Source organism: Lycium barbarum, chromosome 10 (genome assembly GCF_019175385.1).
Source record: "Lycium barbarum isolate Lr01 chromosome 10, ASM1917538v2, whole genome shotgun sequence".
Classification (NCBI taxonomy): Eukaryota; Viridiplantae; Streptophyta; class Magnoliopsida; order Solanales; family Solanaceae; genus Lycium; species Lycium barbarum.
In genome coordinates this window covers 89,634,636-89,706,724 of record NC_083346.1, presented here as the reverse complement: position 1 = coordinate 89,706,724, position 72,089 = coordinate 89,634,636, and the positions used below count along the sequence as shown (strand labels likewise).

Below are 72,089 nucleotides of genomic sequence, written 5' to 3'. Positions count from 1 at the left end.
AGTAAGTATCAAAGAACATACCTTTAAGAAGTTTCCCAAAATCTCCTTCAATTTCTCTTTCTTCAGTTTTCAAGAATCTATGGTTTTGAAGAATGAACATTAATTTGATGTTAGATTGATGTTGTAATGATGGGAATTGATCAACAACTTAACTTATATGTTTTGGGGAAGCCTTAGGTTTGTTTTCTCTGAAAAGTGGGCTAAAAAGAAGTGGGGAAAGGTTTTACGAAGTTAGGCTTTTATAAAATTCGGGAAAAATCGCTTCAGGCATAAAATGGCCTGGCGTGTCCAATGGGGCATCGCGCCCCGCGCCGCGCATGGTATATTTTTTTACGGTGTCAAAATTCTGAGTTTTTTGAAAATTTGGCCTGCGGCGTCGCCCCCAGAGACGCGCAGGGCGATGCGCACGCCTAATTTTTCCACTGCACTGATGATGTTCAGTGAAATGAGCATAAATTCTAGCACAGAGCTCTGTTTGAGCTCTACCATATATTGTTGGAAAGATATTTCAAAGATCTACAACTTGATTAAGGAATTTTTTCCAAATTCTCAATGGATTTCGATGAAACTGACCTAGAAGTCAAACCTACCAAAATATAGACGAGTTTAAGAACTCTTACGATCTTCACTACTTGATTTGACTTCAAAACGACTGTTTATCACCCGAAATCATTCCGAATGGATTCATATAGCTAAAATATCATCTTACTACTAATTTTACACATTCACACCTAACCCGGATTTACGGAGTGTTACATTTTCATACTCACAAAGAGAGGATTCAGAATATTGAGCGATCAACAAAGATATCAAGAATATTCAGAATCCAGAGTTGCGTCCCTAGTGCAAGAAGAAAGATTTAAGGAGTTGGTCTACTGAATAATGTTTTCCAGTTCTAAAGTCTAGAACTTTTATTAGGTTGGGCTATCGAGTTGTGCTTTATCCGCTTTATTAGAAGCATATTAGGTACAAAAATGTCGCAAAATTCAACTTCAAGGTTGCTTGCTAGTCAGAGGTGATTAGTGAGATAGGAATTAGAGTTAGTTCCTTGGTTACTGAGTCTGTAACTAGAATTTGCAAGGCTCACCGTTGTAGTGGTGTTTGGAGTAAATCCTACAGGGGTGTAGGTCGTGGTTTTTATCGCCCTTGTGAGCCGGGTAGTTTGCACATAAAATTCTTATGTTCTTTATTTATATGAAATTTATAATCTACAAGACGCTAGCATAGAACAGGTAGAGTAACGTGTTCCATCCTATAGGCGAAAATTGGTTACTTCATAGGATAGGAAGTAGGTCGTGCAACTTAACACTAGCCATTCGGGAGAAAGAGTGGTCATCGAGAGTTGATAGCCCCGGTGTGGTCTTTGCCTAGCTATTCGGGAGAAAGGGTAGTCGTCGTGGGTTGATAGCTTCGACGTGGTGCTTCTATGCAGTTTAGGGAACCTTAAGTGATCATCCATTCGTTATATTGATTTGGGCCTATTGGCATGTCACTACTACAAAAGGGGCCTTTAGCGGCAATTAAAAAAGCCTTTAGCGGCCATACTAATTGCCGCTATAACCTTTACCGGCAATTAGCCTTTTTCCGCTGTATCTGGCGTCGGTAAAAGCTTTAGCGGCATTACAGAAACGTGCCGGTAAATATGGTTGCAATTGCCGCTAAAGATCATGATGTTTAACGGCAATTGTTTAGCGGTAATTATTATGGCCATAAACTCATTTTCAAAATGACCTAATCCACCTTTTAGTGTCCAATTAAATTGCCGCGAAATCCAATTAAATTGCCACTAAATGGACTGTTTTAACGACTATTGTGTAGCAGCAAATCTAGTGGCTGCTAAATCCTTTTCCAAAAGGGTTGACTCGACACTTTTACCATCTATATTTATTGCTACTAAATCTAATTAAATTGCCGCTAAAACTCACCTATTTTAGCGGCTATTATTAGCGACAATTATCATGGCCGCTAAATTCATTCTGAAATGGCTCAATTAACCTTTTGATGTATATTTTTACTGCCGCTAAATCCAAATAAATTGCGGATAAAAGTTACATGCTTTAACGACTATTGTGTAGCAAAAATTGTAATGGTTGCTAAACCCATTTCAAAATGTGCATCGACAATTCCAATGGTAAATGCTAATAAAAACACACTACTATAATTTATAAAAATATAATATACTTCACTAACTCAAGATAAACCAAAGCAAGTACTAATTCATAATACTAATGTAATCAGCGAATTAAAAAATAATATTATGTGTCTGAACTAAATAGTTAATGTCCTTGTAACTATTCCTATCCAATACTTGCAGTAACAAATTTCTAAATGCACCCTCCAATAGTTTCGCAACGCTGCATAATATTGAATCTTCCACTTTCTATTCGAACATCATATATGACCTGAAATAATAAAATGAGTGAATATGAAAAGATGAAATCTATTGTAAAAAAGTAGTACACATACATCTAATATATTGTGAAGTTTGTCATACTCGAAATTTTACTAACTCTTCAAATTCTTAAAAATTTTGCCAGAACTTCCCCAATAAATAAGACTATCAAATTTTCAACCTGTTTATAAAAGCAATCTTATCTTGAAAGTACATCCCAACATCTTAAATCTCTAATATAATATTAATTAACAGCTTCTCTGCACATGATACTTCCATCAATGGGGGGATTCTTATAAGTGTTGATGAGGAGTTTGTCAAAGCTGTTGAGCCATTACAACTGACAAACAAGATCGATCTAGCATTATGGGTACATTTCTACAACTATGAGAGGACTGATACAATATAACAGAAGGAATGTAAAGCATTGCGTTCTAATGGTGCAAGTGGAATTGACACTTATGATAATACCAATTATAGTGCACCAGTTTATGCTATTATTGGAATGGCTGACATTAGCTTGGACCAGGTCCCTTCTCAAGCTGAAAAGTGAATTTTGGTAAAAATAGCTGAATTCGTAGATGTGCGAGTTAAGGCAACAAGGAATTCATTGACAGTGGAATATGTAAATGCAAATAGCAGAAAGTTGGAAGACAGTTTTCAAATCACCAAATAGAAAATAGATTTCTTTCTAGTCTATGGTTATACTTTGCCGGTCATCATATGGTATAACCATCTTTTGTAAAAGGAGTTAGGCCAAGTCCCCTCCTGTTGTATCTTCTCTCTGGTTGGAATAAATGGATCCCAGCCATTCTAGGTCAGTTATATATATATATATATATAAATTAACAACTTCACTACACAACATTCTTTGATGCCAAAGTTTCAACATTATGCATCTGGTGATAATTGGAGCTGCTAGAAACTAATATATCCACACATTATTAAGTAAACTAATTTTTTTGGATCCAATAGTATCATAACATGGTTTTGTAGGAATCCCTACAATATTTGTCATTTGACAAACCTCACTAACTAATATAACTCCAGCTTGTATTACACTACAATGCTAAACACAACTATTCCTTGTTTATTCTCAATGCACCAGGCACACAAACAGTACTTATAATCATATATGATATAAAAGCCAGATTGGGAAGAAAGGCAGCTCTGTAGCTCTATTTTTCAAAAGACTTCTACAGCTAATCAATATACCTTCATTGTTGTACTTGATGTAAACTAGGCCTAAGAGCTGCATGACACTTCAGTGCACATAACACATTCATTGCAGTAAGTTACACGGGATTGGTAATACATGTGTCCCTACGTCTGTGTGTATATATATGATGTATAACATAAACTACTTTATTTAGGGGCTAATTATTAGCGTTGTTGCTGTCTCATCTTACTACATGGCTTCTTGAGGAATCCAGTGCTGAGACTACTAAATACTCTGGCAAATAGAGATTGAGGCTACTCACACCCAATAGTAAAGGATATATCCTTTACTATTGGCATCTCGGAGGATATGTCATTATGGAGGACAACGATTTACAACTGGACAGAAGTACTATGAGAAAATATTCAAATAAAAGAACAATACCGTGAGAAGATGGAAATTTTTCAGCAACATTATCTCCTCTAAAGCGCATCTGTGGTGATTGTTGTAGTCGCTCATAGCCACTGTTGGCATCGGGAACCTAAAAAACATTAACACGTTAGATAACATTATTTCTGTAAAATTTAAATTTCAATAAATGACTCCCAACGTTTAAAATTGACTTAACTGGTCATCTGAAATTCCATTGATATTATGATGTATAGGTAACTCATTAGGACCATTTCTGCTCAAGGGTTTTCTCACCCATGCTAATTCATATAGCAACTTCTCTTGATTTTGTTTCACCAAACTCATTTCTTCATTTTGTGTTCCATTTATGTCCTTTAACTTTGTTACCTCTTGTTCTAACCTTTTTACAACCTCATTAGACGAATCCTCTTCAACAGTATTTCCAAAAGAAGATCTACTACCCCATAGTACAGAAGGAGTTGAACCAAGTCCTAAGCCACGAACATAACCAGTTTTTTCATTTCCCAACACTTGTGAATACACATCTCCTTCCCAAGCAACAAAGCGACGAGGTTGCTCGTTCGATACCTCACTATTACTCAACTTTTCATTGATCATGTCCTGATCAGTTAAGTAACCAAACATAAGTAAATAATAACGAAAATATGTAAAAAAAAATGATAGAAGACATAATCGGAAAATAAGATTAGTGATGCTTTATAGAACTCCTAAAAAAAATTCAAGTGGAAAACAGATGCATTTGACTGAAGAAGTGGTAGCTGAGAGTTTCCACTTCTTATTACTTGATAACACAAATAATAACGAATTCAAGTGTAGCTAAGAATTTGTATCTCTAATTACTTGATAACTGAGAGTTAGCCTATTCAAATTCGGGCTGAATTCTATTTCAATTCTGATGGCAGATTAATTCTAGGAGAAGATTAAATGACTGGGGAATAGAGGAGCTCTGTCAATTGTTACAACAGTTGAATACTACTGTTTTAGTGGAAGATAAAGTAGATTATATTCTCTTACCTGAACAGGTATCAATGACAAGAAATTTCCTATTTAACAAAGTCAAAAATGTTCAGGTGTGTTGGTGCTACAACTTTATACATGTGAATCCTCGTTGGTACTTTATTAGTGAATTTTACCCTACTTTATAAAAAAAAATTAAAAAAAAGAGAAGAAAAATCTTACAATTGTCTTTGCAGACTCCTCATCCAGTGGTCTTCCATCTCTATGTGGTTTATGAGTTAATATAAAAACATGCGCTCGTGTAGGCTCAAGCCCATTTTCAGCCTGATATTTTAAATGATGTCAAATAAGCAAGACAAAAAGAGTTCTAAAATATTATATGTTTTAATCTATAACAGAATATCTTCTCATCCATCAAGATGGCAATACATTTAGATCCACCTGTGTGTGGCATCTTTTGCTTGGCCCTATTGTTTCTGTTTGTTTGGCTGCGTCGCTGTCATTGAACCATAAAAAGACATCTTATAGTTTATGCATAAAAATATCTCTTGCTTGGCCGTATGTGTTTTCAAGACTTCTAAAATTGATGATACCTTAGCTTTTTCTGAAACCCATTAAGAGACCAGACCAGTCCACTGATCCCTTGGTATACGATTCGGTTTATTCTTCAACAACACATCTTTGGTCATTAATTTTGTCATATAAACACTTTTTAAATCACATTTGTAGTCTCTCCATTTCTTTCCTATTGACTTTATGACAAACTCTTCTCCACATGCTGGGATAGAAACTTCTTCTAAAAAAACAAAAGAAAATGTTTATAAGATGATATCATGTAAAGCGGAAATAACATCTTATAATGTGGGGCCACGAACCTTTCTTTTTTCAGAAGTACCTAACACGGAAAATATTTAAAGGTCATGAGTTAGTTGATGTCATAAAGTACACATTAGTTATAGTACTACCACATATATCTCCAGGAAACAAAATATGGAGAGGCCAAGTTTGGAATACAGTTTCAGTAAAGAGTAACCTTTGACTATCAGCAGCAAGTTCAAAATATTAACTTAATGAAATCATATATTGACTCTTTAACACAAAAGAAACTCAACAGTACAAAAAATTATTTCCAACAGAGTCCATCCATATTATTTCTAGTATCAAGAATATTAATGATCTGCATACATATTACAGCTCATACTTCAAATCTTCCTATTCGTAAGACATTACATTTAAAAAGATTCAGCCATAAATTTTATTCTTAAAGCAGAACCGCACACCTAACAGGAATAAGAAATAGCAAATACCTTTGTTAAATGCTAAATAGGGAGTGCTTTGGCAGCAGATTATGAAATCTTTTAAGCTGCTGAACAAATAGCAACTGACTTTTGATCTTAACATGTCTAAAGTATAAGGCTATGAGGTCACTAGATTGAACTTTTAATTTCAAAAACTGACTCTTAAAACCAGCAATCATCATTTCTTTACCATAAGCTAAAAATAGTAATAAAAGCTACTAAAACAAACACAAACAAGAACATACAAAAATGAGTAGGAGGCGGGTAAACTGGATGGAAGTAATTTTTGCTGGTGGAACTGGTGCATCTGCATAGGAGTATCAGTGCTAAAGAATTGTTTTTTTTTTTTGGTGCTGGATTGAAGTTCACTAACAATACACCAGTTCACATGAGGCTAAATGTACATGCAGTGGTACTATATGGATGTAGGAACTCTCAATGCTGCTGTTATATAACATGATAGTTAATACTAGCTATTTATACAATTATGCAGGTGTTACTTTGTCTTACTATAACATGCAAGCACCAAGCTCTTGTTTGTGAAATGTGCATTTAGGTACTTTAGTGGATACTTGTAAGCTATTTTATAATGGGCAATAGAAGTACTTCATAAATTCCATTTTTGAAATAAGGTTTATATATTCAAATGCAGCAATAGAAGTACTACATGTTGTCACAGTCATTAAAGTTAAAAATAACATTTTTCAAATAGTAACGATGTCATAGAAATATGGAGAGGGATTATTATTCATATAGGAAACAAAACTCAAAACATTAGTTGGATGGAGCTTGCGGAATTCTACTCCTAGTATTGTCCATGTCAAAATCAGTAATATGTAGCTACAACTAGCTTTAAGAAAAATCTCCGTGCTTCAAGTACTCAAACAGAAGCTTTCCATATTCATATTTTATCCAAAATTGAAGTCTTCTAACAGGTTACTATGTTAATGAAGCTTTCCCTCCATTTTTTGAAACAAAGGACACTCCCTCTCAACATGATTCCTACCTTCAGTTGTTATGTAAAAGATAAAACATTTTAAAGAAGCTTCACAAACCACTTTTCTGGAAACTTAAACTTTACAACAAGGCAATTTTTTAAACCAACATCAGGTTGAAGGATACTTTAAGCTTGATTCATAACAGATACCTTGTTAAACAAAAGAGAAGGCTGAGAAAGAAAATAACCATTGCAATGCTTAGGTTACTAAAATAGCTCTTACCAAAGAAACTGGTAATGAAAAACGGTATACTGGTTAGACTTGAAGACATTCAGATGTTCAAACCTTCATACAACCTTAAAACCGGAGCTATTCTGCCTTTAACCGTAACTTAACCCCAACTTCCTTAGCATACCATCAATGAACAAACAAGCAAATTTATTGTTAAATCAAAAAAATATGCTTCTTAATTAAAGATAAACCTTCCACCTTCTTCATTCAAGAAAAAGAATCCAAACACTTAGAACTATGCGCACTCCTCAGAAAGGAAACATAGAAACAACAAAGAAAACATTGAAATGGAAATAAGCGAGAGCATATCCTTTTGAACAGGAAGGCTATAGTTGAACACCATAAATCACAAATCAACTTAAATTCAAATTTTGGGTACCTGGTAATCAAATTACTTTGACGAGAATGACCATAAACTGAACGAGATGAATGGTGCCCCTAACAGTCTTGAAACCTACATGAAAGAGAAGATTGAGACAACAGCAGAGCTTGAGTAGCGACAACCAAAATCATCATCGATAAGAAAATTTCTTAACTTCCAATTCGGGAGTGTATGTGCAAATTTTCAAAGTTGTAAGTGTAATTTTTCTTTATCATTACATTTACTTATGTATGAAGGGTGAGAGAGAGGGATAGACAGAAGAAAAGGGATGTATACAATCAACCCACTTACAACACAAATCACAAACTAATCGAGTAGGCTATACAAATTCTCAATATACATTTTTTTAAAAACATCAAAAAAATGAAATAAAAAAATAGAAGCACAGATCATCAGATCCAACATGGTTTCTTGAAAAACCCAACATTGCATTGCTAATCTGCATATCAAATGTGTGCCCCCCAAAGACAATGCACTATATGCTTGCTCATCCATAATAGATCTGAATCAAAAGTTAAGGGCATTCAAACCCAAATCTAGCCAAAATCATGATTATTATTATTATTATTTTTTAAAAAAAAAAAAACCTATCCAAATCATGATGAATTGTGAATAATAATTGAAGAACTGATAACGAGATCGTATCTTTTAACCTTCGAACACACGACATATGTTAGCCAACGAACCACTTAACCGCTGAGCTAATTCCCATCTCTATATTACTAGACTTAGTTAAGAAATTCATGACAAGAGTTAAATGAATAAATTAGAGCCAAAGGCAAAATAATCTTTTAAAGGACCAGACAGTAACTTACAACAAATAGACAAGTGATATGTGCAATCACACCATGGATCCACAAGAACAAACAACGACAAGAAGATGTGGGTTTTCAGTTTCTTCTTGTTTCTCGTTGTTTTGTCAAAAAAATATGTGGGTTTATTCCTAATTCTTCAGTTCGGGGTGTTCTTTTGATAGATTGATTGTCATAATTTAGGGTTTTCAATGGGAGGGATCTCAGTTTCTGGTTCGATTTTGACTTTTTTATGTTGTCGTACTTTAGTTGGTTTTCAATCCTTTGTTTTTAGGTACTCTTAAGAGAAGACATGGGTTCAATAATGCTTACCTGGTTGAAATCCTTCCGGCGGCAGTAGCGTCAAGATCTGGTAGCGGCTTCAAGTTTTTTGTGATGCTAAAGCGTGAAAAAGAATCGGAGGGAAAGTTTTATTATTTTATATTTTTTTGGATAGTTTGGAGGGAATGTTAATTATTGGGGAAAATAATTGGAGGGAAGATAAAATTATTAAAATTGCTTTCAATTAGTAATTTTTTGGGGAAAATTATTCTTATTGTCGGTAAAAGGATTATCTTTGCTGGCTAATGCTTATTTGTCGCTAGTAGTTCAAATTAAAGGATAAATTAGTGGCTATTGCAGTATTGCCGCTAAATAATTGCCACTAAAGGACCTTTTTGTAGTAGTGTGTGTTATTGTCACGACCCAATTTATGGAGCTGTGAAGGCACTAACTTACCCGAGTCAGTAAGCCATCCACAACCCAAATTAAAGCAAATAAAGTAAGGATTAATGCGGAAAGAAATCATACAAGTCTATTAGGATTAATGCGGAAAAAAATCATACAAGTTCATTTTAAGTCTTAAATGTCCTTAATAGCATAAAATACGGAAATAAAGGTACAACCATTCCCGAATATGGTGTCACTAGCACAAGAACAGACTAAAATGGAATACAAGTCTGGGAATACACCCCGGAAATAAAAGACAAGAAATAAAGGATAGATGAGAGTCCGATGCAACGGATCTGCTAGTAGCTCACCCTGAAATCTCGATGTGATCTCCTCAACGACCGTCAAAGTCTCGAACGATGCTCGTACCAGGCATGGAATCTGCACACAAAAAGGTGCAGTAAGTGTAGCGTGAGTACGAGAAACAACATGTACTCAACAGCATCGTCGACCGACCCTAACAAAAACGGAGACGAGAGTTGGCCTACTATTACTACTTCCACACTTAACCGCTATTAGTCAACAGTAATAATAACCACAATAATCACAACAATTTCACGTTATAAGCCTAGTTGAAGCTTCTAAATCCCCAAGTCTAACAAATATCAACAGGCTTTTAAGGCAATCCAAACAACCAATCAAATAAGACATGCAAACAAGGAAACTAATAGAATGTAATGATATGCAAATGTTATGCAATGCAAGACCTTTTCATCACCGATACACATACGCTCGAAAATTAACGAATTGTGACCCATGGGGGACTCACGAGGTCCTACCAACCCGGAATAATTTTCCTTTGGGTTCCTAGCCTCTTAGGCTTCCACATCATCATACATAGCCCGTAGGCTCATATTAACTGTCACCAATCTGGCTCATATCATCAACATCACTCTGTCCAGAACCATTTCCCCGCGGGCTATACACACGTATCCTCAAATTCACATGAGATACAATATATAACATGGATATGGCATGCACAACAATATGAAATCTAGATAAGCAATAAAGACTCAATCTTTAGCTCTATTCCACTTTTAAATGAGTATTTAGGAGTGATGAGAACACGTAATCACAATGAGATAGGTAATAAGCATAGAAGCAGTAAATAAGGGACCTCATATCCCAATCACAGACACAAATCAATCTACGCTATCATCTAATACCCAAAGCGTGGCATTCGACCGGGCTATACAATGGAAATTACATAGATACCCTTATCATGGCACTAGTATCCGATACAAGTGCTTGTCACCTTACAAGTAGCAGAACCTCCTTTCATTACCCTGTTGTCCCCTCTTATTAGTTCAATTTTAACCAACCATGGCGTTTAAGTTTCATAGTATCAGCATGCCTGGAATAGGAGTCTGATAGTCACAATAAAGCCTTGCCCTTTCGTAAAGTCTCCGAATGATCCCAATCTGTTGAAACACGAATTATACATAAGAATACGAGTCAATCGATACCCTTATAGCCCTATAAAGATTCGGGTCTAGAAAGTCAATCCAAAACCCCGAAGGTCAAAACCATAATTTTATTACAAAATCGGGTTCAATAAGGTCAAATTATTATTCTATGAAGTCATACGAATCCAATGATTCCCATAAAGCTATACTTTAATTCCAAACCCAAAAGTCTCCCAAAATAGGATTCCGAGCCAAAAAGGGAAAAATAGGAATTTCAACCCAAAATTAGTTTACCCAACATCTACGGAGTCTATGTCCCAAAAATGAACCAAATCCATCATCTATTTCATGCTCAATTGAAGAAATTCTTATTTCAAGCTTGGGATTCATAAACCTCCTATTTCCCCAATCCTAGACATGATCTCTAGCATAAAAACCCTTAAAAATCCACGATATAATTGAATTGCGGAGATTAGAAACCTACCCAATAGATGAATTTTGTAAAATCTCCTTAAACCGAGCTCTCAAATGCCAAACATGTGAATGGGAAGTCTAATATCGAAATGGGGAATAAAATAGGGTTCTGTTCAGTGATTAGTGCTTTTGTGCATCCATTCTCGCACCTACGGGTCCGCTTTGGCGACCCAAACCTTGAAGGTGCGAGCTCCATGTACCAAGTCACCCGCCGCAGATGCGACCCAATTCCTGCAAAAGCGGCCTCGCCCCTACGTTCAATTTCACACAGAAGCGTGCCAAGCCTAACTCACCTCTTTCTCGCACCTGCAGCCCACCACGTGTACGTGCAGCCTCGCAGGTGCCAGTCTAGACTCGCTGGTGCGAAAACACCAGAACCAGCAAAATCATGAAATTTCCAAACTTCGATCTGACACCCGAAACTCATCCGAGACCTCCCGAACATGAACAAAATATGCAAACGAGTTTTAAAACACGACTACAAACTCACTTGTGCGCTCGGAATTTTCAAAAGAGGTCATCTTGATCTGGTATTGACCGAGGTCAACTCCAAATCCCTTACAACTAGATTTCCAACCGAATGACCAAAATACCCCCGAGTCCGTCGGGAACTGAACCAACTACGCAACCAAATCATAATCGAGCTTACGGACCTAATGGAATCGACAAACTTCCAAAAAGACTCATTTACCCCCGATATTGACTTTGGTCAATCAAACACTTATAAACTTCCAAAATTCCCATTTTCTCATCCGAATATCTCGTAAATCAATAGGGGTAAAATAATCAAAATAGCCAAAACGACCTAACGGGTCGTTACAGTTATACTTTGATTGCCTTTGCGTGGCTTGTTGATGATCTTGAGTTCATGATTGAAAGGACTTAACGTGATAAACAGTATAATAAGTTGAAATTGATATATTCCTGTGTTATTGGCTTTTACTGGTGATTTTACTAAGGCTACTGGCTTACTTTATCCTTGGATTTCGAACTGCTTTTTATTGATACTATTTTACTGATTTTACTATATTATTGTGATTATTAACTATTGTCCCGTAGACACTCACTGAGTACCTAGTACTAACGCATACCATTGTTGTTTTTTATGGTGTGTCAGGTAACACAGAAGAGCGGGTTTGTGATGCGCGTACAGACTAGGAGAACTTGTTGCTTTTCGGATTTATTGGTGAGCCTGCATGCTTGTTCGTGGGACACCCCTCTATTTCAGTTTATTATTTTAGTTTCCGGGCAGCATGCTGAAGTTAGACAATTCATTTATTTATCTTAGGAGCTCCATAGATATATGTTAATATTGTGAGTAGTCATTGAAGTGATCGCTTGACTCATTAGGGCATTTGCCATGTTTTACGTTATGATTATTTATAGGCAGAATGGCTTGGGACCCCCTTGAACTTGTTGATTTTTATTCAGTGTACACCTAAACTTTATGTTGGCCTTATTACCCCCTCAACTTGAAAATATGATAGTCTCGATCCCCCTAGACGCTGATGTGGCAAAGAGCATGGATACACTCTCTTTTAGGCGCGTGGAAGGGTGAAAAATCGAAAAATCAGCTTCCAAATGGGGTATTTTTCAACTATTAATTGTCACATAATCAATATAATGATTTATTTGATCCAATTGTATTTCTTATTGGTTTTCCTTAATATACATTGCATATTTTATCCCAATTTTGTTTTTTTCTTTTTCGATATGATGATTATTTATTTCAGCTATGTATTTTTTTTTCTTTTTTCGAATCCAAATCTAAATAACTTAGTTAAAAGTTTCAAGTTGAAACTCCATTTATTTTAGCCAAATAAAAATAAGGTTTAGAAAAAGTAATGAAGTTTAGATTGTGTATTTTCTAAAAACATATTGTGTATTTTTCTTTTCATCCAAGTACTATTTATTTCAACTGTGCATTATTTTTTTCGGGTCAAATTCATAAAATATTTGGTTAATATTTTATTTGATTTAATTTTTAAAATTCTATGATTATTTGTTCTTACTGTGTATTTCTTCTTTTCCTGGCCAAATATATAAAAATAACTTGATTAGAATATTATTATCTTTAGGCAAATAAAAAAATTATAGTCAAAATATTTTCAAGTTCTTTTTTTTACAGATTTGGCCGAAAAGATGATTCAAATAATTGTTGAACTTAAAAAGTAAAATATATATATTTTATCCTTTAAAAAATGTCACATGGACAAAAAAATCCATGTGGCAGCGCGTGTTGACCACTTCCATGGGTTTTCAGCATCCAAGGGGGTCGTGCCTATCATATTTTCAAGTTGAGGGGGGGGGGGGGGGGGGGTAATTAGGCCAACGTAAAGTTTAGGTGTACACTGAATAAAAATCGACAAGTTCAGGGGGGTCCCGATCTATTCTGCCTTATTTATATTATTTATAAGACTTCCGCTAAATTGTCTCAGTATGGGCGTTTTTATGTCTGTCCCTTAGATTAATTCTAATTAAGATTAATTCTAATTAATGCTAATGATTTATGATGAAGTATAGACGTTTATTGGTTTTATCAGGTGCTTTCGGTGTTGTTCATAGCATCGGATGTTTGTCACGTCAGGGTCGAATTTTAGGGAGTGATAATATCATATACTGATAAGGTATCATAGAGAACAAGTTCATTCCTTTGAAATAATATCACATGTGATAAAGCAAAAAGATATGAGTATATATATTTGTGTAAAGATCTGAAATTGAGTAAGGATTAACTCAATAGCTATTCACTCGTTCGTTAAATAAAAAATAACTGCAAATATAATATATGTATAATCCATGTATAATATGTATCAAATCATATTTTTTTGGTAAATAAAGTAACTTTTATTACCAAAAGTGTGTCAGTTACAACTCAAGAAAATAGCAAAATAAACGAAAAGAAAACTCTGGGATATCTGGACATCTTCCCAGTCCTAATTGCATCGTCTAACCTTAAAACATACTATAAATCTATCAAGATAGCCTCGACATTACCTGATATTAGCACACAAATCCCCTCACTGTTTAGAAACTCCTTGCTTCATGAATAAAAATTTAATTTGTCTTGAGTTCTAGCTAGCTTCGATTTCATTCTTCCTCGGACACTAATCTCTTGAATTATCACTCGCACCAATTGATCAGCATGTCTTCTCTTGGACTAAAAAATGCACTGGTTCCTCTCTTGCGATACTTGATACACACAGCCAACCAGAGTCATTATATATATTTCCTCCCCAGGTCTTCTGCCCTTGATATGACTGCAAGCCCAAGCCATTTTATGGTTCCAGGCCATAGCCTGTCGATGAATTCCTTGCCATAACAACAACGTTTTCCATACACCTACAACATAAGCATATTCAAATAACAGATGGTTGATGGATTCATCCTTCATATCAAACAGTGGACACACTGCATCATTGGTCATGCGCCATTTCTTCAATCTATCTCTAGTGGTCAGTCTACCATGGGTAACAAGATTGAAAATGAATAGCCATCTAGGGAGTCCATCATTGTGACAAAATAATCTCCACTAGTACACTTTTGGAAATTCGCCTTTTAACTTCTGATACATTGTTTTATAGAGTAACTAGGCATAACAATGAATTCATCTAGTCTTATACCCACTGCTTCTAGATATTTTCTAGCTTTAAGAATTTTCCTGATCATCCATGATCCTGTTTTACTTCTTGTTCCCACAAATTCTTATATTTCCCATAGTATGTGTGCATGCATTAAACCCATAGCTTATCATTCTTGTGTAGATTCTATAGCAACTTGGTTATGGCTGCTCTTTTCCATATTGTATTATCCAAGACACCCCCCCCCCCCCCCCCCCAGCTTCTTTTGGGCATCACAGTTTTTCCTATGCTAGAAGAGCCTTTTCTGAAATATCTACACCACATGTCCATGAAAAATTTCTACAAATTTCTTCAATCATGTGAACCACTTCCTGTGGCATCACAAACAACTGGGACCAGTAGCCTTGTATGGAGAAGAGGACACTCTTTTGCAATTGCATTCTACCAGAGTAAGACAGAAATTTGGTAGATCAAGAAGTAATCCTTCCCAGCATCTTATCAAGTAGAGGCTGATATTGAACTATGGATATTCTTTTAGTACAAGTGAGACTCCAAGAGACTTTATTGGTAGTTCACCCTTAGGGATGCCCAAGAAATCAAGTATGTTCCTTTGACCATCATTAGGTACATCCCACCCACCCACCCACACCCCCACCCCCCCTCCACCCACAAAAAAATATATATAGAGAACTTTTGTCTTTATTTTCGATAAGACCAGAGACACTTGAAAACTCCTGGAACATTCTATACATCAACTAAACAGACCCAAATCCCCCTGGAGAATAGAAATAGATCATTTGAAAACCCCAATTGTACTAGTTGCAGTTTTTCACATCTAGGGTGGTAATTGAAGTTTGGGATGTGTTGTAATTGCCTCAGTTGCCTGCTCAAATAATCCATTGCAATAACAAACAGGAACAGAGATAGTGGATCTCCTTGCTTAGTCCTTTCTTAGCTGGAAAGGGTGCACTGGGAGCTGCATTGATAAGATTAGATTATGACACTGTAGTCACACATGTCATTATCCATTTAATAAAACCAACGGGGGAATTCATACCAATTAGCACATGTTCCAAAAAACTCCATTCCACATAATCGTATGCTTTCTGCTTATCTAGTTTAATCATACATCTTGGTGATAACCCCTTTCTTTCGTAGCCTTTCACCAGTTCCTGACTCATTATTATATTGTTATAGATCAATCTCGTAGGAACAAAAGCTGCTTGGCACTTATCAATCAATCCGTCCATCACCTCCTGTAATCTGCTAGTAAGTATCTTGGACAAAATCATATTTAATTAGTGTATAATTTTTGTGTATCAATTAAAAAATAAATACTAAATTCGATCGGCTATTTGATAAAAATAAGTAACTTTAGTGAGAATAAAAATCAGCCAAACAGTATTGATGATAATTTATCAACTATTTTCAACAAAAAAAAAAATCAATTTGTTCTATTCGTGAAAAACATTCTTTTACACTTAAAATTAAAATGAAATTTAATAAGCATTATGTATTTTGTTTTATGTTCTTTACAATTAAATTTCTAAGTATCTATTATTTTTATCCACTTTAACTAAAGAAACCAATGTATTATTTTTTTGTTTTCATTCAGATATATGATTGTTTGTTTTACATGAAATTAAACTTTTAGGTTGCTGGGTCCATAGATCAAAAGTGTAATGTTTAAATGTGAAACTGAATGGTTTGTAGTTCGAGGAAAATGACAAATGGCAAGCATGCAATACATTTCTTTCTATAAATATAATACTATTTTGCATGTGTGGCACTTGTCAAATTTCCTCTCACAATGTGAACGATATTTGCATTTTGGATACTACTTTAAGAAAAAGAAAGAAGAACAGCAAAGCTTGATCAATATTCAAGTGGGGTATTCGGGTAAAAATTTTCTTCGGAATGGGTAGCTATGCAATTAAATTTCATAGGGGCAAATTCAACTAGAATTTCACAACCGCAATAATCAATTTGGCCAAAACCAAAAATGTCGACAAACTCAATTTTTTTTGTTCTTCAAGCTTTTTCAAGGTTCAAAAATGGTGAATTCGATCTTTCTTCATTTTCGATTATCACCCTCTCCGGCGGATCCGTAAATCACCGTTCCTAGCATCCCTGTTTCACCCAAACACACCTCTTCTAATCACCAAAACTCAGTCATTCTTCAATACTGGAAAATTTTATAGCCGCTATCCATTTCACAAAATCACTTCCATTTTTGCTATTAGTCAAAGGAGAGCAAAAAGAACGAAGAAGAAACAAGAAAAAATAATAATTAAAGTGATAAGTATACAACAAATCTATTGTAACTGGGGTTTGGATCTACATCGTGCAAAGAAATAAGTGAAAAAAAGTCTAAGGCTAATAGGACTCCGGTAAAAGTAAAGTGTATCCCACTTACGCCTTTTCCGTTTACTTTTTGACAAAGTTGTTTAAAGGGACAAAACTCTATAACATTGAATAAAGAATCATCCCAGTTTTCATGAATTAACCTTTCTTCCAAGAGTCCATTTTTTTTCTTTCTCATTCTAATTTTCTAAGCAGCAAGGTATTGCTATAGAAATTGAAAAACAAACCTTTCTATTTTTTTCTGGTAAACCCTCAATCTTCACTCCTCTCTTGTGTTAATAGTACTAGTTTGTTTGAATTTTCTTTGAGTTTAAAACGATGTAAACGCATACTCTCTTTTATGGATTGTGCATATATCATCATGAGTGATATTTTTTCTTTAAGTATAGAGTACAATTTTTGCAGTTTTGGAGAAAAAAGATTTTGTTTAACAAGGGTTGGTTTTTATGTTGGATTTGGATATTCTAATTTAAAATGGTGTCACATAAATTGGGACGGAGGGAGTAATAGATTATCTGATAAAGATAGTAAATGCTAAAACAATTGTGTATGAAGTCCTTCACAAGTATTTGGCCCTGAAACTTTAATCTAGTGCCTCATACCTTTAATCATGAACTGGAAGTTTGTATTAAAAATTAAACTGTAATTCTAAATTAAAATGTTATTCTAACTAGAACCACTAGAATAGTAGATTGTACCATATCATGGTTCTTACGTTCGATCATTCTTCCTGTTCTCATAGGCCTGTGGATATTCAGGATCCGGCTTATTAAAGAAGGCTAACTCTTATTCAGTCAAGGACTCAAACGGCCCATCAAATGGTAGCAGCCTAGTTTCTGGAGTATCAAACAGCCACCCATCATATCTCGCTGCTTCATTTTCATGACTAGCGTGGGGTGAACCTTCAACTGATGGAACTTGATCAGATGTAAGGAGTGGATATGAATCACGGTTACGTGTGGGACGCTTATTTTTAACCACATCGTTTGTTGCTTTCTGTCCATCAGTAACTGTACTTCTCGCAATATGTTCAGTGAAGGACTCAAAGGTTCCTTCAAATGGTGGCAGCCTATTTTCTGGAGTATCGAACGGCCACCCATCTTTCATCTTCTGCTTCTCAACAATGGAAGTGCTCCCATTCTTTCTCGCATTAGTCTTTACAGTTTTTTTCTCAATTTGTATTTTTCCGTAACATTATCCTGATCCTTTTCAACTCCATGAATCTCTAACTCCCTATCATATTGGTGCTCATCATCAGTTCCGTCCTCTTTCTCATACTTAAGGAACACGAGCAACCCATCCTGATCACTAGTTTTAAGAACATATGATGTTCCATTTGGCGTAGCGTTAGCCAAGAAAGTCATATAATGTGGGTCTGCTTCAACATCACTACCACTAGGGCTATCCCCATCATAGGCATAATCTTGATCCACAAGAACACATCTTTCCAATGCATTACGATCCCTAATCCCAGTATCTTCATTTTCACTTTCAACGGATGGAAGTGGATAAGAGGAAGGAAGATCCCATGCATGATGGTGACGGTTGACACTAATCTCATCATTCTGTATGCCTGAAAGAGGAGGGACCATATTCTGCTCATCATGTTCAAGTTCAGGAGGGACCTTTTGCTGACCGTGAGAAGTAAGCATTGTACTGTGCTCATGCCAATCAAAGCTGCAAATTCCAGTGGGCTCATCAAGAATTTTTTCCCTTATCACACTATTTTTAGGTTTATGTGGCCCTGTAGAAGTATTTTGAGGCAGACGAGGAGGAAGCCTAGTAGGCTGAGATTTTGCATTCGTCATCCTAAAGCCTTGATCAGATGCCACATTGTTTGTTTCTTTCTGTTGACCAGTAATTGTACTTCTCTCAACATGTTGAGTGGGAACAATAGTTCCCTCGTCATGCCGAGGCAAAGAGTATGTAACAGCTTTGTCAAAGCTCGAAATCTGATCAAGCAATTTTGAACAAGAGTTGATGCCTTGATCAGTTCCAAGGCAGAGGACAGCTACGAGGCCCCTTATCATCAGCTAAGTCGTTTGTTTTCTCTGGGCCTACAAGAAGAGCATTATTTCCTGATCTGCAGCTTTACATTATCTCCATCAAAGTCACGCTGATCAAGCAATTCAAAGAGTGCCTCAAAAACTAATTACCTTGAATGGTGTGGTCCGTGCTAGAAATCTCATCATTTGGACCAGCAAATTCGGTGGCTTCCTTCTCCTCTGCTGCTAGGAACTTGTCACTCAACTTGAATAACTTGCAAAATACCCACTTTTAAAAACCATCCCAGTTTTCATGACCAAACATCTTAAAAACCAAATTGAATCAAGAATCATCCTAGTTTTCATGAGCTAACCTTTTCTGTCAAAATTAATCAAATATGACAACACAATTCTGTCAAGAAGCCATTTTTTTTTTAATTTCTAATTCTATTTTTCTAAGGAGCTGAAGAATATCATGACAAAGATGGGTTCTTTATTTTAGTGCCAAAGAGCAAATTGTTCACTATTACAACAGAAAATGGTTGAGGGTATACAAAGGAATTGCAAATTTCAACTCAAACAATTCTTGGCTGCTTGTTTCTGGTAAAGTTACAATCTTTACTCTTCTTTTAGTGTTAATACTACTTTGTTTTGAAATGATAATAATGCATACTCTCTTTTATGGCTCATGCATATATTATCATGAGTGTTTTTTTCTTTCTTTGATTATAGAGTACCATATATGTAGTTTGGGAGAAAATTGATTTTGTTTAAGAAGGCTTGGTTTTTATGTTGGATTTGGATATTCTAATTTTACAGTATGCCTGACCAGATTACAACTGTGTTACAACCATAAGAAGATGAATATAATCAGACCAAGCACATAATTAAGTTACCAGCTCTTTTTTGTCTTTTTTTTATTTTTTATTTGGTGAAATTGTATTAAGTTTGATCATACCTGTGAAAAGACTATTAGTTAAAGTAAAACACTTCCTCTGCTTTCCTGGTTGCATAATAAGGGAAGAATTTATACTGAAGTTAGAAATGACTAGGTTTGCACTATTTAATCTTAGATGGTCATTTCTTAAAACTATTAATCGGGGAAAAACAGGTTCATTGCATAAACGTAGAAATATTTATTCATCTCAGCTTTTAATTAAATACGAAAAAGAGAAGATGTTTGCGATTTTCCTACCCCTTGATCTAATTTGTAAATAGATTCATTGGGGAGGATCATGGTTCTTTCTCATTGGTACCGGCAAAGTATATCTTCAATATTCCAGCTGCTTTTAAATCATCTTTCTGCTTCATCATTTAAGTAACAATAACAATTTGCTTAACGATCGATTGTATAGTGCTTAACTAGTGACAAGACTTTATCTCTCCAACAATGAGTTTTCTTGGATTAGGTGCTTAATTGAGTTGACCATTTAAGTTGAGTCTCTTTTATATTTCTTCCTGTCAACTCCTACAGTTGTTCTCTTTTAGAGTTCTATATTTTGAATTTCAACTGAAATATTGAATACTTGTTTGAAGGTATTTCAAGTGAAATATTGGTTCGCAAAGGTCTTCAACTTTCACAACTTTTTTTCCAAGTCAAGTTCATGTCTGTACAATATTCAACTTTGAGAAGCTTTTTTCAACTTTGACTTCATATACTCGTTTTGATTAACTTCAACTCAAACGTTATACATATGTCTGCCGAGAAACCTGTTACAGTGATCTTCTAGATTGAACAGCTTAGAAAACATATAAGTGTCCTTCCTAGCATATATCGTATCACGCATTGTCTCAAGTAGGTTGAAATTCTTACGATGTTACTATCCGCTGCGTATCTGGAACCCTGGAGGCATTTGAAATGTAGTAGATATTTCCTTTGTTGGGTAATACGCCTTTAAGTGCAGTGAAAAATCAGTTGCTAACCTCATCCATAATCACTCCTCATGTCAATTGGAACTTGGAATGATGTGTTTAGAAGATGTAGAATTGATGAATGAGGAAAAGTCCATTGAGTTTACAGTCTATTTATGAAGTGCTGCACCAAAGGAAAAGTTATTGCCTTACTGAGTGGATGTCGGCGAGGGTGAATTCTGAACCTCGATTCTCTGTTAAAATGTTGCTTTACTAGCAAATCATATTTGAGTGGATCGGGTGTTAGAGGCTCTATGACTCTAATTAGTCTTTGTGTGAGTAATGAGTAGTTATTGGAGTTTTCCAATTTTCAAGGTAATAAACTTTATCATTAATGTGCATTTAAATGGGAAAGCCCTTCAATGTTGACATTTTATCACCTTCTTCACTTTAAGGTTTTTGGGCTGATTTGCATTTCATATTGAAAATAGGAGCTTACCGCTGATTGGCATTTCGTACACGCGTAACATGAATCCAGTTAAGTTTTAGCAATGTTTTCTTTAACATTTCTTGACATTTAATTTTATCGGATTTGTAACATTGTAATAATTGCCAAAAAAAGATAAGGAACTGACCGAGAGTCGCCATGAGTTTTATACTTTTCTATTATTGGTCTTGATTGCCAGATAACAGTTGGCTTTAGTAATAAGGGTTGTTTATTTTTTGTTACAGTTTGTTTATAGCTACTATATTTAAATTCGTGCAAAGCAGATGTAATTTTTGGTGGATTTATGAAATAGTAGTATGTATAACCCTCATCTTTAGAAGAAACAATGAAGAAAAGTAGGAAATTTATGAGGGGTGTTCATTTTTCATTATTACTTTTTATGAATTTTCTATGAGTAATAAGATTACTGCATTTAATGAACTCTGCTGTATATATTGGTTCTATTCTAGTCATGGTCATATTCGACTTTATCAACATTTTTTGGATTTTTACGGTCCCTGCTATTTGTAATGCCATTGGTCTTTGTTATTATATTCCGTATTTTGTGTACTAAAAGTCATCAAAGGATAAATCTGGAGCTTAAGACATTATCTACTGGTCTGTACCCTCACTTTGTGGGATTACACTGAGTATGTTGTTAATTGTATCTACTAGTCATCTTAAGAATAGTTTTTCGTCGGCTAAATGAAAAGGTACAATATTTTTTGTTCAGATCTATTGAGAGCCAATTGAACCGTAAAGAAGCATTCCCTAAAGATATCTGAGTCAAACACGAAATTACAGTAAGGCATTTGAGGCCTTTCATGGGACAAGATCTTTTTCTTTATCGACTTAGCGGAATAGGATCGACACTAATCATTTTGGAGACTGATAGTGCTTACAAGTATTTATGTGATTTTTTTAAATTGTATAATTCATTTCATATGGGATACACGCACAAAGCACGTGCTGAGAGACTAGTATATATATATATATATATATCTTACATGCTTCCTCCGTTTCAATTTGTTTGTCTTACTTTTCTTTTTAGTTTGTTTAAGGCATTGGAGGCCTTTCATGGGACAAGATCTTTTTCTTTATTGACTTAGCGGAATAGGATCGACACTACTCATTTTGGAAACTCATAGTGCTTACTAGTATTTATGTGATTTTTTAAAATTGTATAATTCATTTCATATGGGATACACGCACAAAGCACGTGCTGAGAGACTAGTATATATATATATCTTACATGCTTTCTCCGTTTCAATTTGTTTGTCTTACTTTTCTTTTTAGTCTGTTTAAAAAAGAATGTCACTTTCTATATTTAGTACTCCTTCTGTCCCAGTTTATGCGGCACTACTCGAATTTCGAGAGTCAAATCTGTTAATTTTGACCATGTTTTCACATAAAGAATGTTTAAGTTTTTTGAGATAAATTTACATATATGAAAACTATGTAAAAAGTATTATAAGTCACAATAATTTAACAATTCAAAATATTTAAAGATATATGAAAAAATCGTGGTCAAAGAAAAACTAGTTTGAATCTCGAAATGCGAAAGGTGTTACATAAATTGGGACAAAGGGAGTAACTCTTTACACTCAACATCCTACATGACATATTTAAGATCACAAGATTCAAAGTGCATTTGGGACATTACACACATCTTTAATTTAAGACTAAAGATTCAAAAGTCTTCATTATTTTCTTAAACCCCGAGCCGAGTCAAATTAAGATGAACAAATTGAAACAGAGGGAGTACAATATTATTAGAAAAAAAAATTGTTAAAGTAAACCAGGGAAGAAAATAGTAGTCAAAACATAAATTCCTGTCCATCCCAATTTGAAAATATAAGTCTTTACCGGAAATGGTACCAAATCTATATCTATCTATATATAATATAAAGCTAAGCATATACAAGGTGATGTGACACTTCTGTATGACCAGCATTCACATTTATCTTTTTTCTCAATTTTTTGACCTTTTTCCTATTAAATTCTTTTTTTATTTGTGTGTAGTAATTTGTTAAAGGTAGGAGATAAAAGACATTATGGTTCTAATGCATTAACATAGGAGACTTTAATGAACAACCGTTTTGGCAACCTTCCATATTCCAGGAAAACGGTCATTTATACAAAATCTTCATCTGTTTCCATGGCTTCATAACACATAAATAGGTAGTTTTGTAAGGACGCAGAGAATGACAAAGGAGTAAAATTGTGCATCTACGTTGTAGTCTCATTTAAAATTTGGAGAACAAAAGACATGCTCTTCTCCCTTGCCCAAGAGGGGAAAGAATCCAGAATAATAAGGTAAATTTGGAGCGCAAAAATATTAGTATCGCGATAAAGTTGAATCTGTATGTTTGTGTAGTTGCTGACTGATCTTTGAGTATCATATCATTGTTTCCTTTTCTATGTTGTTTCGTCTTTTAGGTTCTCATTATTTCCTTGTGTGAGCATTTTTCTTTAACAAAAATATTTGGACTGAAATATATTGGTACTTTATTTTTTTGTACATGTATTGGGTTTGGCTTCTAATAGATATGCAATTATCTTATATTTCTATGATGATCTATATCTTCTCCATTTTTTTCTCTAACTATGACGCATGATGTAAACAAATTCTTTCTTCGTGTACTAACCTGCGTTGGCTTTTCAAATGGCACAGGGGTTAGTTTTTTACGGAGGCAACAGCCAGCAATAGTTTCTTACGGAGGCAACAACCAGCAATGGAGAGTAAAGGAGTAGAGAAGAGTTCTGGTAATCGACGTAAGGATAACAATGTTGCTATGTATAGTCTCTGTCTTTCCGAGAGGGAACATTAATTCAATATAGAAGTCTAAATCAAATTCTTCAAACTAATGAATAAGTTAGAGATTAAGAGATCTTATCAACTTCTGGAAAAAACAAATCTGGGAAAAATAAATTGGAATTTGGTGATTATCATTCATATTTTGAAGAGTACCGTGAATCATAATCTAAAGTTCTCTTGACCATTATTAACTAGCATGAATACACTCTATTAGGTTCCTTGCCTAAAAGATTAAATTTTTTATTCCTACAATTATTATGAGTCTTTTTAATTCTTAAGATTATGATTATTAGACGTGCATTTTAAACTTTGATTTGTCTGTATTTGTTGTAATATTTTGTTAATAGAAATGGATTATTTCATAAATACACTCCGACTTTTCATGACTGCGCGAAGCGCGGATGACTTCACTAGGTGGTAACAAAGAGAAGATAACTGTTGTTACTAGAGGAGGAGCTGTAAATTCTCGACACGTGGAATGGAATTTGTATTAAAAATAAATTTTGTTATAAGTAAGCCATTTAGGACTAGTAATATTGATTTACTAACTCATTATCTCGGCTTAATAGCCACTGAAGAATCAATCCTTAGTCAACCATTTGGGGCTAAGTTGTGTAGACTCTTCGTTTTTTATGCCGAACCCAACTCGGCACGAGACTGGGACAGGTGCAGGATACGTCTCAGATTCAGTCAATCAACTTCAGATAACCGAAGTCCATGGAGAAATTTGGGGGGGGAGGGGGGGGGGGGGGAATTGAAATTTTGATTTCTCAAAATTAAAGATAAAACAGATTTAAGACATGGAAATGGCATGCCTTCAATATTATAGTCCTTTTGTCTCATATTTGTTGCTTCATGTTTCATGCCAAACAAAGAGAAACTAAGAATTCAATGGGTCGTGTTCTGTATAGCTTTATTTTTATAAATTTAAATTTTCTTAGCCGAAACCCCACACCCATATCCATACCTGGATCCGCACTCCCGAATTTTAAAATTTAGATTTTTCCGAATCTGACACTCGAATTCGCAACCATATCGGATTCCCGAACCCGAGTCCGAGCAACTTAGGTTTGGGTGGGGGGGGGGGGGGGGAATAATAAAAAATCTTGTCGTTTTAAATTTCTTTCCAATTTTTGAAGGATCTCTGGTACCATCTTTTTCTTCGGGATATTTATAAAAGTTTACCTCCAAGGTTCAATAAAGGACAACGTTAAAAAAAAATCTTAGAAGTGACAAACCTCCACGACAACTCAGAAGTTGGTTTGTTTAATTCTTTTTGTCACTTACTTTTTGTCCTATCGCTTTTGTTATACCAAAAATTGAGAAGCCATTCATCTTGCTATTGATCTTATTTATGTGACCAGGGTGCAAAAATGGAAGAAAATGGGAAACAGGATGGCACTACGGATATGAACGAGAATTATATGGACATTGAAGTCATCGCCGAAACAGGAAGTGGTGGTTGGTTTCTGGTCGATATCTTTTTTATCCTGTATGTTTATCATGTGAAAGGTGTTTTCCAATTTAATTTGTGATTCGCGGTATCAAACATGCTCTGCTATCATGCTTCTGCTTTAAGTGAAAGTGCCTGATGAAGGGTGTGTTCGGTATAGAGGAAAATGTTTTCCATGGAAATACCCACCCACCACCCCGGGAGAAGAATAAATCTCCCATTTATTATTAAAAAAAAATCTCATTTTTTATAATTTTCTTCATAAAAGTAAAATATAATATATATATATATATATATGAAATAGAAAATTCGAGGGGTGGGGGTAAGAAAGTATTCTCATTTTTTTTTATAATTTCTTATATAAGAAAAATAAAATATGAAATAGAAAATTTGGAGGGTTTTTTTTTTTGTGGAGGGGGGGGGGGGGGGGTAAAGAAAAAATTCTCATTTTTTATAATATCTTATAAGATAAAATATATGAAATAGAAAATTTGGGGGTTAGGTTGGGGTGTAGGAGATGGGTGAAGATGTGGTGCGTTCGAATGTTGGGGGAGACAATTAAATAGGGTGGGGTGGGGTAAAGAAAAAATTCGCTTTTTTTATGTCGTCCTATAAGATAAAATATATAAAGGGCAGCCTGGTGCACTAAGCTCCCGCTATGCGCGGGGTCCGGGAAAGGGCCGGACCACAAGGGTCTATTGTACGCAGCCTTACCTTGCATTTTTGCAAGAGGCTGTTTCCACGGCTCGAACCCGTGACCTCCTGGTCACATGGCAGCAACTTTACCAGTTACGCTAAGGTTCCCCTTCTATAAGATAAAATATATGAAATAGAAAATTCGGGGGTTGGGTGGGGGTGAATGGGCTGGGGTGTAGGAGATGGGTGAAGATGTGGTGCGTTCAGATGTTGGGGGAGAATTAAATAGGGTGTGGTGGGGGGTTAAAGAAAAAATTCTCATTTTTTATAATATCTTATAAGATAAAATATATGAAATAGAAAATTCAGGGGTTGGGTGGTGGGGGGTGGTGGGGGTGGTGTGGGGGTGAATGGGCTGGGAAGTAGGAGATGGGTGAAGATGTGGTGCGTTCGAATGTGGAGGAGACAATTAATATGGAATGCCACTTGTGGGACTTGTTTTCCCTATTTCCATTAGAGAAGTCATTTTTCTCATTTTTTAAGGGACTTATTTTCCTAAAGAAAATATTTTCCAAAAATTTTGACCAATCGAACATCAAAAAATTGGAAAACGTTTGTTTTCCTCCATACCGAATACACGGGGAAATGTTTTCCTCATACTGAACACACCCGAAGGCTTGGTTTCATACGATGAGCAGCTTTCTGAAAAATCTGAGCAACTTCAGTTATTAGATTGTTTCACTTTAATATGTAAACATTTGGAAACACTACCTTTTCTCCGAATTCCTAGAATACAACAATGCATGATGTATCACGTAAAGAGGATCCATTTGTAGCAATGAAGAAAATGCATAATTGGAGATCTAGTTATTGTATGCTTGTCTGAGTTCCTAAGTAAATTTTAGATTCTGAATATTAATTTATTCTATTAGCTGTAATTGGAAATCCCAAAGCTTCTTACCGACAATGATTTCATCTCTTTTTCATGTTTCTGATAAATATCCATGTCTACTTCTTTTAGTCGTTATCTGTTATTGTCTGCCCACATTTGGATGTGGTAGACCGAGAAGCTCGGTGCTGTTGTCTCTTGTAGTAGGCATGAAGAGAAATTTTATTTCCCAATCTTATTAGTGTTGCTGCCTTGCTTTTGGTTTATAGATCTCACACTTCGTGAAAAAAACTGGTTTCATTTTGACAGAGATGCACGATCCTTGTGAAGCGAAAGAATGGTATTTTCTGAGCCCAGCAAGCAACAAGTATACAGAGGGAGGTCAATGTAACAGCTCGAACAATGATGGATACAGGGAACCTTGTGGAACAGTCCTCTCATCCACAAGGATGATACGCTGATTGGATACCGAAGGACACTAAACTTCATTGAGGGGAAGCATGAGAAGAGGACTGAATGGCTAATGCATGGATACTTGATAGGAGCAGAGATGTAAGAGCTGGTACTACTACTGATGACATGCAGGTACCATGTTAAACTTATTCTAAATTGGACATAATTATTTGTAAGAGTTGGGAATTTAGGTATACATAATGATGTTGCAAGCTTGATGTCCGCACTTAATAAGACTAGTATTGGATTTTGGCTAGCATATACAACTGTTAGGGTGAAGAAAAGAGTGCAATTATATCCGTCATTCTGTAAAACTAGAAAAAGTAAAAGTCGAGCAGGCAAACAACGGGCACCACCTATTTTCCCCAAAGTGATATATTTTTTTTTATATGTCTAGAACTTTGAATGAAACAACTTAATGAGTGGTAAATGCTTCTCTTGGTGAAGTAAATTAAGAGTTCCCTCCTTCCTGCTGTTTTTTTATCCTTCTTTGAACCAACATACTTTTTGTTATGATATTTTGGAGACAGATGCAAGTAGGAAGGTAGAAAATATGAATGAAAATTGTCTCATATAAATTCCATTAATTATAGGCCTTTATATAGGCACATAATTAAAGTAATAGACTCCTCTTACCGCTAAAGTATTAAACTCTTACTAAAACTAAGAAACTGAATATCCTACTAAATCAACTAATAGATTCCTCTATAACTAAACAACTAATTATTGTAGAAAACTGTAGCAATAACAGATGCAGCATCCGACACTTTTAGGGGTCGTTTGGTTGGGAAACAAGTTATCTCAGGATTACTTTTTGTCTCTTATCCCTAGTACCAAACGAGCCCTTAGTGCCTTAGATAGGCTGCAACTCTATGGTTTCTTACGGACAGCACACAAAGTAGAAGAAACTAGAATTAGATGAACTTCAATTGATGTATCATGTTAAAATTACATAGCGTTTCTTTCATATGAAGTCTGGTTCCATAATTACTATGTTTTTAAATTATAATTGAACATATTGTGCTCGCAACAATAATGTGGGCAAAGAAACTAATTTAAGATTGCGTTTTTAGCTTCTGCCTTTCTAATGAAGATTAAATATAGATCGTCTTTTCTGGTACTAATTTAAACATGTTGTAAAAGTGGGTATTTTGCAAGTTATTCAAGTCTAGTGACAAGTTCCTGGCAGCAGAGGAAAAGAAAGCCACCGAATTTGCTGGTCCAAAATAATGGATTATCTAGCACGGACCACACCATTCAGGGTAAGTAGTTTTTGAGGCACTCTTTGAATTGCTTGATTAGCTGTGCGACTTTCATGGAGATAATGTAAAGCTGCTGATCAGGAAATAATGCTCTTCTTGTAGGCCTAGAGAAAACAAACGACTTAACTGATGATAAGGGGCCTCGTAGCTGTCCTCTACCTGGAACTGATCAAGGCACCAACTCTTGTTCGTTCAAAATTGCTTGATCAGATTTCGAGCTTTGACAAAGCTGTTACATACTCTTTGCCTCAGCATGATGAGGGAACTATTGTTCCCACTCAACATGTTGAGAGAAGTATAGTTACTAGTCGACAGAGAGCAACAAACAATGTGGCATCTGATCAAGGTTTTACGATGCGGGATGCTAAATCTCAGCCTACTAGGCTACCTCCTCATCTGCCTTCAAATACTTCTATAGGGCCACATAAACCTAACAATGGTGTGATCAGGGAAAAAATTCTTGATGAACCCACTGGAATTTGCAGCTTTGATTGGCATGAGCACAATACTATGCTTACTTCTCATTGTGAGCAAAAGGTCCCTCCAGAACTTGAACATGATGAGCAGACTATGGTTCCTCCTCTTTCTGGCATATACAATGATGATATTAGTGTCAACCATCACCATCATGCATGGGATCTTCCTTCCTCTCATCAACTTCCATCCGTTGAAGGTGAAAATGAAGATACTGGGTTTAGGGATCGTAAAGCATTGGAAAAATGTGTTCTTGTGGATCAAGATGATGCCTATGACGGGGATAGCCCTAGTGGTAGTGATGTTGAAGGTGACCGGGATTATATGACTTTCTTGGCTCAGGCTAAGCCAGATGGAATACCATATGTTCTTAAAACTAGTGATTAGAATGGGTTGCCCGTGTTCCTTAAGTATGAGAAAGAGGACGGATCTGATGATGAGCGCCAATATGGCAGGGAGTTGGTGATTCATGGGGTTGAGAAGGATCAGGATAATGTTACGGAAAAATACAAATTGGGGAAAAAAAACTCTGAAGGCTAATGCAAGAAAGAATGGGAGTACTTCCATTGTTGAGAAGCAGAAGAGGAAAGATGGGTGGCCGTTTTTACTCCAGAAACTAGGCTGCCACCATTTGAAGGACCCTTTGAGTCCTTCACTGAACATGTTGCGAGAAGTATTGATGGACAGAAAGCAACAAACGATGTGGTTAAAAATAAGCGTCCCAGACGAAACCGTGACTCATATCCACTGCTTACATCCAATCAAGTTCCATCAGTTGAAGGTTCCCCCCACGCTAGTCAGGAAAATGAAGCACCGAGATATGATGGGTGGCCGTTTGATACTCCAGAAACTAGGCTGCTACCATTTGATGGACCGTTTGAGTCCTTGACTGAACAAGAGTTGGACTTCTTTGATAAGCCGGATCCTGAATATCCACAGGCCTATGAGAACAAGAAAGAATGATAGAACGTAAGATCCATGATATGATGCATTCTACTATTCTAGTGATTGTAGTTAGAAGTACAGTTTTATTTTTAATACAAACTTCCAGTTCATGAGTAAAGGTATGACGGCACTAGATTAAAGTTTCAGGGCCAAATACTTGTGAAGGCCTTCATACACAATTGTTTTAGCATTTACTATCCTTATCAGATAATCTCTTATCTATGTTTGTTGTTGTCTATTGTGCTTGATTTTCATCATCGCATTAGAAACTTTTTTATTTGCTTTAGGGCTCTCCAGTCTCATCCTTTCCAAATGAAACTTAGGGATTTTCCTTCTCCTGTTGTTTTCTAATTGTTAGTTGGATTAATTAAAACAAAACATCTGACATCAATTAGATTAATGAATAAACCCATTTTTTATCAGTTAGATTAACAAATAAGACCCTTTTTCATTCTTGTTTGATACATAATGCATATGGTTTCCAGTCTCTCTAGGTTTTGGCATTATTAGTAATTGAAACATATATTTCGGTCTTGATATTCATAAGAAAAATATTCGTGGTGTAAACAGTTAAACAAATATGATTTCAACTAAAAATCGTGGACATATGCTCGAAATGGGTTACGGTTTTTTTTCCAGAAGTTTTAATTAAAATTCAAAAGTTTTCAGAACACTTTATGCATGGTTAAGTACCCTTTTTTCTAGAAGTTTTAATTGAAATTCAACGTTATCAATTTATATAAAAGAAAGTTGTAATTAATTCAAAGTTAAAAACCTAAATTGGTTAGGATATCGGTTTGGATAAAGACAAATTTATAATTTTAAAAATAAACTAATTAGGAGAAAAAAAAGTGTGTTTTAGTTGCTACAAAGTAGGAGGAAAAAAAGATGTGTTCTTTGTTGCTAATAGCAACTTGCTATATATTTCTGGAAACAAATTCTATTCTTGAAAAAAAATAAAAAAATAAAAAACTTAAACGTGCTCTATTGAAATTACAAAAATTAGAAGTTTTTGATAACTATACAGAAGACAGAAATTGCAGGAATTTCGGAGCATTCAACATCGAACAACATATTTTCAATTCAAATTCATTGTTACTCTAATTATTATTATCATCATCATCTTAGTTATATTTTTATTTTGATAAACTAAGATGGGGAATATAACTTTTATCTTCATTACGTATTAATATCAAATTAACAAATTGGAATATTTAAAAAGTAATATATAAAATCAAAAAATAACTATTATTAAAAAGCTGAGTACATGTAAACAAAAACCAGTGTTTGAAGATAAAAATCTGCAAAGGTGGGTTTATCTTATTATTTGTTTATTTTAATTTAATTTTTATGATGGCGACACTTGTCATTATACTATTCTATATAAATAGAATAGATTTTTTAACTTGTAACTAAACTGTTTGAAAGGACCAAACTCTATAACACTGAATCATCCCAGTTTTCATCAATTAACTTTCTCTATCAAAATTAATCAAATAAATGACAACCCAATTCGAAAATGATGGGCTCTTTATTTCAGTACCAAATAGCAAATTGTTGATTACTACAAGAGAAAATGCAGAGGAATTGCAAATTTCAACTCAAACAACTCTTGGCTGCTTTTCTCCGGTATAAGTTACAATCTTTACTCATCTTTTACTTCTCTCTTGTGTTAACAGTTGTTTGTTTGAATTTTCTTTTGAGTTGAAAATGATATTAATGCATACTCTCTTTTATGGCTTCTGCATAGATTTTTTTTTTTTAAACTGGTAGTACTATTCCATGGCTTCTGCATATATTATCATGAGTGGCTTTTTATTTCTTCAATTATAGAGTACAATTAGTGTAGTTTGGGAGAAGAGATAAGACTCAAAAACACATCCTAACTATCACTTTTTTTAGTTTTATACCTAAATTATCATAAGGTTGAGTTTCATATCTAAACTATCACTTTTTTTTTTAGTTTCATACTTAAACTATCACTATCTAGTTTGCAAAACAGACCTAAACTAAATGTGTGAATTCACTCTCCAAAAGAAAAGTGAAGCTGAAATTTTCTCAAACAAATTGTCCAATGGCATAAGTAATGCTACGGTGGCACCTACATGGAAATTAAAAAATAATATTTTTTTATAAAAAAAAACATATAATTTTTTTTAAAAAACTGCATTATTTAAAAAAAAATTGTAAAAAAAAATTGTAAAAAAATATAAAAAAAATTCGAATATCAGACAAAAAAATGATTTAAAAAATAGAAAAGTTGATTTTTTTTAAAAAAAATAACTTTTCCATTTTTTAAACTATTTTTTTTTTTTTCTAAATTTTTTGATACTTTTTTACAAAAATTATTATTTTTCAGTTTGTTTTTTAACATAAATAGTTTTTTTTTTTTTAATTTCCATATAGGTGTCATTGTGACATTATTTATCCACGTGGACAACACATGGCAACATTTTTATATAAAATGGAGAGTATATATCACATGTCATTCAAGAATAATTTGAGGTTGTGTTTTGCAAATTAGATAATGATAGTTTAGGTAGTTTTCTCAACCTTCTAATAGTTTAGGTAGGGGTGTTCATGGTTCGGTTTAGGTCGGTTATTGATTAAAATCATAACCAAACCAATTTAGTTGGTTTTTAAATGTCTAAAACCATAACCAATCCAAATAAAATAATAACCACCGGTTTGGTTATTGTCGGTTTGGTTCGATTTTTCGGTTTATGACTAGCAACCATGAGACTTATCAGTAAAACATTAAAAAGCTGAAAAAGAAATGTCTTTTTTTTTGTTCAAACGATAACTTTTATTTATTGTTTAAGGTCGAACATACATCATAGAAACATTTTCACATTAGTGATAGTGTAGTACTCAAGTTACCCAAAGTTGCTAAATTATTACATATAGAGCTAAAAACTAACTTAGTATTGGCTGCACCATTTTTGTCATCTTAATACACATACCTGGAAATAAAGTAGAGCATAGGAGCTTTTAGTTGTTACAAACATACATATTAATTAAACATAAAGACTACCTAAAATTAAAATGAAAATATATGAAATAAAAAAAAATTGTGTAACGATCCCAAACTTTGGGGCAATACTTGCATTTTGCCCTCAATTCTCCCATTTTGTTAAAAAAACTTTGTGTAATGATCTCAAACTTCAGATGTTTTTCTATCATTATCCCCAAGGGTAGGGTCTCGACTACAAAAAGTTGTTCTTTTCTGCTTTTTAGGAGGATTACCCACGGAAGAAGTATTAGGTTATTACCATGTGCTTGAGTTGCAGCAAATGATGATGTTACTGAAGTATCTTCTATAGGAACCTCTAAATCTACATCCTCTGTCCTTTTCATATGAAAAATATTAGAAGTTTAGGACCCATTCAGACAAGAAAAAAGAAAGGTATAAATTCGAAAAAGAAGAAGAAACAACCTAAAATCAAATGGCTGACAAAGAAAGACTAAAAATTTAAGTTAAATACATTAGACTCTAACGTGAGCTTCTGTTAGTAGGTTTACACTTAACACTTAAAAGAGTTAAAAGACTTAAAGACATGGGCTTGGACATATTCTTAAAAACATGGGCCTTAAACAATCATGCGAAATAAGTAGACCAAAAATCAAATTAATGATTAAAATGTATAAAATATTTATAATTATTTATGAAAAACTAATATTATACATATAAATAATGATAAAATTTATGTATATAATTTATCGGTTTGGTTCGGTTATTTATTCGGTTATTTTTTAATAGAACTATAACCAAACCAAATATTATCAGTTTTTAAAATTTAAAACCAAACCAAACCAAACCAAATATCGGTTTTTTTATTCGGTTTGGTTTTGGTTTTAACCAAAACCGTGAACAGCCCTAAGTTTAGGTATGAAACTAAAAAAAAAAGTGATAGTTGGGGTGTATTTTTTACCCTTATCTCTTTGGGAGAAAAATGATTTTGTTTAAGAAGGGTTGTTTACTTGGTTTTATGTTGGATTTGGATATTCTAATTTTACAATATGCCTTACCAGATTACAACTGTGACACTAAGGGATGGTTTGGTATGATGGATAAGCAAAAATAGTGATGAGATAAAAATTTAGTACCACCTTATCTTTTGTTTGGTTACTAATCGTGGGATAAGTTATCCCAAGATTAAAAATAGTGCTGGGATAACTTATATCCATCAGAGGGTGGAATAGTAATCCTAGGATAACTTATCCCAGGATAAAACAGTGAAATTGACTAAAATAGCCTTGAGGTTCTCAAAACCTTTTTTCTACTACATAAGATGGAGGGTATTTTTGTAAACAAATAACTTTTTCTTAAAAGTTATGCAATGCATGTTACTTTTAATTCAATATACCAAACAATCAATAAGAAACAATATCAGGATAACTAATCCCAACATAAATAATCTCAATATAACTTATCCCAACATAATTAATCCCGTCATAACTTGTGTCCAAACCAAACGACCCCTAAGAAGATGAATATTAAGTCACTAGTTCTTTTTTTTTTTTTTTGGTGAAATTTATTAAATTTGATCATATCTGTGGACAAACAAAAGACTATTACTTAATTGGTACAGCTATTAGTTAAAGACTTAGAGCAAAGCACACTCTGCTTTCATAAAAAGGTTCATCACATAAACGTAGAAATATTTATCCATCACAGCTTTTAAGTAATACCAACCAGATAAGATGTTAGTGATTTTTTCTACCCCCTTGATCTAATTTGTAAATAGATTCAATGGAGGATCATGGATCTTTCTCATGGTACTAGCAAAGTATATCTTCAATATTGCAGCTGCTTTTAAATCATTTATCTGCTTCTCTTTTAAGTGCTATGTTGCTTCATCATCTAAGTAATAATAACAATTTGCTATAATGGTCGACTGTATAGAGCTTAACTGGTGTCAAGACTTATTAATGGCCCATTTGGGCGTGAATACTTTCCCAGTTTCCCAGTATATGCAAATATTGATGTTAGTATTCACAGATACTAGTTTGGCCACGAGTATTTGCAAATACTTAAATTCTGCATTGTGAATTTCAACTGAGATATTGGATACTGGTTTGAAGGTGCATTTCAAGTGAAATATAGGTTCGCACAAGTCTTCAACTTTCACAATCTTTTTTCCAAGTCAAGTTCATGTCTGTACAATTTCAACTTCAAGAAGCTTTTGCCAACTTCGACTTCATAAACTCGTTTTGATCAATATCAACTCAAATATTATACAGAGATCTTCTAGATCAAACAGCTTAGAAAACATATAAGTATCCTTCCTAGCATTGTATCTCGCATTGTCTCAAGTAGGTTGAAAACATATAATTGTTACTATCTGTTGTGGTATCAGGAGCCTTGGAGGCATTTGATATTCTGGTCAACTTCACTTCAGCTTTCCTTTGAAGCTTTGGAATCAATGAAGCGTAGCAGATATTTCCTCTTGTTGGGTAATACACCTTTAAGTGCAGTAAAAAATCAGTTGCTAATGTCATCAATAATCAGTCCTCATTTCAATTAGAGCTTGGATTTATGTGTTTAGAAAATTAGAATTGATGAATGAGGAAAAGTCCATTGAGTTTACAGTCTCTTTTTATGAAGTTCTGCTTCGAAGGAAAAGTTATTGCCTTACTGAGTGTATGTCGGCAAGGGTGAATTTTGAACTTTGATTCTCTGTTAAAATGTTGCTTTACTAGCAAATCATATTTCAGTGGATCGAGTGCTAGCGGCTCTTCGACTCTTGTTGAGAATATAATTAAGTAATAAAAGTGTGCTCTCTCCAACAACTTAAGCTTTTAGATGAGATGGTCACACACTTCAACATGGTATCAGAGTAGATAAAGGTCCTGCGATCGAACCTCAGCCGCCACCCATTATCAAAAAAAAAAACAAAAATCCACGTGCTTGGCCCATGAAAAAGAATCAAGCCCGCACGTGAGGGACCATGTTGAGAATGTAATTAAGTAAATATAAGTGTGCTCTCTCTAACAGCTTATGCTCTTAGATTAGATGGTCACACACTTCAACAACTCTAATTAGTCTCCGTCTGAATAATGAGTAGGTATTGGAGTAATGAATGGAATTGACTTCTGTCTTTTCTTTGTTTTGGACAATAAATTCTTGTGCCTCATTTCAATGAATTCATACCACAAAGTCTAGATACTCTCTTGGCGGATTAGTCGAGGTGCGCACAAGCTGGCTCGGACACCACCTTTAAAAAAGAAAAAATAGATTCTCTATGTATTACATAAAATATTACTCCCTTCATCCTAAAAAGATTGTCTTACTTTGACTTGGCACGGAGTTTAAGAAATAAAGGAAGACTTTTGAAATGTGTAGAAACCATACAATCTTAACTTGTGTCATTCATTCACCAAGAGCGAATATATATAGGATACAATCTTGAACCCTAGTGAAACAAGAAAACTAAGATCCTAGTGAAACAAGGAAACTAACTAATATATGGTAATTATTTCCCTACAAATATGCTACGGAATAATATCAAATAATACAAAGATATTATACCGCAATACCCCCCTCAAGTTGGAGCATGGGAATCAAAAATGCCCAACTTGGACAGCAAGAAGTCAAATTGAGTTTTGCCGAGAGCTTTGGTAAAAATGTCTGCCAATTGTGAAGATGTTGAAACGTGTGACGGAGAAATCAAACCTTCATTAATTGCATCACGAACAAAGTGACAATCTACCTCAATGTGCTTTGTTCGTTCATGGAAAACCGGACTTTTTGCAATGTGCAAAGCGGACTGACTATCACAAAACAATTTGATCGCCTTGGGATGTTGTATACCTAAACTCAACAACAGACCTCTCAGCCACTTCAACTCACAAGTGACCGCAGCCATGGACCTATATTCAGCCTCTGCAGAAGATCTAGAAACTGTGTGCTGCTTCTTTGTCTTCCAAGAGATGGGAGATTGACCTAGAAATACTAGCCAACCTGTCAACGAACGACGAGTAAGCGGACAAGCCGCCCAATCAGAATCACACCATCCCTGCAAAGTCAACTCACTGTCGGCACGTAACAAAATACCCTGTCCTGGTGTGCCTTTCAAATAACGGACCACTCGTAAGGCCGCCTCCCAATGTTCAATCCGAGGTTTTTGCATGAATTGAGACAAAATATGAACAGAATATGCCAAGTCCGGTCGAGTGACCCCCAAATAAATCAAACCCCCGACTAATCTACGGTAGACCTCCGGATCCGACAACAAATCTCCATTGGTAAGGCCAAGATTATGATTTTGCTCAATAGGGAACCCACTTGGCTTTGCACCTAACAATCCTGCTTCAGAGATAATATCAAGAGTATACTTGCGTTGACACAAAAACAACCCTGATGAACTACGAGCTACTTCAATACCCAAAAAATATTTGAGAGACCCAAGGTCTTTCATTTTGAAACAATCACTCAAATAGGCTTTGAAAGTTGCAAGTGCAGCGGAATCATTCCCAGAAATAATAAGATCATCAACATAAACCAAGATATTAATCTGAATATTCCCTCTAGTAAATGTAAAAAGAGAATAATCAGAATAAGATTAAAGGAAACCGTACCCTTTCAAAGCAGTCACCAATTTTGCAAACCAACATCTAGGGGCCTGTTTCAACCCATACAGCGATTTGCGCAAACGACACACCAACGTAGGATCTGGACTTTCAAACCCGGGAGGGAGCTTCATATACACCTCCTCATCAAGGTCACCATGTAAAAAGGCATTATGAACATTCATTTTGGTGAAGTTCCGAATTTTTGGATGCTGCAATGGCTAGGAAGGCTCAAACAGTAGTCATTTTGGCAATCGGAGAAAAAGTTTCATTGTAGTCAATCCCCGCTTGTTGATGATTTCCCAACACAACCAAGCGCGATTTGAGCCGTTCCACATCTCCATTTGACAAAAACTTGGTCTTGTACACCCATTGATTACCAAGTGCTTTCTTACTCGAAGGAAGATGTTCCAAAGTCCATGTACCATTGTCTTCCAATGCACGTATCTCTTCTTTCATTGAATGTCTCCAACCTTCGTGTTTCATGGCTTCTTTGAAGGTCTTAGGATCCTTACCCGAAATAATAGCTGCAAGAAACTTACGATAATTTACAGAAAAATTGTCACAATTAATATAGTGTGCCAAAGGATAGGGAGTACCTGAGGATTGATTGTTAACGGGAGTTGTAGGAGACGGACTATTAGCAAAAACTGAGTGTCACATAATCACGAAGCACAACAGAGGGAAATTTCTCCCGAAAACCACGCCCCAAGCCACCTTCCACATTCGTGACTGGGGTATGGTGTTGCTGCCCCCCCCCCTCGCTGCCAGCGGGCGCTGGGTTCCCAGCGGGCTGTGCAGTGGCTGTTGGCAGCCGCTCAGCCTCGCTGCCAGCGGGCGCTAGGTTCCCAGCGGGCTGGACAGTGGCCGTTGGCTGCAGCTCGGCCTGGCTGCCAGCAGGCGCTGGTTGGGCTGTGGTTTGCGGCTGCTGCTCGACAGCCTCCGAACTATCATCTTCGCCCCCTAATTCATCCCCGTACACCATAAAATCACGATCAATTTCAGCACCCTCATCAAAAAAACTAGACGAAATATTAACATCTTCCGGACAAGCAAAAGGAAATACATCCTCCACAAACTTTACATCACGAGAGACAAAAAATTCCTTCGTATCAAGATCAAACAACCGCCACCCCTTCTTACCAAATGGATATCCCACAAACAAACACTTTCTGCTCCGACTAGCAAATTTGTCACCCTGAGTTTTTTGATTATGAGCAAAGCACAAACACCCAAAAGTACGAATAACATCAAAAGAAGGAGGTTTATTGAATAAAATTTCAAAAGGTGTTTTATTTTCCAATTTGGCTGTGGGGGTACGATTTATGAGATGAGATGCAACAAGAACACATTCACCCCAGAAAAAAATAGGCAAATTGGCCTGAAATCTTAGAGCCCTCGCAACATTCAACACATGTTTATGCTTCCTCTCTACTCTCCCATTCTGTTGCGGAGTACCCACACAAGAGGTTTGAAACAAAATACCAGTGGCGGTAAAATAATCGATCAAACAATTAAATTCGGTACCATTATCACTTTGTACAACTTTAATTGTTTGATTAAATTGTCGATCAACCATAGCAACAAAAGCCATAAACATCGGAAACACTTCTGTTTTATCAACCAACAAGTAAATCCAAACAGCTCGGGAAAAATCATCAACAATTGTTAAAAAATAATGAGCTCCACATGACGAAACATGGTGATATGGGCCCCACAAATCACAATGTATTTTCTCAAATATTCTAGATGCATTATTATCACTTAAAGGAAATTTTTCTCTAGGATGCTCAGCACGTAAACACACTTCACAATCCTTTGCTAAACTACTCTTATCACTACTGACATGAGGAAGCAACTTAACTACTCTCTCGGAAGGATGCCCCAATCGTCGATGCCATAATTCCAATGCGGACGTTGCCACGACAGTAGACACATGTTGCACCACGTCCGGTTTGCTAAAATAGTATAGTCCGTCCGGTTTGCTAAAATAGTATAGTCCGTCCCTCCTAACTCCCGTTCCAATCAGCTCCTTCAGTGGGTCCTGAATAGCACACATATAAGAATTAAAAGAGACAATAGTAAGTAAATTATCAGTAAGTTGGGAGTAAGTTGGGGGACGGAGAGTAAGTTGCAACGTAAATAAGATACATAAAGGACATGATGTAAGGTGATTTTATCTGACAGTCGAACAGAACCTTCCAAAGAAGCAAACACCTTTTCACCATTAGGCAAACCAACAGGACAATCAACAGTATGGACATCAAACAACCAAGATTTCTCACCGGTAACATGATGAGTAGCACCAGTGTCAATAATCCAAGAAAAAACAGCAAACTTACCATTCAAGCGATTTTCTGAAATTGTAGCATTACCAAAAAATCCCGTAATAGCCTTCCATTGATCGGAAGTAAAGTGCTGACCCACGGCAGCGTTATTTGATGCGGTTGTTACACAATTTGCCAGGGGTGAAGGCGTGGCAGTTGCACGCAGCAAGCCACGACCTTGACTAGCGGAAGACAGCCTTCCATTCTTTTCAGTCCACCCTTCGGGATAACCCACGATGTCATAACACTTACTAACATCATGACCACGCTTCTTGCAATGAGAGCACAGCAAAAGCGACCAACACTTTTCAGTCACATGCCCTACCTTCTTGCAAAGTGAGCACACAGGACGATCTGCAGAACCACGACCCCGTCCTGCAGTAGCACGAACCGCAAATCCAAGAGCCTCGGTCGGCTGTGGCTCGGATTCTTGTTTGGCCGTACGAACACGCTCCTCTTGAATCACAAGCTGATAAGCCCTATCAAGACTTGGTAACGGATCTTGAGACAATATATTAGTCCGCAACGAAGAGTAATACTCGGAATACAAACCCATCAGAAAATCATGAAGTTTAGATTGCTCACGACGAACCTCATGTAAACGACCTGCCGTACAACCGGAGCAACAAGTACAAGAAATCAGGGGCTCATGATGATCCAATTCTTGCCATAGAGCATGTAATTTTCCGTAATATACGGACACTGACATGGTTTTGGTCTGTTCACATTTAGCCAGGGAAGACCGAAGCTGTTGAACTCGTGGTCCATTAGTCTGCGAGAACCTCCTTTTAAGGTGATCCCAAAAGGGTTTGACCTCCCTAAATTTTGACAAGGAAGATTTGACATCAGCATCAATGGTATTTGTGATCCAAGAGATTAACATTGCGTTAATTGCAGTCCAATCGGACTTTGTACAAGGAGGCTGCGGTGCAGTGATAGTGCCGTCCAAGAACTCAAATTTACGTCGTGCCTCCAACGCCGTTTGTATGTCGGCTGCCCATTCATCAAAATTGTCGCCCTTGAAACGAGTAGGCGTGATATAGTCCCCGGGTCGGTCTTGAGGACCGAGAAAATAGGGAGAATTAGACTCAATTTTGGGTGGTGGTGGAGGAGGTACGTCGTCACCGGCCATGGAAATTTACGATGAAGAGAAGAAAAAAAACGTGTGGCCTGATACCATGTAGAAACCATACAATCTTAACTTGTGTCATTCATTCACCAAGAGAGAGTATATATAGGATACAATCTTGAACCCTAGTGAAACAAGGAAACTAAGATCCTAGTGAAACAAGGAAACTAACTAATATATGGTAATTATTTCCCTACAAATATGCTACCAAATAATATCAAATAATACAAAGATATTATACCGCAATAAAATGTGTGGTCCAAAACAAGCCTTAGATATTTGTGTGACTGTAAATCATCTCATAAAGTTAAATTGTTTCTAAATATAGAAATGTGCCAATCTTTTTGGGACAAACTAATAAAGAAAGTAAGACAATCTTTTTGCGACGGAGGGAGTATATAGCAAAACAATTAAGCTTGAAAATATTGTATATCCTTCTGTAATCCAGGGAAGGTAATAGTAGTCAAAACGTACTTAAATTTCTGTCCATCCCATTTTGAGAAATATAAGTTTTGCTGGAAAGGGTACAAAATTGGAAAAGAAGGGAAGATAACTGTTGTTACTAGAGAAGGAGCTGTAAACTCCTGACATGTGAAATGGCATTTGAAGCTTCGTTTTTCAATAATCAATTTTGTTATAAGTAGGCCTTTTAGGAATAGTCATGTTGATTTGCTAACTCATTACAACAACAACATATCCGGTGTGTTCCCACAGGTGGGGTCTGGGGTGATTTGCTGACTCTTTATCTCGGCATAATCGCCACTGAGGAAATCAATCCTCAGTCAACCGTTTCGGGGGAAAAAATTAAAAAATTTGTTGTTTTAGATTTCTTTCCAATTTTTTAAGGATCTCCCTTCAAATTCTAATATAATTACCATCTTTCCTCGGGATATCTATAGAAGTTGACCATTAAGGTTCAAGAAAGGAGAACGGTAAAAAGATCTTAGAAGAGTCGAGCCTCCACGACAACTCAAAAGTTGGTTCATTTACTTCATTTTTCCACTTACTTTTTCCTATCGCTTTTTTTGTAATGATGAAGATCACAAATTGAGAAGCCATTCATCTTCGCTTTTGATTTTATTTATATGACTAGGGTGCAAAAATGGAAGAAAAGGGGAAACAGGATAGCACTGCCGATGTGAACTAGAATTGTATGGACAAACTTATTCAACTGAATGTCTTAATGGTATGAAAAAACAAAAACAGAAAGGGTTATCCTTATTCCTTCAGAGTTTGAGATAGGGAGGATGGGCGAAGCGGCGTTGTATTTACTACTATAATAGTACTGTTTAGATTGGTGGCACCACTGCATGGAAGCAGCATGACACGTATTCGCAGTCAAAGCGGTTGTGATGTGTCTTTTGATTTGATGCGGAAGATATTGATAAATCAGATAGGTGAGATCGATTCCTATTTTAGAAGGGGAAAATGGTCCTTCGTCTAGAACTGTTTCACTAATAATTGGAGTTAATTTACCTTACTCGTTATAAAAATGAGCTAATTGAAGTCATCCCTAAACAGGAAATGGTGGTTCATGAAGTCGACTTCTTCTTGTACCATCCTCAGCAGCTTTCTTGTATAGTGCTCTCTCTCTCTCTCTCTCTCTCTGTTTTGTTGGTGGGGGGAATGTTTTCTGGTCAATTTCTTTTTATCCTGAATGTTTATCATGTGAAAAGTGTTTATTTTCCCATTTAATTTGTGGATTCATGGTATCAAACATGCTCCGCTATCATGCGTCTGCTTTGGGTTAAAGTGCCTGATAAGTCTTGGTACAAATCTGAGCAACTTCAGTTTTTTTTTAAAAAATAAATAAATAAATTTTGGCCTAAAAGGGGATTTTATATATTAACATCAAATAACAAAAAAAGGAAAGATGTTCGACCAAAAAGTAAAAAGCAAGTAAAGGAACGTAAAAAAGCAACATTTCTCATTTTAAATCGCTAACTTCAGCTGCCCGTCCATAGCTCTCTCCTGTCGGTGATTCAAGCTCCATCTCTGTGGATGTAAATCAACGGTTTGTACCACTTTTCTATGCAAGTCTTGGAACATAGCAGCTCGAATCATTGCTGTTTTGTTGCTGGTGAGTTTCTTTGAAGTGCGATTCTGCTGAAATGGACTCCGATGTGCTTTTCGCTGTTCATCTGCTGTGAAGCTTCTGGGTAAGCCTTCTTTCCTGTTCTTTTTGCTCATCTTTCATTGTATCTGAGTGATTTGACTGCATTGCTGTTCCGTTGTGTCTGATTTGCTGTGAATCTTCTTTCTTTGAATCTGTGTGGTTGCTACAAAAACAACATACCCAGTGTATTCCCACAGGAGGGGTCTGGTTATCTCGGCATAATCGCCATTGAGGAAATCAATTCTCAGCCGACCAGTTTGGGGAAAAAAATTAAAAAATTTGTTGTTTTAGATATCTTTCCAATTTTTGAAGGATCTCTCCCTTCAAATTCAAGTATTCAAATATAATTACCATCTTTTTCCTCAGGATATCTATGAAAGTTGACCTCTAAGGTTCCTCCACGACAACTCAGAAGTTGGTTCGTTCACTTCTTTTTGCCACTTACTTTTTCCTATCGTTTTTTTTTTTTTTTTTTGTATTGTTGAATATTACAAATTGAGAAGCCATTCGTCTTGCCATTGATCTTATTTATGTGACTAGGGTGCAAAAATGGAAGAAAAGGGGAAACAGGAGAGCACTGCCGATGTGAACGAGAATTGTATGGACATTGAAGTCATCCCTAAACAGGAAGGTGGCTCATGAAGTCGACTTCTATTTTTTTATGAATTTAATTTAGCCCTAGAAGGGCATTTTATTGATTTAAAAATCCAAAACAAAAGCTGTCCGAAAAATCAAAAGAGAAAAGGAAAATGCAAAAACAAGTAGGAAAGTAAAGGCAACAATTCTCATTTAAATCCCTAGTTTCATGCTACCGTCTCTCTCTCTCTCTCTCTTGTCGGTGATGTATCTCCCTCTTCCGTTGATGCATATCAGGTGCTACCACCGTCTCTCTGTGTAAATCGCAGAGGAGATCAATTTCTTTTTATCCTGAATGTTTATTATGTGAAAAGGTGTTTTTCTCCAATTTAATTTGTGAATTCGTGGTATCAAACATGCTCTGCTTTAAGTGAAAGGGCCCGATGAAGTCTTGGTACAAATCTGAGCAACTTCAGTTATTAGATTGCTTCACTTTAAAGTGTAAACATTTGGAAAGACCACCTTTTCTCCGAATTCAGAGAATCTTTGTTCTTGCAATGCATGATGTAGCGACGAAGAAAATGCATATTGATGGTTGTCTTAGTTCCTAAATAAATTTTAGGTTCTGTTATTCTATTTGCTGTAATTGGAATCCCAAAGTTTATCTTACCTCCCTAAGGTAAGAGCTAACAATGATTTTTCATCTCTTTTTCATGTTTTTATTTGTATAATTATCTGGTATTGTTTGCCCACATTTGGATGTGGTAGATCGAGAAGCTCGGTGTTGTTGTCTCTTATAGAGAATTTTCCATTTCCCAATCTTTTTTGTGTTGTTGCCTTGCTTTGGTATGGTGAAAAAAGCTAGTTTCATTTTGGCAGAGTTGAAACATCCCTGCCAAGCGGCAGCATGTAAGAGCTCGGAGAATGATGGTAAGCTGATCGGAAATCGAAAGACACTAAATTACATTGAGGGGAAGGATAGGAAGAGGAGTGAGTGGCCAATGCGTGAATACAGACTGGACAACAGCAGAGATGGTACTACTTCTGACGACATGCAGGTATGGTTTAAGTAATAGGACACACTTATTTGTAAGAGTTGGGAATTTAGGTACATAATGATGTTGCGACAATTGATGTCCGCACTTAATAAGACTAGTAATGGGCTTTTAGCTTAGCTTATACAATTGAAAGAGTGCAATAGGAGGTTGTGTATCAGAGCTTATACTTCTGATGACTTGCAGATATATACGGCGTTAAACAATGATGAGATTAGTGTCAATCCACCAACGCTCAACCATCACCGTGATGCGTGTGATCTTCCTTCCTCTGATCAAGTTCCATTGGTTGAAGGTTCACCCTATGGTAGTCATAAAAATGAAGCACCGAGATATGGCGGGTGGCCGTTTCGTACTCCAGAAACTAGGCTGCCACCATTTGATGGACCGTTTGAGTCCTTGACTGAAGAAGAGTTGGCCTTCTTTGATAACCCTGATCCTGATTATCCAAGAAAGAGGCCAAGAAATGATTGATATTGTACATTCTAGTGGTTCTAGTTAAAATTATAGTTTTTTCCTTTAAATGCAAACTTCCAGTTCATGAGTAAAGGTATGAAGGCACTAGAGTTTCAGGGCCAAATAATTGTGAAGGCCTTCATACAGAATTATTTCAATTGTTTTAGCATTGTTGACACCCAATTTTGTCCCGCCTTCTTCCAAAATATTTATTTACGCTTCTAATATTTTTGGTAACTTAAGAAATAATTATTTATACTTTACTACAATTATTAGCTTTTTATTAATATCAGCATTTCATTATCCTATTGTAGTCACTAGCTATTATTATTTTCATTACCGTTACTACTACCATTATTATTATTATTATTATTGTTATTGTTCTTATTGTTGTTATTGTTATTATTGTTGTTATTATTGTTATTGTTATTATTATTATTATTATTATTATTATTATTATTATTATTATTATTATTATTGTTATTATATTTCAGCATTTTTTACCATCTTATGCACACGCATCGCATTTATTTTCGTGCAATTAAATAATAGCGTTTATTCACTGATTGAACTTTTAAAATATTATCGCACGGCTATTACGGCGTCATATAATTTTATTTTTTATCTGAGCACTAATAAGTACATACTTTTATATTAAATGATATTTTGGCACACGTTAATATATAATTAATTAAAGGAGGTCTTTTATGCAAATTTAGAAGCCTAAAATAGCACAAGAAGAAAATATATTTTTTAGCCCATCCGCCCCAATCAATTTATAAACATTTTTCGGACCAGCCCATTGTAATTAGCCCACCATCCGTTTAAAATACAACCCGACCCAGCCCACATTTTTTATTTCATCAACCCAATCCATTATCTTCAGCCGACCCGACCCATATTGTTTACTTCATCTCCCTAAACCCTAATGAACACAATCCGCCTCCTCTTCTCCTCCTCTCTCTTGTTATACCCTATTTAAACTGGTCAAACCGGAGTATAACATATTGGTGATTCCTATTCTGTTTTATTTTAAGGAGTCGTCACCTAATTAATTTAATGGTGAATTAGGACACCTAATTTATTAACTAAGGTAAAGCCTAACTAAACATCCGTTAATGGTCTACTTAATTAGTGTGATTCTAGGTAAGGATTCTTGATTATCCTAAAGGGAAGGGGTTAGGCATCCTTTAGAATCCGTTAACTACAGTTAACCTGTTATATCCCGTGTTTGCGCATTCGGAAAAATTTGGAATAATCTTGCTTTGTAGGAAATGAGGGCTATATTTGATTTTATTTCATATATGTGTGTTATTCATGAAAAATATTGATGCGGAAATACGGAAGAAGGCCAAGGGCGAAATTGGAATTTCGGGAATTAGTTTCGGGAATTACAAATAAAATCCACAATGAATTGGGCTCAATTTTTTTTTTAATGAAATTGAGGCCCAAGAGCTATGGAGTGGCCAAGCCCAAGCCCATGGGAATTCTTCCATGTGGCATTTTAAATAAAAAGGGTCAAAATTGTATGGGATTCACTAGAACATTTCAAGACAACAAACAAGAGAGAGAGAGAGCCAAAGACTAAGAGGGTTTCGGCTAGAGAGAGGAAAAGAAAGAAAAAAATTTAGCTCATCAATTCTTGGTCCAAAAATCATAATCTTCTAGTTTTCCTATTAAGTTGGAAACCCTCTTCAATGTGATACAAATTTGGAAGCAAAAGAGTACTTTTTTTACAAAGTGGAAATTCTTGAAGAAAAGGGTAAAATTTTTATCTCTTTTGTTATGGAAGAATCATATGTGTTAAAATGGTTAAAATTACATGAAAAACCATGGAATTGTGATGTGTGTGTGCATGGTGTGTGTGTGTGTGAAGCATGCATGGCCGTGAGCCATAATGGTATGGGGAGGTGAGTTAAATTTTATTTAGCTTGCTAGTTGAGTCGTTGTGGCATTTATGACGTAAATAAAGGTTTAACGAAGTGAGTTGGCATTGAAGTTGGTTGTATGTTGATATGGGAAAATTATATGATTTTTGTATATTCTTACATAATTGTGAAAGTAAGACTTTAAATGTGGATTATGGTTGTTGTTAATAAATTTGGGAGGAAACAATGCGAGTTAGTAGGTTCGTCGTAGTCGTTGACGTTTCGGATAGAATATGGAAAGTGGCGGATTACTTGAATTCATGTATATTGCATGGAATATTATTGGAATACGTTTGAATAACCTTGAATGAGTAAATGAATATGATAATGTGGATATTAGTTTGATATTGTGGAGTTTGAATGGAAGTTGTCGCTTTATGTAGAAAGGAAGAATATTGATGCTAGAACCTATTTGTTGTGATTCTTGATTCATTTGGTATTGTGGGGTTGTTGTTGTTGATATTGAGCCGAGCTAAGCCTCGGGGATGTTATATGTATAGGGGAAGTGCTGCCGAAATTTCGGTAGACAAATATAAAGTTAAATGAATTCTTAAAGTCTCGCAATTCCTAATTGGTAACTTTGACCATTTGTAGATTCTGAGCGAAACGGGATTTGAGTTTTGGACGAGCGTAAGACGTATATAAGGTATGTAAGGCTACCCATTCCTTCTTTTGGCATGTCTTAGGTATACTAGGTCGATATTGGAGCCCCGAGGGCAATTCTGTTCCTAGAAATCCGAATTGGAAATTGAGTACTATTCATTCAATTGAATTGAATTATAAAACTCATATTTTGTTGAAAAGTGATCAAATGTCCGGAACTTTTGTAAATGTAATCGAATCACTTCGAAACTTCCATGTATGATTCCGTAGACCCCAAATGTCCGTGATTCATGTCCGCCACCTCGACTTGACCCGAGGTGGGCCCGCTAGCATCGAGGGTCCCTTGTTTGCTCTATTAGTCTCATTTTGTACAATGTCGGCAAAGCACTTTTGTTATGAATTTTGACTATCATAAAGTAATGTTTTGACTGCCACGATATTCTAAATTATATTTTGAACCATAAATACTACTTTGGAAATACTTTTGTGAAACGAACCCCGTATTGACTAATTGTTCGAACTACTTGACTAATGAGTTAGCATATGATATTATCAAGTTTCAAAAGGTGTTTTGATATATAAATTGCATTGTTTGCTCACGACTCCGCTCGTGCCCTTATTATGACTTCGTTCACCGGTTCCCGGGCCGGCTATGGTTCGTGCGCGCTATGATAAATTCGGCCGTATGCTGTGTTACGGTTCCCGAGACCTCGCCATAGGGCCGGGTTCCGTTTGGAGTTATGCTGTGATATGGCTGGTGATATGTTATGATGATATGTGTGTTCGGGGATGTACGGAGATTTGAACCTTCTGGTGTTATGCTGTGTGTGGCACCAGCGTCGGAGTGGTGACCACGTTCCTGAGCTTTTGCATGATTTTATCTGCATTAGGTATATACGTTTTCAGTACAGATTTTGATATACTGTTCAGTATTCCCCTTTTGTATCCTGTTTGTTTTCAGTTGTGGCTTATATTTCTGTACTCTATGCTTTACATACTCAGTACATCTTTCGTACTGACCCCCTTTCTTCGGGGGCTGCGTTTCATGCCCGCAGGTACAGATACCAGTGATCCACCACTGTAGGCTCCACTTTCTGCTATTTCGGAGTACTCCCTTTTGATCCGGAGTCCACTTTTGGTACATACATCTTTTGCTATGTATATACTTCTGTATATCTGACTATTTGGGTACGGCGGGGCCCTGTCCCGTCATATGTCTTCGTTTTGGATTTGTAGAGGCCTGTAGTCATATATGTGGGTCGTGGGTCCTATGTGTACTCATTTTGGTTATGATTTATGTCTTAATGCGGTCCTATTTGTTATGGCGGCCAAACTGGCCCATATGTTTGCATCAGTATATATGATCGGCGATGTGTATTCCGCCGCTCCTTTTGGCTTTGAATATGATATCTTTACAAGCGTGACCGCTTAAGATAATATTTGATTTTAAATTTGTTTTAATGATTAATATGAGATCTGAGATAATCTATAATATGACGGTTTGGTATGTTTGTCTGTCCGGGTGCCCAAGTAGGGCGCCAGTCGCGGCCCACGGGGCTGGGTCGTGACATAACCGGTCAAACTTAGGTTAATTAATTAAGGCCAAAGATGCAAATATAGCATTTAAATTTTAAGAAAATGGCTTGTAAATGTTGCTAAGGTTTTAAAGGAAAATATAATAATGCTATTTAAAATAAGACTTGTAGAAAATATAATAATTTGCATAAAAGAAGACTTTAAATGCTATTTAAATAAGACTTATAAATGTTGTTAAGGCTTTAACTGAAAATATAATAATGTTATTTAAAATAAGACTTGCAGAAAATATAATAATTTGCATAAAAGAAGATTTTAAATGCTATTTAAAATAAGACTTATAAATGTTGCTAAGGCTTTAAATGAAAATATAATAATGCTATTTAAAATAAGACTTGCAGAAAATATAATAATTATCATATAAGTAAAAGAAAATGCGGGTTTGTGCAGCGTTTTTATAAATATTTGAAATAACTCAAATGGCGAGGTATTAATTGATTTTTTGCGGTTTAGGAGTATAGACAAGATACAAAAATAGCTAATGTGAGTTTAAAAGAAAATAATTTTATAATTAGATTCTTTTCTATGGTCAAATTAGGGACTTGGCGAAAATAAAGATTTCGAAACATTGAAAACTTATTTTCCTTTTCAAAGAAATGTCAAAATACTTTTATTATCATATAGAAATAATGCCCATTTCTTTCAAAGATATGCATAAATACTTCGTAAAAAATGAATTAAGACATTTCCGCTACTAAGTCGGAATAACATGCATTTCTGAAGCGAGAAACAATTGAATCCGTTATTGGGATAAATTATTAAACCTTTAAGTAAGTTATTTCGAAAAACAAACTCAAACGCTACTACTCATTATCACTAAAATTATCCCCACTAATTCTACTAGGGTCCATCTAAACTAAAAAAATAAAGAGAAGGTAAATGTTAGTCAAGCAATCAAATATACAAAAAAAAAAAAAAAAAAGAACAAAGCAACGAAAATAAAATGCTTAAATGGGCTCGGCCAATTTTAATGCTGTAGCGATCTGTTTTGGCTATTGGGCTTCGGCCCAGAATCTTTTTTTTTTTTTTGCTTCGGACAGGGCTGACACGGGAGAGAAAATCACGTTGGGCTTTAGCCCAACACCGAATGCGGAGGGGGATGAGTCCCTTGGACTCGTATGCGATGATCATGCATAAAAACGAAAGAAAAGGATTAGGATGTAATCAATAAATAAGGCTAAACATATATAATGTAAATTCAAAACAGACCAGTGGATTATGTATATACTATGTATATTTGAGTATATTTCGTGTATACACATTCATAAGGATACTTAGAAGGATAATATTGGAAAGCTTTTGCCCCCGTCTTCCCGATGTTGCACAAGTTCCAAGGGATTTCATGAATCCCAGGCATGGCTAACACCGGGGAGGGTTCAAGCTTAATCTATAATGACCCACTAATCTCCCCATAAATGTATTTTCATGAATATACCTCAAGAATACATAGGTATACAACCTCACTGCCTTAACATCATTTATAAGTATATGGAAAATATTTCAACCAATCAACCATACAACAGTCACTGAATATGCAAAAACCAATTACAAAATGTGCTAAGGCAAAGATTCTGCACAACAGCAGCAGCAAACAAAGGTTTACAGATTGTGAACAAACTCATAAATCATATAATCTCACGTAGGAGCATACTGGATAGAGCATAGCTACGGGTTTGAGGTCTAGCATAAAGCATTTTGATCCTATTTAACTGAAGCTAGTCGAAGCAAGGCAGAAGATTATCATAGACACAACACAATTAGATGCAGGCCGTCTCAAGATATTGATGAAATAGGTTTAGTATGACACAGGGGTGACCATGATACAATCAAATACCAGGGAGAAGCCAAGCATAGCTAAGAAAAGAAACTCTAAAAAAAACAGGCATGGAGTATGCACAACTGTTCTAGGATTTGCCATTTAAACAGTGGTATTCAAACTCAGGAAGTTTCTAATTTAAGAGAGGGAAGGATTAGAAATCATATAGGGCAGGCAGCAGTAGTGGTACAACCAAGGAAATGAGCAGGGGAGTAGAAACAAGCCAAGAGACATGTCAAAAGAGGAGGGGATGTCATGCAGGAGCCAAAGGAGAATCAGTAAGCATAGATTGGCATAATCAAGCAACAATCAGAGTGAGAAGGCAAAAGTGAATGAGGTAAAAGTAAAACATGGTAAAGTGAATGCTCACAATCAATAAGTATGTCTAAGCTGAAATACAACACCATAGAATTCCATAGAGGAAAACCAACTATGCAAAAACTAACATGGATGGACCTTAAATACAGAACCTAGACAGTTAAACATTCCTCAAGGCACTAGTTAACACATAAGCCTAAGTCCAGTGCTATGGCATACATGTATGGTCACAACACATATTTAACATAAATTTAAATGATACAAGCTTGAAGGAACCATGCTTAATCACACAAGTTGAGTCAACAGCAAAATCATGCTTATCTAAGACTGTTTAGGCTATAAATAACACATAAGACATGATCATTCAAATGTATTAGCACACTTAACTTATTTGATCCAAATCACAATATTACACCTACCAAACAATAGACTACTATACTAATATATGTTCTGCCTACATTGTTTGAAACCAATCAACATCTAACCTATATTATAGAATGGCCAACCTTGTCATGACAGCCAGATTAATCAACATAGAATGCTTACTCATCATAGATACTGACCTAAATGACACTTGAAGGCAGTTGATCTAACATGCTGAACTAACAACCAATTCAATTTTAGTATAAGTAACTGCAACAGGTAGGTAGAGCATGGAGAATCAGGTTAACGTAGTCTATAGGGCTATTAAAACTAGGCCAAACCAATGTGTATAGATAAATTTCTTTACCAAACTAAAAGCAAGGTAGAGAAGAAGAGAAATTATTCATCTAATCTACAGCTGAACATGAACAGGCTCACCCACATTAAGCCATCATATGCAAGATCATTTGATTAAAACAACTTAAACTAAGTAGGAAAAAAAAACACAACTCACACATTGGAACCAGCTACCGCCAAACTACCATACCTAACATATGTAATTGCATAAACAGAACAAACTAAACAACTAAACCATCATACAAGACTGATTAAGTACGGATTAATATCAACATACAAACAGACTTATCCATTAAACTAAACTAATCTAACTAATTAGCATGTTTTAAAACCTGCGCATCGATTACGAAAACATAGATAAAGTAGAAATAAAAAGGGGAAGGGAGAATTACCTTCTTCGGGTGCAACGAAGTGGGTGCGGGGGTTTTGATATCCACTCAAACACTACAAACTCCGATGTTTGTATACACTCGGATTCGAACCAACACCCAGGGGCAAAAACAAACAGAAAATGATTTCGTATTTTTTAATCGATATTAAGAACTATTATGAAAGTTAATATTTTTAGGGGAATTTTGGGCGGCCGAAAAAAACTTCTTCAATGACTCAAGAAAAGGATTATTTATAGGGATCAACTAGGGTTTTTTCTGGGGGTTCAAAAAATGGGCGTGATTTCTAGGTCAACTTCCGTTCAAATACAACGTTAGAATGCTTTTCTTTCTGTCGTCGATTAGAAAACCCAGAAGAAGAAGAAGAAGACAAAATCCATTAAAAATTTATACTCGAAAATCAAAAGGAACGGATAAAGGAGATGGATATTGAATTCACAAATGGCCAAAACCCATTAAAACGGTTTCAGATCAAAAACAGACAACCAAGGAACTACGACTTACCATGGTTGAAACCTGACGGGTAAAGGACGAGCATTAATTGCCTTTCCCCAAAATGGCCATGCATGGCCTGTATGATCGAAAGGGCTCTATGTTTTTTCGATTGCGTCGAGGAGAGAGAAAGAGGAAGGGAAGAGAGAGGAGCGGGGAGGCGGATGAAAAGATGAGTGTTGCCCTAGTTCATTTCATTTAGACGCATGGGCCGGGTCGGGTAGGTTGAAAGGGTTAATGGACTGGGTTATTCAACGGGTAGTGAGTTGGGCTGACGAATTTTAAACGCGGGCTGGTCAGTTTAAAAATATGGGTTGATCATTAATGGACTGGTCCGAAAAAATGTTTATAAATTGATTGGGGCGGATGGGCTAAAATATATCTTCTTCTTGTGCTATTTTGGGCTTCTAAATTTGCATAAAAGGCCTCCTTCAACTAATTATATATTAACGTGTGCTAAAATACTACTTATTATAAAAGTATATATTTATTAGTGCTCGGATAAAAAATGAAATTCCATGACGTCGTAATAGTCGTGCGATAATATTAGTAAATAAACGCTATTATTTAACTGCGCAAAAATAAATGCGATGCATGTGCATAATGTGGTAAAAATGCTGAAATGATTATAATGCGAATTATAATAATACCGGTAATAATAATAATAACAAATAATAATAATAATAATAATAATGATAATAATAATAATAATAATAATAATAATAATAATAATGATAATGATAATAATAATAGCTAGTGACTACAATAGGATAATGAAACGCTGATATTAATAAAAGCTAATGATTGTAGTAAAGCATAAATAATTATTTCTTAAGTTGCAAAAAATATTAGGAGCGTAAATAAATATTTTGGAGGAAAGCGGGACAAAATTGGGTGTCAACAACTTGTCCCTCTTTGACCAGTAATGATGAAAGAATTTTCGGGCAAAGACGTTGACTCAGTAGCCTATTTTGTCTCGACTAAAGGATTTTGGAGGACCGAGGGTAAAGAAAATTTGAGAAGATTATGGCCAAACTACAGTCTCCGAGTTGCCTACATATCTCGGGTTGCACGAGAATCAAGCCGTGTGTAGTTCTGGGATAACTACGACTCCTATGAATATCAAATCCCGATTGGTGTGAATTTTTGCAAAATATTGTCTCAGTGTCGAGTTATGATGACACTGGGTATTATGATCGAACTCGAGAATTTTGAAATATGAAGGTGTTGGTATGCAAGCGGAGTATTTGGGGTTGGAGATGAGTGTTCGAGGTAGATCCTTGACCCTTGTCGGAAAGTCTGATTATCCTTCCCAACAAATTGCCCCAGTTCGCTACCGAAAAAATAGTTCCATGTTGCGCTAAAGCTCTTGCGAAACTTAAACTAGATAAAATAATCAGTAAAAATAAATATCGGAAGTAAAGCGATGTAAAATAAGCCCATAAAAAGCTGCAATGATTTAAATAAATGATAGCCTTAGCTGAGGCTAATGCAAATGAGGTTCTAGGCCGATGATTCATGAGAATGATGCCTTTTGGCAATGATTAATGAAAATGAGGCCTCAAACCGGATATGAATATGGGCTATTTAAGCCGAATGATTTATGAGAAATGAGGCTTTCTAAGCCGACATAATGAGGTTCTCTTTGAAACCTAATGGTTGATGAAAATGAGGTTTTAAACCAACATGATTCATGGTGCAAAGCATTGTGAAGTTAATTTAAAGCAGTTATGCGGTGCATGTGCGTTTGCAAGCATTTATGCGAAGCGGATGAAAGCATTTGCGCAATGCGTGTGCGGTGCGAAGCCTTTTGAAGGCAGCCATGCAATGTATGTGCGGTGCATTTTAAAGTTGTATTGCAATAAGCGTGCGATGTACTTGAAAGCATTTATGCAGAGCATTTGAAGGCAGTGGTGCAATGCATTTGCGGTGCATTTGAAAGCATTCATGCAGAACATTTTAAAGCGGCAGTGCTATGCGTGTGCAGTGCATTCATGTGCGGTGCGTTCGAAAGTATTTATGCGATGCGTTTGCGGGGCATTTGAAAGTAATAATGCAATGCATGTGCAGTGCGTTTGAGAGAATTGATGCAGTGCGTTTGCAGGGCATTCGAAAGTAATAGTGCAATACATGTGCGGTGCGTTTGAGAGTATTGATGCAGTGCGTTTGCAGGGCATTTGAAAGTAATAGTGCAATGCATGTGCGGTGCGTTTGAGAGCATTGATGCAGTGCGTTTGCAGGGCATTTGAAAGTAATAGTGCAATACATGTGCAGTGCGTTTGCAGGGCATTTGAAAGTAATAATGCAATACATGTGCAGTGCGTTTGACAGCATTTATGCAGTGCGTTTGCAGGGCATTTGGAAGTAATAGTGCAATACATGTGCAGGGCATTTGCAGGGCATTTGAAAGTAATAATGCAATATATGTGCAGTGCGTTTGACAGCATTTATGCAGTGCGCTTGCAGGGCATTTGAAAGTAATAATGCAATACATGTGCAGTGCGTTTGAAAACATTTGTGTAGGGCATTTGAAAGCAATAGAAAATATTTGTGCGTCGATACATTTGAAAAATCATTTGCAAGACTCAAGCATTAATTTATTGCAAATTTCGAGAATTATTGACACTTGAGAGGCATAATTGTTATAAGAAAGCTCAAACTGCTCGACGCGCAATCCTTGCAAGGCTGTAAACATTACATATTTCAGCTTCCGCAATTTGTAAATCTGCATCCAAAGAAAATTTGTAAGTTTTTTTTTTTTTGGGGGGGGGGGGGGGGTTGATTCGCGTTGACTTTGAAGATCTGGCTCTTGACACTTCATGCTTCCAACTTTGTCTGGACTTGTAATCTCCGCCTATTTCTAAGCCTTGGCTATTTAGCAAAACTATTTGATTAAAAATCATATTATTTTAAAAAATATATATATGCATAAAAGTATGTATATAGTGATAAATAATTTCTGCTGAAACTTGGAACTGTGACACATTGTGAAACCAAGCGAGCGTCCTTTCTCCAAAGTCTTTCCTTTGTCTGATGACTCTGTTGACCACAACTTTCCATGTCTCTTGATGTCGTCTTGAAATGATGCCCTTAAAAATTGTCCCAGTTTCTGGCATGGGAGGATGTTGAACTTTTAACATGATGAGACCGAGCCTTATATAGGCTGCCTACGTATCCCAATAAGGGAATCAGGTCAAGCATAGTTCAAATTACAAGCAAAATAAAATTGAGATTTTCTAATAATGTGACCGAGGCCCCTGTAGGCCGCCTACGTATCCCACTGCGGGGATCAAGTCAGGCGTAGTTCAGGTTACAAACAAATGAAATTTTTGGAAATTTCTATCTTAAAAGACCAAACCTGATATAGGTTTCTTACGTATCCCGCCGAGGGAACGTAGCTTCATTACATAGAAAGGCATTACAAGATATTACATACGAAATAAATGAAAAGCTCCTAGACGTAGTATCTCTTGACGGCATCTGCATTGATAGCTTTCGGCCAAACTTCACCATCCATTTCTGCTAAAATTAATACTCCTCCAGTCAGCACTCGATGAACCATGTAATGCCCTTGCCGGTTAGGTGCAAATTTTCCCTTAGCTTCATCTTGGCATGGGAATATGCGCTTCAATACCAATTGCCCCGGTTTGAATTGTCTTGGTCTCACCTTTTTGTTGAAAGCTTTGGCTATTCGGTTTTGATAAAGTTGTCCATGACAAACTGCATTCATCCTCTTTTCATCAATGAGCATCAATTGTTCATATCGATTTTGTATCCACTTGGCATTACTCAACTCAGCTTCTTGGATAATTCTCAAAGATGGTATCTCTACCTCTGCAGGTAACACCACCTCTATCTCATAGACCAAAAGATAAGGCGTTTCCCCAGTCGAAGTTCTCACAGTGGTGCGGTAACCGAGAAGGGCTGTAACTATCAATCATCTTCCGCAATATTCTCTTGATGTTTTTGTTGGCTGCTTCAACTGCTCCATTCATCTGGGGTCTGTATGGAGTGGAATTGCGGTGAGTAATCTTGAATGTTCCGCAAATCTCACGCATCAGATCACTATTAAGATTAGCTCCATTATCTGTTATAATCGACTCCGGGATTCCGAATCGACAAACGATGTTGTTGCGAACAAAATCTGCCACCACCTTCTTCGTCACTGACTTGTGCGAAAATGCTTCTACCCATTTTGTGAAGTAGTCGATGGCTACCAAAATGAACCTATGTCCATTTGATGCGGCTGGCTCGATAGGGCCAATGACATCCATGCCTCAAGCTGCGAATGGCCACGGAGAACTTGTCACATTTAATTCATTTGGCGGGACTCGAATCAAATCGCCATGAATCTGACATCAATGACATTTTTGCACAAAAAGAATGCAGTATGATTCCATAGTCATCCAGAAATAACTTGCTCGAAGAATTTTCTTAGCTAAAGTAAAACCATTCATGTGAGGCCCACATGTACCGCCCTGCACTTCTTCAATCAACTTGACCGCTTCTTTAGCATCAACACACCTTAGCAGCCCCAAATCTAGAGTCCTCCTATAAAGGATTTCTCCATTTAGGAAAAAATGGTTTGCTAACCTTCGAAGTGTTTTCTTCTGAACATTGGTTATGCCTTCTGGATAGTCTCTTGCCTTGAGATACTTCTTAATATCATAATACCAAGGTTCTCCATCAGGCTCTTCATCTACATAAAAACAATAGGCTTGCTGATCGTGCACATTCACCTTGATAAGATCAATGTAATTCTTGTCCGGGTGCTGAATCATAGAGGACAAGGTTGCTAAAGCATCAACGAACTCATTTTGGGCCCTTGGAACATGTTTGAATTCCACATTGATAAATCTTTTACACAAATCTTGCACGCAATGCTGATACGGAAGTATCTTCACGTTCTTAGTGGTCCATTCGCCTTATACTTGATGAACCAACAAGTCAGAATCGCCTATAACCAATAATTGTTGTATGTTCATATCAACGGCCATTCTGAGTCCGAGAATACAAGCTTCATATTCTGCCATATTGTTGGTGCACGGAAACCTGAGCTTTGCTGAAATTGGATAATGCTGGCCCGACTCTGAAATTAAAACTGCTCCAACGCCGACTCCTTTGGAGTTTGCAGCCCCATCAAAGAACATTCTCCACCCTGGATATTCTTCTGCGATATCTTCTCCGACAAACAATACCTCTTCATCCGGGAAATAAGTCCTAAGAGGTACGCACTCTTCATCTACGGGATTTTCAGCAAGATGATCGGCTATTGCCTGCCCTTTGACAGCCTTTTGGGTAACATATACAATATCAAACTCACTTAGCAAAATTTGCCATTTGGCTAACATCCCAGTAGGCATAGGATTCTGAAAGATGTACTTGAGTGGATCCATCCTTGAAATGAGATAAGTAGTATATGCGGACAGGTAATGTCTCAACTTTTGGGCAACCCAAGTCAAGGCACAACAGGTGCGTTCCAACAAAGTATATCGGGCCTCGTAAGGCATGAACTTCTTGCTCAAGTAGTATATTGCTTGCTCCTTCTTTCCCGTTTCATCGTGTTGCCCCAACACACATACAAATGCATTCGCTGACACGGACAAATACAATAACAAAGGTCTTCCTGCTTCTGGAGGCACTAAAACAGGCGGATTAGACAAATATTCTTTGATTCTATCGAAAGATTTTTGGTAATCTTCTGTCCATTTGGTAGCAACATCTTTCCTCAACAGCTTGATTATTGGCTCACATATTACTGCCGATTGTGCTATGAACTGACTAATGTAGTTGAGGCGGCCGAGGAAACTCATCACGTCCTTTCGACTCTTTAGGGCAGGCAAGTCTTGAATAGCCTTTATCTTCGAAGGATCCAATTCTATACCTCTCCTGCTCACAATAAAACCCAACAGCTTCCCAGCAGGAATGCCAAATGCACACTTTGCGGGATTTAACTTCAAATTGTGTCGCCTCAACCTGTCAAAGAACTTCTTCAAATCTGTCAGGTGATCTGAACTCTTCCGTGAATTGATGATGATATCATCCACATAGACTTCAATCTCCTTATGGATCATGTCATGAAAAATGGTAGTCATGGCTCTCATATAGGTGGCGCCTACGTTCTTGAGTCCAAAAGGCATCACTCGATAGTAGTATACTCCCCAAGGCGTGATGAATGTCGTTTTCTCGGCATCTTCTTCATCCATCAGAATCTGGTGATATCCTGCGTAGCAATCGACGAATGACTGCAACTCATGCTTCGCACAGTTATCAATAAGTATGTGAATATTCGGGAGGGGAAAGTCATCTTTCTGACTAGCCCTGTTGAGGTCCCGATAATCCACGCACACCCTGACTTTGCCATCCTTCTTTGGTACAGGCACGATATTGGCTAACCAAGTGGGATACCTTGCAGCTCGAATGACCTTTGCATCAAATTGCTTGGAAACTTCTTCCTTGATTTTTAAACTCAAATCCGGTTTAATGTTTCTCTTCTTTTGTTTTACTGGAGGACAAGAGGGATCAATAGGAAACTTATGCGAAACAATGTATGTGCTCAGACCCGGCATATCATCATAAGGCCATGCGAACACGTCTATATATCATCTCAAATGGTTGATCAATTCTTCCCTTTGTGACGGAGTTAAATGGACGCTGATTCTTGTTTCCCTCACTGTTTCTGAATCTCCCAAGTTTATGGTTTCTGTTTCATCCAAATTTGGTTTTGGCTTATTCTCAAAATGTTCAAAATCCTTAGTTAACTCTTCAGGTTGCTTGTCCTCTTCATATTCTTCAGAGTCTTGTTTTGCATTTACTATGGGCTCGCTTGTTTCATTATGTGTCACATTCACAGTATCAACAGACTTACTAGTTTGATTGCTGAAAAATAAAATAAAAATTAATTAAATAAAGACGGAATAATAAATAAAAAGCATAGCTTGAATTTGGCATTTGAGCTTTTAAAAGTTTGGAGGCAAAACACAACAAAAGCATAAACACGATTCAGGCCTCAATTTTGAATCGTGTTGTTTCATCAAATACTTAATACAAATTGTCTACCAAGACTCCCAGAGAACCGGGGGCGGGGTACAAGTCCAATTGTTCAAAATATCTCCAGGCTTAGCATCCCAGATAGTTGGGTTTTAGAGCATTCATCTAGAACCATGTTGCATTCCGCTTCCTCCTCGGCAATGAATAAATTCTTGAGTCCTTCCACGAGGTTTTCTTCAGTAGCTTCGTCTGATGCTTGGGTGGCGGATGCTTTGAAAAATGACTGATTCAGGAGAGCAACAGGCTTCGGCAAGGGAATATCACTTTTCCTTTTGAGACTAGCCAGTGAGATTTCCTCAAGAGTGGGCTCGTATCCAAGACCAAAAGTATCCTTCTGACCGGGTAACTGAATTGGTTCCACTATTCCATCCAGGTTCATCCCAAGACCTCGACCAGGCTTGAAACCATTCTTCAACATTTCCCATGCCACCATCATAAGCACACGTGACAATTTTATCCTTTCAGCTTGGGTAGTGCACATGGTTTCCTTGATATGGAAGACAGATCCATCCAGCCTTTCTACACTTTCAATAGCAAGAATTGAGCTTTAGGGATAGATCGAATTGCTGCCTTCTCCATGGATCACAATTTCTTGATGATTCCAAACAAATTTCAAACTTTGATGCAGGGTAGAGGGGACTGCACCAGCCATATGGATCCATGGCCTTCCTATCAGCAGATTGTAGCTAGCGGATATATCCATTACTTGGAATTCCACCGTAAACTCCACAGGTCCGATTTCCAAGGCTAAGTCAATCTCTCCCACGACACCTCTTTGAGCTCCATCAAAACCTTTGAGTCTCACCTGACTGTCGCGAAGTTTCCCGATATCAATGCCTAAAGCACACAGAGTAATGACAGGACATATGTTCACAGCTGAACCCCCATCAATCAATACCTTAGAAATAAACTTGTCCCTGCATTTGACCGTAATGATCAATGCCTTGTTGTGCCCCAAACCTTCAGGTGGCAATTCATCATTATGAAAAGAAACTTTGTGGGCTTCAAGGACTTCTCCAACCATGGCTAAAAATTTCTCGTTGGAAGTCTCAGCCGGAACGTAAGCTTCATTCAGTACCTTTGCTAAAGCGTTCCTATGAGCTTCAGAACTCATCAACAATGCCAATAAAGAAATTTGGGCTGGTGTTTTCTTTAGTTGTTCTATGACAGAATATTCTTCAGTTGGCATTTTGCTCCAGAATTCTTCAACTTCCGCCTCAGTCACAACCTTCTTTTGGCCATTTTCTTTGCTTGATGCTCCTCGTGCTACCTCCTCGGGGGCATAACACCGCCTAGATCTAGTCAACCCAGCAGCAACAGTTTCTACAACCAATTTTCCTTTTTCTTTGTTCCTTTCCTCAGACTGATAATTCCAAAGAACTGCTTTGGTGCTGAAAGAGGGTGCTTGAGCAACTAAGGCTGTGATTCTAGGCCTTGGAGTGAGCACCTCTACTTCAATTGGGGTTCTCATTTGGATCGTGATTACTGGAGCAACAAAGGCTGCTGATTCAACCTTTTCCTCTTGTTTGACCGGCACAATAGTCCCTTCCAAATCACAATCTTCATCAATTGTAATCATGTTCACATTTGCATCACCATGATTGGGCAGCGGATTGTTGTTTATATTTTGGGGAGCTCCTTTGAGCTGGATGACCCCTTCTTTGATTAATGCCTCGATTTTGTCTTTGAAAGTAAGACAATTTTCAGTATCGTGTCCGGTGACTCCTGAGTGATACGCACAATGTTTAGTCCTGTCATACCATCCAGGAAGGGGATGAGGAACTCTTCCCTGAATTGGTTGAAGTATCCCTGCGGTTCTCAACCTTTCATATAGTTGGGCTAAGGGTTCGACTAACGGTGTGTAGGTTTTGGTTGGCTTTCTTTCAAAGTTTGGGAGAGGTCTGGGTGTATTTTGTGGATGGTTTGGTGATTGGTATTGGGATTGAGGCGAGTAAGTTGGCTGGTATTGTGATGGGCTTTAGTGGGCAGGTGCTCAATGTGGGTAATATGCTAGCTGGGTATGGTAAACAGGATGGGGAGTGGGTGGAGTTTGGTAATAAGGATGAGGGGCTTGGGCGTATTGGCTATAATATGAATGCTGGGATTAAGGGTATTGGTAGGTTAACATCTGGTTTGGTCTTCGTTCCTGGATGGTCATGACCGCGGACACTTCGTCCCTCTTCTTCTTAGCTAAATCTGATTGAATTGCCTTACTTGTTGCTTGCAAGGCTGCAAGATTTGTGACTCTTCCTGTCTTGATTCCTTCTTCTATGAAATCTCCCATTCTAATGACTTCAGAAAACTTTTGTCCGATGACACTTATCAGTCTTTCATAGTATGTGGCATCTTTTAAAGACTGTACAAAAAGCGTCGTCATCTCACTCTCCGCCATCGGGGGCTGGACTTTTGCGGCTTCCGCTCTCCAGTGCATAGCATACTCTTTGAAAGTTTCTATCGACTTCCCTTCTAACTTCATCAAATAGAATCGGTCTGGGACAGTCTCAGTGTTGAACCTGAACCTATCCATGAACTCTTGGGCCATTTCTCCCCAACTATGCCATTTCTGCGGATCTTGGCATGTGTACCAATCGAGCGTTTCTCCCGTCAAACTCCTTATAAACAGCTTCATCTTGATGGCTTGATCTTTTCCCACTCTAACGAGCTTATCACAGTACGACCTCAGGTGAGCCCGAGGATTTCCTTTTCCATCAAACATATCAAACTTCGGCACCTTATATCCAGCAGGCAACTTAATGTCGGGATGAATACATAAATCCTCGTATTCTAGTCCTTCGTATCCCTTGTGGGTTTGTATGCTTCTAACTGCTTCCTTCAGACTGCGAATCTCCTTTGCTACATTCTCGTCTATTTTTGCCCTGGCTTCCCTTCCCATCTCCTCATAAGGGTCAACCTCTGGATGCTGCACGACCTGCAATTGGGTAGTGAAAGGTTGAGCTTCTGCTACATATACCGGTGGCACATACTGCGTGTTATGGTTAGCGGTGTGTGCCAATGGTATGTGTTGAGTTGCTTAGTAGTTTTGGGTAAGTGGGGGTGGTTTGGATAACTGGAGGCTGAGGAATATAGGGAGTGGTGAAAGGTGGCCGATTGGTTGGTTGGAAGTTAATTTGTTGGGGGTTGGATTGTTGCGGGTCATTTTGTTGTGGGATGCTTTGCTGTGGGTTAGTTTGTTGCGGGATGGTTTGTTGTGAGTTGATGGGCGGTGGGATGGCTTGTTGTGGATTCGATTGTTGTGAGATGGTTTGTTGCAGGCTAGTCTACTGCGGGATGGGGGGTGAATTGATAATGTTTGGATTGACTGTGTGAAGTGGAGGGTTTGAGGGAAAGGGCTGAGGGGCGGGCGAGTCAACAGGCGAAAAGGATGGTGGGATCGTTGCGCTTGTTCTTTGTTCATGGTGAGGAGTGTTGAGGGTAATGGATAGGTTGGTAAGATTTCGCAGTTGCTCAATTTCATTTTGCATGTTGGCTATTTGCTGCATCAATTGGGTGATAAGTTTATCATTTCCTCCTCCCGAAGCCTCAGGTTTGTCTCTTAGAACGGTGACAAGTCCCAAGCCAGTCTGTTCGGATGCCCCTGAATCATTCATATTGTTGGATGCTCGTGCTTTTGATCTTTTGAAGTACGGGTGGTCTGCCAGTTCGCGGTCAACACGAATCAACCTTTGGGGGGAATAATCAAAATAAAAGAAAACCTTCAAAAATGAAGAAAACTGCGTTAGTATAGAGCGAATGATTGCTGCTTAAAATAATGCGAACATTGGGCAAACAACATTGAAAGAAACACATATTGCATGGCAAACAAATCACATAGTAAAAGGGAAATATAGCAAACACAGCGCGACTTATTATGCAAGAGACATCTTTTGTGCCAGAGGTAGGCCTAACGCGAATTTGAAGGATAAAATATGCAATCATATGTCATCCCAATGTGTTATTAATTGAAGACCCCCCAAAACATACAATGTTTGAAAATTTGAATCCTGATGCAAAAGAAATTATTACAATTACTACTTGACTTTCGTAAGCTAATTAACATGGGGAAGGCCCTTCGTCACTCTTGAGCCTCTTGGTTGCTTGGATTGATTGATCGATCTTCCGGCGATTTTGGATAATGTACGACATATCCAGAACCCCTCCCGTTTTGATGCCTTCTTTGATGCAAGTGTCTCCTTGCTCAGCTAGGAGTGTATCCAATTCTTGCATGCTTTGCTCGTAACTAAGTGCCTGCTGCTTCCATTTCTCTGCCTCCGTTTCCTTTTCCTCAAGTTGTGCATGGTTCTCGGCTTCAGAGACAAGGTATTTCTTTCGCAGTTGCCGGAGTAAGATGTGTGCTTCTGCTTCTCCATCCTTAATTCGTCCCCTCAGGGTAACGCCAGGTTTGATTGATCTTTCCAAGTTAGCGGTCAGCCATTCCAAATAGTTATCCTCACATCCAGCTTGGTATCTGTTTGGCTCAATTGAATCTGCTTTCATGGTTTCCCTCGATTTCCACATGCTTATAACTTCTTTTGCAAAAGGAATTTTTCCCTCTTTGTAGTCGGATCGATAATGATCTATGTCTGCCACTAAAGGTATGTTTTGCTTTCTTCCAGATTGCCTTAAAACTCTCAGTGGGGCATAAGGTTGTAAGCCCCGAAGTCCCATCAAAGCTAAAAATGGCACGATCTTCGTCCGAAACACCAAACCCTCGGATGGAAACCAACTGAACATCCACTGAATTGAATCATCGTTCAAACGGCTAAAAAGTCTTACCCACCCTTCTACACAATTTGGCTTTTCAAATGATCTATTAGTCAAAATAGCGCCCGGAACGTGTCCAAGAATTTGATTTTCATCCGTCGGCTTTCGAAATGCTAGACCTCTGTCAACCTTTTGAAGGTGTTCCATCAGCCAAAGTTGTAAAAGAAAGTTGCCTCCCTCAAAATGCTTGTACCCGTGCTTGCAACGTCCTAACGCTCGGTAGATATCTGCCACGACCATAGGGACCACAATGTAGTATTTCCCGTCAATGCCACCAAATAGAGATTCCGTTATAGTAATGAGTCGAGTGTGAATATCTCTCGTCGTCCCTTTAGGGAATACCATAGTTCCCAAAAAACACACTGCGAAAGCGAAGCACCGTTTTTGCTTCCAAGAGTCATTCGAGAAAAATTCATCTTGATGATTGGTGAAACTTTGTTGATAGCCAAATCTATGATACAAGTAATCCAACGGTATCGTAGACCCTTGTAAGCATTCTACGCCTTTACCCTTCCTGAATCCGAAACTGTCAACAAATTCCTTTGGTAAAGGTTCCTTTGGAATAATCATGCCACAATTTTGCCATTTTTTCTTCTTATGTAACAAAGCATCATTTTCTACATAGCCACCTATTTCCTCTAACAATGGGGTCATTTCATTGTTGCCGAATCTAAACACAACCCTCTTCTCATCCCAAAACACAGTTGCTGCCTCGATGACGTCTCTACACGGTTGGATATCCATTAAAGACGGTAATTGACCTAGCGCTCCACGTACCACCCGATGTCCGTAATTCCCCAAATCAATCCACCATACTTTTAGTTGAGGAGGAACGCTCAAAACCATGTTAAACCTCGGGTAAGCATTGTACTGACTCATGGCTACCTGCGTTCACAAATGGTTAGTTCTACCTAAATAGCACATGATCCACATAACGTGATAACCGTTGCTTGGGGTCATAGACCTACTCGGACATTTGGACGAGGTTGACTAATGGACCTAATACACCTTGGGTATTAAGCCTTATAGGTTTGCCTGATGCATGTCCTTAAAGAGGGTTTTGGTTTAGCTCTATCTTAGGCTGATTAGGAGTTGGTTTCCTATGATACAAGGATCCCCCAAGTGGACAACTTGGGAGTGGAAAGTCCGTGGCTATCGACTGCACCGCCGATCGACAAAATCCACAAGATCGATCCAACTAAAGGGTAATTTAGTAGTGCACGGCCGCGAACCGCGAAACCGCTTTAAGTGTGTGAATTTGTGTGAATTTTCCAGGAGTGGAGGAAGTATGAGCGGAATGTCAATTTAAGGAAAGCAAAAACATTACATAGAACAAATTTCACATAAGGAAATAAACAACAATTAAAAGCACTTAAAAGCACATAAGGAAAAGGCAACAATAAAGGCAAAATAAAGAAACAAAACCAAAACATCCAATCAATTTAATTATTAACCTAAGTTGTTGTGGTTAAGAACCTAAATTCCCCAGCGGAGTCGCCAAGCTGTTATACCCCATTTGAACTGGTCAAACCGGAGTATAAGATATTGGTGATTCCTATTCTGTTTTATTTTAAGGAGTCGCCACCTAATTAATTTAACGGTGAATTAGGACACCTAAATTTTTTAACTAAGGTAAAGCCTAACTAAACCTCCGTTAATGGTCTACTTAATTAGTGTGATTCTAGGTAAGGGTTCTTGATTATCCTAAAGGGAAGGGGTTAGGCATCCTTTAGAATCCGTTAACTACAGTTAACCGGTCAAACTTAGGTTAATTAATTAAGGCCAAAGATGCAAATATAACATTTAAATTTTAAGAAAATGACTTGTAAATGTTGCTAAGGTTTTAAAGGAAAATATAATAATGCTATTTAAAATAAGACTTGTAGAAAATATAATAATTTGCATAAAAGAAGACTTTAAATGCTATTTAAATAAGACTTATAAATGTTGTTAAGACATTAAATGAAAATATAATAATGCTATTTAAAATAAGACTTGCAGAAAATATAATAATTTGCATAAAAGAAGATTTTAAATGCTATTTAAAATAAGACTTATAAATGTTGCTAAGGCTTTAAATGAAAATATAATAATGCTATTTAAAATAAGACTTGCAGAAAATATAATAATTTGCATATAAGTAAAAGAAAATGCGGGTTTGTGCAACGTTTTATAAATATTTGAAATAACTCAAATGGCGAGATATTAATTGATTTTTTGCGGTTTAGGAGTATAGACAAGATACAAAAATAGCTAATGTGAGTTTAAAAGAAAATAATTCTATAATCAGATTCTTTTCTATGGTCAAATTAGGGACTTGGCGAAAATAAAGATTTCGAAACATTGAAAACTTATTTTCCTTTTCAAAGAAATGAAAAAAAAACTTTTATTATCATATAGAAATAATGCCCGTTTCTTTCAAAGATATGCATAAATACTTCGTAAAAAATGAATTAAGACATTTCCGCTACTAAGTCGGAATAACGTCCATTTCTTAAGCGAGAAACAATTGAATCCGTTATTGGGCTAAATTATTAAATCTTTAAGTAAGTTATTTAGAAAAACAAACTCAAACGCTACTACCCATTATCACTAAAATTATCCCCACTAATTCTACTAGTCCATCTAAACTAAAAAAATAAAGAGAAGGTAAATGTTAGTCAAGCAATCAAATATACAAAAAAAAAAAAAAGAACAAAGCAACGAAAATAAAATGCTTAAATGGGCTCGGCCCATTTTAATGCTTTAGCGATCTGCTCTGGCTATTGGGCTTCGGCCCAGATTTTTTTTTTGTTGCTTCGGACAGGGCTGACACGGGAGAGAAAATCACATTGGGCTTTAGCCCAACACCGAATGCGGAGGCGGAGGGGTCCCTTGGACTCGTATGCGATGATCATGCATAAAAACGAAAGAAAAGGATTAGTATGTAATCAATAAATAAGGCTAAACATATATAATGTAAATTCAAAACAGACCAGTGGATTATGTATATACTATGTATATTTGAGTATATTTCGTGTATACACATTCATTAGGATACTTAGAAGGTTAAAATTAAAAAGATTTTGCCCCCATCTTCCCGATGTTGCACAAGTTCCAAGGGATTTCATGAATCCCAGGCATGGCTAACACCGGGGAGGGTTCAAGCTTAATCCATAATGACCCACTAATCTCCCCATAAATGTATTTTCATGAATATACCTCAAGAATACATAGGTATACAACCTCACTGCCTTAACATCATTTATAAGTATATGGAAAATATTTCAACCAATCAACCATACAACAGTCACTGAATATCGCAAAAACCAATTACAAAATGTGCTGAGGCAAAGATTTTGCGTAATAGCAGCAGCAAACAAAGGTTTACAGATTGTGAACAAACTCATAAATCATATAATCTCACATAGGAGCATACTGGACAGAGCATAGCTACGGGTTTGAGGTCTAACATAAAGCATTTTGATCCTATTTAACTGAAGCTAGTCGAAGCAGGGCAGAAGATTATCATAGACACAACACAATTAGATGCAGGCTGTCTTAAGATATTGATGAAATAGCTTTAGTATGACACAAGGGTGACCATGATACAATCAAATACCAGGGAGAAGCCAAGCATAGCTAAGAAAAGAAAAGAAAAAAAAACAAAGGAAAAAACTCTAAAAAAAAAAACAGGCATGGAGTATGCACAACTGTTCTAGGATTTGCCATTTAAACAGTGGTATTCAAACTCAGGAAATTTCTAATTTAAGAGAGGGAAGGATTAGAAATCATATAGGGCAGGTAGCAGTAGTGGTACAACCAAGGAAATGAGCAGGGGAGTAGAAACAAGTCAAGAGACATGTCAAAAGAGGAGGGGATGTCATGTAGGAGCCAAAGGAGAATCAGTAAGCATAGATTGGCATAATCAAGCAACAATCAGAGTGAGAAGGCAAAAGTGAATGAGGTAAAAGTAAAACATGGTAAAGTGAATGCTCACAATCAATAAGTATGTCTAAGCTAAAATACAACACCATAGAATTCCATAGAGGAAAACCAACTGTGCAAAAACTAACATGGATGGACCTTAAATACAGAACCTAGACAGTTAAACATTCCTCAAGGCACTAGTTAACACATAAGCCTAAGTCTAGTGCTATGGCATACATGTATGGTCACAACACATATTTAACATAAATTTAAATGACACAAGCTTGAAGGAAACATGCTTAATCACACAAGTTGAGTCAACAACAAAATCATGCTTATCTAAGACTATTTAGGCTACAAATAGCACATAAGACATGATCATTCAAATGTATTAGCACACTTAACTTATTTGATCCAAATCACAATATTACACCTACCAAACAATAGACTACTAGACTAATATATGTTCTGCCTACATTGTTTGAAACCAATAAACATCTAATCTATATTATAGAATGGCCAACCTTGTCATGACAGCCAGATTAATCAACATAGAATGCTTACTCATCATAGATACTGACCTAAATGACACTTGAAGGCAGTTGATCTAACATGCTGAACTAAAAACCAATTCAATTTTAGTATAACTAACTGCAACATGTAGGTAGAGCATGGAGAATCAGGTTAAGGTAGTCTATAGGGCTATTAAAACTAGGCCAAACCAATGTGTATAGACAAATTTCTTTACCAAACTAAAACCAAGGTAGAGAAGAAGAGAAATTATTTATCCAATCTACAGCTGAACATGAACAGGCTCACACACATTAGGCCATCATATGCAAGATCATTTGATTAAAACAGCTTAAACTAAGTACGAAAAAAAAAACACAACTCACACATTGGAACCAACTAATGCCAAACTACCATACCTAACATATGTAATTACATAAACAGAACTAACTAAACAACTAAACCATCATACAAGACTGATTAAGTCCGGATTAATATCAACATACAAACAGACTTATCCATTAAACTAAACTAATCTAACTAATCAGCATGTTTTAAAACCTACGCATCGATTACGAAAACATAGATAAAGTAGAAATAAAAAGGGGAAGGGAGAATTACCTTCTTCGGGTGCAGCGAAGTTGGTGCGGGGGTTTCGATATCCACTCGAACACTACAAAGTCCGATGTTTATATACACTCGGATTCGAACCAATACACAGGGGCAAAAACAAACAGAAAATGATTTCGTATTTTTTAATCGATATGAAGAACTATTATGAAAGTTAATATTTTTAGGGGAATTTTGGGCGGCCAAAAAAAACTTCTTCAATGACTCAAGAAAAGGATTATTTATAGGGATCAACTAGGGTTTTTTCTGGGGGTTCAAAAATGGGCGGGATTTCTAGGTCAACTTCCATTCAAATACAACGTTAGAATGCTTTTCTTTCTGTCATCGATCAGAAAACCTAGAAGAAGAAGACAAAATCCATTAAAAAATTGTACTCGAAAATCAAAAGGAACGGATAAAGGAGATGGATTTTGAATTCACAAATGGCCAAAACCCATTAAAACGGTTTCAAATAAAAAACAGACAACCAAGGAAGACGACGACTTACCATGGTTGAAACCTGACGGGGAAAGGACGAGCATTAATTGCCTTTCCCCGAAATGGCCGTGCATGGCCTGTATGATCGAAAGGGCTCTGTGATTTTTCTGATTGCGTCGAGGAGAGAAAGAGGAAGGGAAGAAAGAGGAGCGGGGAGGGGAATGAAAAGATGAGTATTGCCCTAGTTCATTTCACTTAGACGCATGGGCCGGGTCGGGTAGGTTGAAAGGGTTAATGGACTGGGTTATTCAACGGGTTGTGAGTTGGGCTGACGAATTTTAAACGTGGGCCGATCAGTTTAAAAATATGGGCTGATCATTAATGGACTGGTCCAAAAAAATGTTTATAAATTGATTAGGGCGGATGGGCTAAAATATATCTTCTTCTTGTGCTATTTTGGGCTTCTAAATTTGCATAAAAGGCCTCCTTCAACTAATTATATATTAACGTGTGCTAAAATACTACTTATTATAAAAGTATGTATTTATTAGTGCTCGGATAAAAAATGAAATTACATGACGTCGTAATAGTCGTGCGATAATATCAGTAAATAAACGCTATTATTTAACTGCGCAAAAATAAATGCGATGCATGTGCATAATGTGGTAAAAATGCTGAAATGATTATAATGCGAATTATAATAATACCGGTAATAATAATAATAACAAAAATGATAATAATAATAATAATAATAATAATAATGATAATGGTAATAATAATAGCTAGTGACTACAATAGGATAATAAAACGCTGATATTAATAAAAGCTAATGATTGTAGTAAACCATAAATAATTATTTCTTAAGTTGCAAAAAATATTAGGAGCGTAAATAAATATTTTGGAGGAAAGCGGGACAAAATTGAATGTCAACATCTCTCTCTCTCTCTCTCTCCTTGCTCTCTCCCCCTCGATGAAAGCGGTAAATCCGCAGAACGCTTTCCACCCTCACAGGCCTTGCATGGTCAGTTCGGGAAAGATAGTTAATGCTCCGTCAGGGGTTCAACGTTTGAAGAGGCGTTTCATCCTCTTTCTCCTGTTTTGTTTCGATCTGAGCCTTAATGAGTTCTTGTCCGTTGTAAGTTCAAATCTCTCTTTTATCAGCCCCCTTTTCATTTTCGGGTACCAAATTTTAATGATTTTTGTCTCTTTGTCTCTTTTCTGATTGGGGTTGAAATATCCACTAAAATCCAAACATTTGGAGCGGGGGAGTGG

At 36.6% G+C, this 72,089-nt stretch overlaps 2 protein-coding genes and 2 long non-coding RNA genes across 13 annotated transcripts; 3 read left to right on the top strand and 1 right to left on the bottom strand.

The window, feature by feature from the left end:
- Positions 1 to 2,153: 2,153 nt before the first annotated feature.
- Positions 2,154 to 5,604, bottom strand: LOC132614625 (uncharacterized). Its single transcript, XM_060329119.1, has 6 exons — positions 5,534 to 5,604; positions 5,370 to 5,436; positions 5,163 to 5,264; positions 4,180 to 4,583; positions 3,996 to 4,092; positions 2,154 to 2,402 (listed from the first exon to the last, which is right to left on the bottom strand). Exons 4-6 carry the CDS (start codon positions 4,578 to 4,580, stop codon positions 2,325 to 2,327), a joined length of 576 nt encoding a protein of 191 aa, XP_060185102.1. The 5' UTR covers positions 4,581 to 4,583; positions 5,163 to 5,264; positions 5,370 to 5,436; positions 5,534 to 5,604; the 3' UTR covers positions 2,154 to 2,324.
- Positions 5,605 to 16,660: 11,056 nt separating this feature from the next.
- On the top strand, positions 16,661 to 30,663 carry LOC132615680 (uncharacterized). Its single transcript, XR_009572791.1, has 7 exons — positions 16,661 to 17,438; positions 17,937 to 19,782; positions 24,192 to 24,292; positions 25,700 to 25,796; positions 27,623 to 27,898; positions 28,910 to 29,028; positions 29,131 to 30,663. It is a non-coding gene; the product is annotated as an uncharacterized LOC132615680 (long non-coding RNA).
- Positions 30,664 to 31,876: 1,213 nt separating this feature from the next.
- On the top strand, positions 31,877 to 45,863 carry LOC132614841 (uncharacterized). Of its 10 annotated transcripts, none has more exons than XM_060329392.1 (9): positions 31,877 to 32,076; positions 35,808 to 35,904; positions 42,569 to 42,872; positions 42,997 to 43,051; positions 43,440 to 43,634; positions 43,958 to 44,009; positions 44,132 to 44,222; positions 45,047 to 45,225; positions 45,409 to 45,863. In XM_060329392.1, the coding sequence occupies exons 7-9, from the start codon at positions 44,141 to 44,143 to the stop codon at positions 45,694 to 45,696; spliced, it is 549 nt and encodes a 182-aa protein (XP_060185375.1). In that variant the 5' UTR covers positions 31,877 to 32,076; positions 35,808 to 35,904; positions 42,569 to 42,872; positions 42,997 to 43,051; positions 43,440 to 43,634; positions 43,958 to 44,009; positions 44,132 to 44,140; the 3' UTR covers positions 45,697 to 45,863. The 10 variants fall into 10 exon arrangements, with proteins under 10 accessions (XP_060185375.1, XP_060185374.1, XP_060185372.1 ...); XM_060329391.1 differs by having other exon boundaries at positions 43,426 to 43,634; XM_060329389.1 differs by having other exon boundaries at positions 42,997 to 43,634.
- Positions 45,864 to 47,242: 1,379 nt separating this feature from the next.
- Positions 47,243 to 49,625, top strand: LOC132615634 (uncharacterized). Its single transcript, XR_009572776.1, has 3 exons — positions 47,243 to 47,440; positions 48,201 to 48,252; positions 49,265 to 49,625. It is a non-coding gene; the product is annotated as an uncharacterized LOC132615634 (long non-coding RNA).
- The last annotated feature ends 22,464 nt before the right edge of the window (positions 49,626 to 72,089 follow it).

Bases quoted from the DNA above. Each gene is read 5' to 3' on its own strand.
- LOC132614625 (XM_060329119.1), bottom strand. From the start codon at position 4,580: ATGATCAATGAAAAGTTGAGTAATAGTGAGGTATCGAACGAGCAACCT. The intron at 4,093-4,179 runs GTTAAGTCAATT...AATGTTTTTTAG, and splicing joins AATGGAATTTCAGATGACCA to GTTCCCGATGCCAACAGTGG. The intron at 2,403-3,995 runs GTATTGTTCTTT...TTATTATTTCAG, and splicing joins AAAATTTCCATCTTCTCACG to GTCATATATGATGTTCGAAT.
- LOC132614841 (XM_060329395.1), top strand. From the start codon at position 44,141: ATGGAAGAAAAGGGGAAACAGGAGAGCACTGCCGATGTGAACGAGAAT. The intron at 44,223-45,046 runs GTGGCTCATGAA...TCATTTTGGCAG, and splicing joins AGTCATCCCTAAACAGGAAG to AGTTGAAACATCCCTGCCAA. The intron at 45,226-45,408 runs GTATGGTTTAAG...GATGACTTGCAG, and splicing joins CTACTTCTGACGACATGCAG to ATATATACGGCGTTAAACAA.